A 72089-nucleotide genomic window follows, 5' to 3' on the forward strand; every position below is an offset into this window, starting at 1 on the left:
AACTGTATTTCTGAAATACCATTAGCCTGATCCTTTTTGAAGTGGTGATATTTCTGGGATATGTATGTGTCTCTGTTATGTGGAGATTTTACTTCTTTAAGTATTCAGAGAAAGAGAGGTAGAAAGCTTCTCTCAAGAAATAGAATAAAAACTAATTTGGTTCCTGAAAATCTGGGTTAGAGTCCTGGTTTTTCCATTTAGTATTTATTAGCTAGGTGATTTTCATCTCTGATTCTCAGTAAAATAGGGACAATAGGCCTCCTTTTCAATGCAGCATTTAGCTTTCTTCTGTATTTTAATATTCAGATTAAAAATAGCAAAAAATCTTATTTGTTGAACAAAAATACTACTTAAAAATAGCTGGACTACCAGAATGCTATAAATCTGTACCACAGTCACTAGTACATGTACATCTGTGAGTATGAGATATACATGTATATGTATATTCATATATGTATTGGGTTGGCCAAAAAGTTCGTTTGGTTTTTCAGTAAGATGGCTCTAGTAGCGCTTAGTTGTCTTTTACTTCATCTGAAGCAATTTTGTTAGATTGTATTGTGACAGCTGTCATATCAGCATGTATGTAAAAAAAAATCAAAATTAGTGAATTTTTGTGTAGCCATTTTAATATTGAAGATGGAAGAAAAAAAGCAACATTTTTGGCATATTATGCTTTATTATTTCTAGAAAGGTAAAAATGCAACTGAAACACAAAAAAAGATTTGTGCAGCATACAGAGAAGGTGCTGTGACTGATCAAATGTGTCAAAAGTGGTTTGCGAAGTTTTGCTCTGGAGATTTCTTGCTGGACGATGCTCCATGGTCAGGTAGACCAGCTTAGGTTGATAGTGATCAAATCAAGACATTAATTGAAAACAATCAACGTTATACCATGCAGGAGATAGCGGACATACTCAAAATACCCAAGTCAATCATTGAAAATCATTTGCACCAGCTTGGTTATGTTAATCACTTTGATGTTTGGGTTCCACATAAGTTAAGCGAAAAAGACCTTCCTGAACGTATTTCTGCATGCGATTCTCTACTTAAATGTAATGAAAACGTTCTGTTTTTAAAGCAAGTTGTGACAGACGATGAAAAGTGGATACTGTACAACAATGTGGAACGGAAGAGATTGTGGGGCAAGCGAAATGAACCACCACCAACCACACCAAAGGCCGGTCTTCGTCCAAAAAAGGTGATGTTGTTTATATGGTGGGATTGGAAAGGAGTCCTCTATTATGAGCTCCTTCCAGAAAACCAAACGATTAATTCCAACAAGTGCTGCTCCCAGTTAGACCAACTGAAAGCAACACTAGTTGAAAAAAGTCCAGAGCTAGTCAACAGAAAATGCACAATCTTACATCAGGATAACACAAGACCACATGCTTCTTTGATGACCAGGCAAAAACTGTTAACAGCTTGGCTGGGAAGTTCTGCTTCGTCCACCGTGTTCACCAGACATTGAACCTTCAAATTTCCATTTATTTCGGTCTTTACAAATTCTCTTAATGGAAAAAATTTCAATTCCTGGAAGACTGTAAAAGGCACCTGGAACAGTTCTTTGCTCAAAAAGTTAAAGTTTTGGGAAGTGGAATTATGAAGTTGCCTGAACAATGGCAGAAGGCAGTGGAACAAAACGGTGAACAGTTTGTTCAATAAAGATCTTGGTGAAAATGAAAAACGTGTCTTTTATTTTCACTTAAAAACCAAAGGAACTTTTTGTCCAATTGTTATTGAGTTAACAATTCCAGAAAAGGGTATAGACCAGTGTTTACCAAAGAGAATTCTCTTGAGGTGCTAATAGACCTGACTCTCCCTGGGTCAGGGAGAGGGTTACAGTAGATGAAAAACTTGCAGAACTGTTCAATAGCCACAGAAAGATAATCAGTCGCATTGCATGGGGGCATAATTTGCACTTTTATGGACAAGAATTATTTGTATTACTATCATTTTTCTGCAGCTTTAAGGGTTGTAAAAATATCAGAGATAACAAAAGCTTGAAATAATTAGAATTTATGAGCTAGTCAGTAATTCCACTAAATTTCAGTCTTTCACAATTTTTCCCTATACCACATGTTTTCTGAAATAGAATGCTACTCTTGGCAGTCCTTTATTTAAAAGGAGCCTTGAGTTACTTATTTTAAAAATATAACAATATAGAGCTCATTTAATGAGTATTTACGTAGAATATCTTCAGTTTAAGAGAGACTGAACTAAAAGGAAAAAATTCAATATAGGAAGTTGTTTTTAAAGGTGATTTCAGCTTCTATTCAAATCAATAAATATTTCCTAAGTACCTACTATGTGATTCAAAGAGGAGTAATAATGATACCTTGTCTTTATTGGGCACCAATAATGTTCCACTACTCACAGTGTTAGCTTTGGCCCCATGTTTGAGTAGGACCTTATGTCTGATAGTATGTTTCTGGGAGTCTGGATAATTGAGTCCAGAAAATAGCCATATATTGGTTTCCAGAATTCACATAGAATTCACTTAAGTCCCCTTTACTAGTGTAAATGGAAGTTATGTTTTCCTACCCCTCCAGCCACCATCTTGTCTCTGTATCCAAACTCCCCTGGGTAGCTGATTGAAGAAAAACATCTAAGAGCAAACAATAATTTTCCTGGAGCAGTGCATTCTGAATCCCTATTTTAGAAAGAGACATCCATTTAAAACCTTTTCATCATTGTAAAGAACTTCAGATCCTCACATCTCAAGCCTCTTTTTTAGAACAAGATCTTTGCTTTGTTTTTGTGTAACTAAACAAATGTTTAGTTACAGAAATGTTTTTTCCCAAAAGAAAAACTCATTGTCCTCAAAGGTTAATTCAGGCCCTTGACTTAGAAAGCTCCTGGCAGTTTTTTCTCTAACTCAAGTCATCACGATTTAATAATAATAAAAAATGAAAATAATACAAGAAATGTGTTTCAGTGTCAGCCATCATATTACTACAGGACTGAACTGGGTCAATTATAAGGGTGTGTAGGGCTTTCACAAAACTGTGAGCTAAGGGGTCCAAGTTGTGATTTAAAATTATTCCGTTTTTTCATGGTTCTGTCTCCTCTTACTGGAAGTTATTCCTTCTCGTTGTTTTTTGTGGACTTGCCCCTGAAGTCTTTTCTTTTAGTTCGTTACTCATATTTTTAGAATAGATACTGCCATGATAAGCCCATGCATGGGCCCATAGAACCTGTCACTCAGTGTTCACAGACATATTCTATACACGATTCCAACATACTTGTTACTCCCTTCTCACAGCTAATAATATTGAGAAGTTCAGATAGAGGCAGTGGCCAAATGGTTCTATTTGTGAGTGAATTTAGGATGTGTGTGTGTGGTATGTAAGTATGTACATCTGAACATGTATGGAGTCACCAGTAGCATATAGCAGAGTTGGCAAACACTTTCTACAAGGGACCAAATAGTCGATACTTCAGGCTTAGCAGGCCATAGAGCTTCTCTTGCATCCGGGCTTAACTACTCAGTTTGTAGTCATTGTATCAATAGCAGAAAAGCAGTCATAGAGTGTATATAGATGTGTGGACACAGCTGTGTTCCAATAAAACTTTATTTACAAAACATGCAGCTGCCCCAAAGCTATTGTTTGCTGACCCCAGAATATAGTATAGGTTGGGCAAGAAATCAGAATACTAGGGGCTTCCAGCTCTGCCCCTACCAGCTCAGTGCATCATCTGTCCCTTGAAAGAGTGGTTTTGTAAACTCTAAAGTACTGTACAGACATCTGAGATGGTTTTCAGCAAACCCTTCATTTATTCAACAAATATCTATCAAATTCCCATTGTGCATCAAGAATGATCCTACACTATAACATGCATACAGTATGTGCACAAATCATCAGTGTACAGCTCAACAGAATTTTAAAGTGAATACACCCATGTATCCATCCCCTTCAGTCTAAAATATATACGAAATATATACATGTATATCACCTTCCCTGGTGCCTCATCTCCAAAAGGTTTAATAGCCTTTCAGATGCTCAAATTGTTCTAGCTTCAGTTCTTTCCGGTTGGCTCCCATGTCCAAGAAAAACTACCCCCAAAATGAAAAAAAAAAAAAAAAAAAAGAACTATCCTAGAACAGCAAGGCGGTAGCAGATAAAGATAAACTTTGGGAGGGGTACCAATATTGGACTGTTAGGTGATTGTCAGGTTGGGGTCGTAGGGTAAGATGATAACCTGGTAGGTGGGGAGGGGTTTTTCCCTGAAGGGGAATGGATGTTCACATAGTCATTCATCTTGGAAAGTGTGTAATTCTCGGCAGGAAATGAGTTGGCACTTTGGGTTGGGGGTGGTCACTCTTCTTTCTTTCTCTGGGGCCAGGAAGAGTTGGGTTAGGATTCTCAGTCATGAAAAGGCCTGGGTAATTATGACAGTGGGAAGTGAGATGTTGCCTGGCTGTGTGCAGTTAGGCCTAGAGTGATTGGTATCTTCAGGTTCATGGTTTTCCACTTAGCCATGACAGTGACCATGGGGAGGAACAGCCAGAATGCAGTGTAAAGGCTAAGTGATGTACAGTGACCGGCCTCAAGGTAGCAGTGTCCCTTCCAGAGTCCAGAGTAGGGTGTGAATGGTGGGGTATCATGCCAAAATAACTTAGAAGCAAGAATCACTTTATTTTGTAGACACTGGCAGGAGAAGTGTCCTCTGTTTAAGCACTGTCTTATTAAGGAGTCTGCAGTGTAACAAGGGAAGCAAACACATAATCATACAACTGTAGTACAAGGTGATAAGTGTTTTAATGGAGGTGAGGATATCAAGGCCCAGGTGGAATGCCTCACTTAGCCTGGGAATGGTTCTTGAGAAATAATGTTTGAGTTGAGATTTTATGGATGAGGTCGTTAACCGAGCTGACAAGGGAGGGCAAGGACCTTGTAGACAAAGGAATCACATGTGCAAAGTCAGGTGGCTTCACAGCAGAGCAGTGCAGTGTCCTTAGGGATGTGGCTCTCGAGTCAGACTTCGGGCATTCACACCCTGGCTCTTGGGCTGCTTAAACTTGGACTTGCTGATGCGTTTCTTCAAGCCTCAGTCTCCTCATCTGTAACACGGGAATGGCAATCTCTCATAAGGTGGTATGAGCATGCAATAGCCTACAGTGTTTGAAGGCTTCAGTATGATGCCTGGGAACCTGGTAAGGAAGCATTCAGTAAGTGTTATCAATTACGTATATTCATATAATATAAAGCTGTTTAAATAAACACACCATACTTATTGAAGGAGGAGCATGGGAAGATCAGATCCAATTAAGACTATATATTCGAGTGTAAGAATGTAACTTTGGCAGTAGGAATCAAGCCTCCTTAAGCATTTTCTTGATTTTCCTCATCCTGATGTGTCAGTTCCATGACGGATGGCCTTTCTTCCCTTGTCTTCTTCTGTGCCTGATGCTGTGTGCATGAGGCCAGCTGGTAAAATGAAACTAACTGTGAGAGCAGAAGGCAAAGTCAGAAGGTCATGGCAGTTACGTCATCTGTGCCCCTAGCAGAGGGGTTGAAATGATGACGCACTTCAGCTGGTTTTCCCTTGGAGCCTTGCAGTAGTGGGAGGGATAAAACCTCTTTTCAGTGTGTTCCTAACTAGCTGTGCTGACATCCTCACCCATTAATTCTCTGTCTCGCTGTGAGTGAGATCTACTTTCTCCGAGTGCTGACTTTGTGCCGGACACTGATCTAGGTGCTGGGGATTCAGAGGAAGAGTCTTGCCTTCTAGATGTTCTAAGTAGGAAAAAAGACATGCAAATACCAATAGTCCACCGCTGCCATGAGGGAGACACAGGGAGGGGACTGTCAACACTCTATCTCCCAAGTATTCCACTGGCCTATCCAGGACAGTTATCCAGGACAGTATAAAAGCACCTCCGGGTGTTTGTCTCACGGACACCTTTGTTTGTCAAATGGCTAGTTTTTCTGGCCACAGAAGGGAGACGTGGCTTCGGTGAATTTGAGGAACTTCATCCCTCTCAAACATTTTCCCCTGCTCCTTTTCCCACAGTCAAACTCCTTTGTGAATATGGAATATAATAAAATTACCTCACATTTGTGTACTTTTCAAGCTTATTGCGTGTTTCTTCTCTCACAGCTTTGGGAAGGATTATGCGCCTCATTTCACAGCTGAGGAAATTTAAGTTTAAAGAGTGTTTGTGATGCATCAAAATCCTAATGTTAACAATTACCTGAGCTAGGATTCAAAGTCAGGTTTCCAAAGTGTTCTTTCCCACCTGCTGCCCCCAAACTTGTTTTCTCTGTTCCTTGGCCACAGGGAAAGTACATCCCCCTCTCTGTACTGTATCCAGGCTTTCAACATATCGGCCAGAATTTTGTCCCAGCTCTTGCCTAAGATTCCCAGGGGAGAGAGCTGGACCAAAAGCAAATTTTGAAAACTCCGTGATGATAATTACAAATGAATACCATCATATTGGCGGTGTCCAAACCCTCACATCTGCATATGCAGTAGAAGGGAATGGAAAATCCATTTTCCAAAATCAGCTTGAGGGAAACAGGGAAGCATAATGGATTCAGGATAATCTCCACTTACCAGGGAAAGTCATGGAAACCAGTGTTGCTGAGACCATTCAGTGCCCATGAATCCCTTTTGGATCTTATTAAAACGCACATTCTTTTCTAGTAGGTCTGGGTGAGTGTGAGAGTCTGCGTTTTGAATAAGCTATCTATGGATGCTAAGGCTGCTGGTCCAGAGCACAATATGGATAGCATGGATTTAAACCGTTGACTTTTAAACTTAGTTTAAATTTTGGGAGCTCAATCCTAATGCCTGGGTCCTAACTCTAGAGATTCTAATTTGATTGGTCTGAGATGTGGCCTGGGCATGAAGGTTTTAAGAAGTCCTTCAGTTGGTTCTAAGGTGTTAAATTTGATTTAAACTCTCTAGGGTGAGTATCCCCTCCTGCGAAATGATTCCAATAGCATATAGCTGTCTTATAAGGATAGTAAGAGACAGATTATATAGCAAATATTATACCTGGCTTATAGAAAAGGTTCAATAAAGTAAGTGAGCGTTTGTCTTTTCCCCTTCCAAATTTCTGATGGCACAGGTGGATTTTGTTTTCTGAAAATTTCACCTCTCTTTAATCAACATTCTTACTCTCCTGAGTGCTGAGAAACATTCATAAAAGAAAAGGTGACTTTCAATTTACATTTCCATATTTAGTAAGGATTTTAAATTTTTAAATTATTTTGGTGGCTTATTTGATATCTTTTCCCTGGAATGGGGCCCATGTTTAAAGAGTTTTTTTTCGATTATTTATTTAAGAAATATAGCTATCAAGCTATCTATAGTTAAGAAATATAGCTATCTGTTATATCAGGAACTGTGCTGGACTATAGAGGACCCAGTGCTGAATAAGGTTCCTACTGTCGAGGACTTTGGATGTTGGAGAAGAGCTATAGAGAGAACCAGGGGTGGACAATAAAGTGTCATGCACTTAAGGAAGGAGCAAGCGTGAGAGAAGACAGCAGGAAGTTAGGTGAGACCAGAAGAGTCAGAAAGACTTTGTTGAGCTCAGAACAATGTTAGGAGTTAACCAGGTAAAAGAGAGTGAAACGAGCATTCCAGGCAGAAGGAAGAACATGTGCAAACACCTGGCGGCAAGGCTGAACACGGAAGGTTTGAGGAATTGGGAGAAGTTCAATGTCATCTGAGCATAGAGCATGGGAGGTGGGAGGTGGGTATGAACACATGAAGCTGAAGAGAAAGGCAGGATCTAGATGGATATAGAGCTGGTTTGGAGAGCTTGGAATTTAGGAAGGCTGGATTCGAAGTGATTGGAACATGAATGTTGAAATGGGATGTTCACAAACCAGGGCTTGAATCCCAGCTCTGCTACCCCTGGCTGTGTGATGTTGACCGTGCCACTGTGTCTCAGAGTCTCAATGTCATTGTTGCCTGCAGTGTGGCGGTAATAATGCCTCCCTCATAGGGCTGATTTGAGGATTGACATGGCAAATGCATAAGATGTAAAAGTTTGATAAATGATAATTACTATCAATTCCAAGAACAAGGGAAAGTTGTTATTCTGTCTGGAGATGTGATTTGTAAGCAGTAAGTCAGGAGACAGGGATGTGAATTAGGAGGTGATGGGAATAGTGCACGTGAGATGATGGTGGCTAGGACCAGAGAACTGGATAAACTGGACAGATGTTGATTGGATGGGAGACATGAAAGAAGGGTCATGAGAGTCTCAGGTAGTCTTTGAGATTTGGAACATGGGGATAGTGACAAGTCTGGGGTGTGTATCATGAGGTCAGTTTTATACACATTGAGATTGTATCCATCAGGGATCAGTTGCAGGGAGCAGACTTCTCTCCAGCCTTTTAGCAGGAAGGCATGTATCCCAGGGTATTAAATGGCTTACAGAATTGTCAGAGGGCTGAGCAAACAGAGTCCAGGTTGAGCTTTCAGGAGCAACCTCTAACGCTGCTCCTAGGAACTGAGCCACTATGGTCGCTGCTGTCTCTTCAACAGTCTTGCAGTCAGGAAGCTGTTCTACAGCCACAACACTGCTGTTTCAAACAGGAAACCACCCCAGTAAGGAAGCCACTGCTGCTGCCAGGTGTAGAGCCAATGTGAATCTGCAGCAGACCATGTCAGCAGAATGGATGCTTCTCTCCCTACACCCAGGCTCGCCATACCTGCTAAGCTAGTATCTGAACACTGGAAGCTATGCAGATGCAGCTACAGAAAAACCACAGGCCTCCACAGCTGTGCTTGCTGGGTGAATGGACGAACATTCCTAAATCTTGTCCATCTCAGACAGAACTATTCCAAAGCCCCAAAGCTGCAAGAGAGTAAGGAAAGTGTATCTTTAGCTTCCCCACCTCTGGAGCAGGGAAAGGCAAGCTTGAACAGTTGTGGGTTGTGACTCATTAGAGCATCATAAAATCAACTCAGGTGGTCATAACAAGATTTTTTTCCTTAGTCATAAATAGTAAGGGTAAGCATTACTTAATGAAATGCTTGTCTTAGGTGTGTGTGTTGTTGTTGTTTGTGTGTGCACATGTACATGCAATCATTTGCGAACTAAAGTGTTATTTTCTCTGGGTCATGGTAAAAAAAAAAAAAAAAATTGAAAGCCACCGCACTAGACATTGACTCCAATCTTCCACTGCAAGGTCTCGGAGAGAACTAATGGGTAGAGTGCGATAGCTACTCAATGTATGGGGCTGGATTTTAGGAAAAGAACCAAACTGAAGGTAGAGATGATGCAGTCATTGGCAAGAAGATATCATTTGAAAGCAAGGGGGTTGATTAAGTCACCCAGGGAGACAGTGTGGAGTCTGAAGAGCAGAGGGAACAGAGCCCAAGGAACATGGACGTTTGGTCTTGGGGGAGAAGTTTCCTTCTGGGGTTGTGCTCATTCGTCTTTCAGTCTGGGATTTTTCATTTGTCTTCCAGAAAGAGACCTGGACCCAGGGGAGCCCCAGAGTGCTTTGGAAAGGCGTGTTTTAAGCACACGCTAACTAGAGCTGATTTTTTAGCAGCCTGGAAGAGCCGTGGCACACACCGTGCTGAAGCCCAGGGCCTGGCACCACACTGGCACTTGGGTACTTCACGTGGAATGGTTGTACAGAGCAGAGAGGTTCTTAGGAAAGATAGAAAGAGCTCTTTAGATTCCAAGGCTCCAGCTTATGCGCTGTGACCACAGAGGGGTCTAAACCCTCACTGGTCAAGGCTAACTCGGTAGCTTTAGGGTACTATTTCTAATTGTCAAAGAGGATTTTTGCTGTATTGAAAAATGGCAAAAAGGAGGGCTAGCTGTACAGGAAGATCCTTATTGCAGCAAAAGCGGGAGACAAACTGCGTGCTTATCCATAGGAGAATGAGCACACTGTGGTCTATCCAAACAATGAAATAGTACAATAGCAGTTAAATGAATGACCTAGATCTACGTGGGTCAGCCTGGAAAAACCTCAGAAACTCAACGTTACATGAAAAATTTCAAGTCACAAATGTTATGTAAAGTATGATATTTATTGGAAATTTAAAAAACACACAAAATTGTACTGTATATTCCTATGGGACTAGAAATATGAAATTATGTAAATGAAGGGGACATGAAAACTCCCAGGTAGTTGTTACCTCTGGGGAGGGCATAGGGAAATGGTTGGAGGGGTGAGACTTCAGCTCTCTCTGTATTATTTTATTTTTTAAAAGAAGCAGAACCAAATATAGCAAAATATTGATAGTTATTAAATACACTGGTGAGACATGGGAGAAATATTACTTTCTGCTCTTTTCATAATTAAAAATAAATACAAGAGTATAGAAATTTTGCAATGCCCAGAGCAAGAATCAGGTTTCTTCCCGGGACCCCAGGTTAAGCAGATGACCTATACAACAATTATTAGGGGAAAGCATATACACACATGTACACATATGTGTATATATAATATACATATATGTACATGCATATACACATACCTACTTATACACACATATATACATATATATAGATACACACATATATGCATAACCTCAAATTAAGACAAGCTTTTAATATTTTTATTGCAAAATATTGTCCTTATCATATATTTCTTCAATTTCTGAGAGAGAGAACTTTGACATCGTGGGACCCTAACATTTTTCTGTGATTTGAGCATGTACAAAATCTACAGACCACCTGTGTCTCACATTAGAATGATGATCCCAGATTGTTTTGAGAGGTGCAGGGAGAAACAGAAGAATCCCTGAAGGTTGGGGCCTACTGCAGTGCAGGGCTGGAAAGATGTGATCTGAGGAGTTACAGAAAGGCTACAGTGGGGACCAGTATGGCCTGGTGGGGAATAATAGCATGAGGAGTCTGGGCTCAAATCCCCACTCAGGTGCCAGCCACATGCGAGGATTTTAGTCTCTGTCCCATATTGGGCTTCCGTTCAAACACTGGCTCAGCTGATCTTTCAGGATCTTTCCAGAGATGACACTGACTGACTTCTGTATCCTCTTAACTTAAGGGCTTTGTCCCCCAGTGCCAGGACAATCAGTGGTATTCCAGGGATTCTGGAAGCCTCCCTTGTTTGGTGAATGCTGCCCAGTTTCTCTCAGCACTTCCTTGCTTTAGTGCCTGTTCATATCAACCCTCCTGGAGGTGCTGGGCCCTCCTCTGAGCCAACCTTTGTGTGATAGCGGGATTCTGAGAAGGAACTGGACAGGGAAGTCCCAGGAGACATTGGTGTGTGATGGAGAAACGGGGTGAAGAAAGTCACCAAGTATAGAGAAAGCCCTATGGATTTTCCCAAAGGCGGAAATACATTTACACTCATTATTTTTCATCAACTCACCCATCACCCTCTTGTCCAAGTTCTACAAGTAAACTGTGTGTGTGTGTGTGTGTGTGTGTGTGTGTGTGTGTTGGGGGTGGGAGAGGGCAGAATCAGTGAGCTCCAGATGAGTTTTTACCAAAGAGGCATATGTTTCAGGTAACTTGGGTTCCCAGTTAGAAAAATGATTTGTTTTACTTGTGTAGATGGTGTCATTTGCTCACAGCATTTCCAGGGGGTGCGTAACCCTTGGGGAGGGACAGAATTTCATTTTAAACTTCCTAGGTTGTGCTCTCCCTATGGGTTATCCCTACCTTGGGTTATTAATGATTATTCTCTTATACTTTTTTGTCATGCTGCTGGATTCCTTTAAATTCTGTGCCCCCTTGTGTCTTCAGATGTTGACTTTCAGGGCATTGCTTGACAGAGACTGAGATTAGGAACCCCTCACGAGGTGACAGTCAGGTACCTCTGCTCAGAGGAGAGTTGCTGAAAAACGAAAATGGAAACTTTCTCAAGTTAGAATATGAGACGGTAGAAAACTTGCTTAGGTTACACACGCTTAGGTTGCAGGTATCTTTTCAAGAGCGCGTGAGTTGGTTTAAGCAGGATTCATTTGTCCTACAGAGTTAGGGTATAAATGCCAGGTGCCCCCTTATTCTGTGGCTTCGGGTCCTCAAAACCTGTCTGCTTTTACCACATACCACTTGGCTTGATGAATTCAATTCAACACTTCTTCCAGTGCCCGCTCCTGCCAAAGAATCTACTCACAGAAAGTGTTAAAGAGAAACGTAGACTTTACTGAATATTTCATAGTGGAGACCTAGGAAGGGGTCGACGTAACACCCTGCTCAGCAAAATTGCTTAAATCTTTCCCTTAGCCGTTTTTGTTCTCCCAAGCCCCTCTCATCCGTACCACCACTGCTGGTTTTTTTTTTTTTTCTTTTCTTTAAATCATTTCTAGTCTTTCTCTGACAAACTTTCCTGAGTTCCTACTCCTTTTTCTCTCCTGCTAATTGAGAAAAATGTAAATTTTGCTCCATTCTTTTGCATAGCAGTTAAGGGTCCCTTTTCCTTCGGAAGCATAACCTCACGGGCTTATATTTCAAGTCAGTGGTCCTTCTCTCAAACCAACAAGGTGCTCCTTCGAAGACGGACAAATGTAAATGTGGGTTGAAATGTGTCTAACGTCAGGAGAGGAGGTGGCCGCTGCTCAGAAGTCCTTCTCACCATTTTCAGAGTCATCACTGTCTATCATCAATGCTGTGGGGCCTTAAAAGCCCTCCGAGAGTATCTGAAGCAGGCAAAGAGTTTATGTGGGCGATGGCAGCAGCTCTTCTCTGAGCGAATGACTGATCACCTTGACTGAGCGCTTGCCGAATTCACGGCACTTTCCTGACAGGAAACAAAAGCTGTCTGTTGGTGACTTATTGTCAGTCTTAACTGCAATGGAGTCAAGCCTGGTCAGGTGGTTTTCCAAATACCCAGAAGGCATTAGATTCCGGATGGTCAGTTTTACACACTTTAGATTCTACTGTTCACGCCATTTGTCAAGGTGCCCTGAACCTTGTCCCCAAATCCTGACTCTGCTGGGGTGACATGCAGCCAGATACTGCTAGTACCATCGGTTTTCTGCCAGTGCGGGGAACTTGCCTTTGGTCGGGGGCTTCGAGAACATTGCCTGGAATCTTAGTTCACAGGTCTGTGATGAGGGAGCCTGATCTTCTGGGATGGAAGAGCCTTTGGAGAGATTCAAACTCAGCCCCTTGATTCTTCTGACGTGGAATCTGAGTTCCAGGGAGGGGAAAGGACTAGCTCAGGTCATACAGTGAGTTAGTGATCGGGCTGGGCCTAAACCCATCCCTTCTGATGCCCGTGTGTGGCTTTGTTTACCACACCACATTGCGTCCCTGCCTTCTATCTGGAAGATACTTCACTCAAAACTCTCTTTTTAAACCAGAGTTGTATCTTCCCAGGAAACAGAAGGAGAGGTGTACTATTTAATTCCCTTTGTGGTTTCAGTCTTGGCCTAAAGTGTTCTTTCTTCCTCAAGTATCTGGAAGGATGAAGTGCTGTATGGTGGAGAGTTGCTTTCTTCCTGAAGGCCAGGAGGGATGGTTCAGTCTGAACTACTGTATAAGAAGATGGACAACACATTCTCAAGAGGAAAGGTGTTTGTATCCACATACTGGAATTTATCCACCTTGACTGATATGGTGGCGTTGACCTGGAGGTGCTCCAGCAAGAACTGAGAGAGGTTCTGGTATATGTTTTTGGTTTGCACTCCAGACTCACACACTGTCACCAGTGTCTGTTTTTTGACATCTCTGTTAATGAGAAGCTCCAGCTTCAGGTCGACAGAATGTTCTGGGCATTTCACAAGAAATTGCAGTTGGCAAATGATGAAGTACCAACCTGGGAACTGGATCACCAGATTCCCATCCTGATATCTGACTCCATGGGTAATGCCATCTTTGTTCCAAGACAACTTGGTTTTGTTTATATGCTTTGACACTGGAAAGAGAAGGACAAAAGAACCTCAGAATTATTAGGCAAATTTCAGATGCGGATTGGAAAATTTGAAGTCTTTATTCAAGGTTCCCCATTCAAGTCCTGTGTTTTCTATAATATTGACTGCTGGTTCAACCACCTGGAATATCTTCCATGTTACTCCTAGGCATTACTGAGTATTCAAGGTACAGGTACAAAACCACCCCCTGCCTTTTCTCTAATGCATAAAGCTGGAGGGTCAGAACACACACAGTATTAGACCTTTACCTCCTACGGAACTGTTTCCCATTTAATCATTGTACCATTCTGTTATTATTATAATTATTATTTTTCCCTTTTCAGACTATAAGCTCCTGGACTGTATTCCCCATAAGTTCTGGACTATCACGGACATTTAATCAACCGATCAAGGAATCTTTGATCAATGGGGGACTGCTATTTGGTAGGCATTGCACAAAGTATCAGAGAAAAAAACATTCAATTTTGTTCAATTAGTAAACAGTTTAGGCATCAAGAGGTCCAGGAGAATCTCAATTTGTTAACTTTCACATTAAGATACGTCCCTTAACATTGTCTGAATTTTTAAATGTCTTCCTCTCTTTAAAAGGCCAGACAGACATAATTTTGTAGACCCCTCAAGTGCACATTGAGGGCTTCTTCCCAGCTGGGTTTTATAGAAAAGCAAAGAATTAGCAGACCCTCTAAGCCGACAAGTTGGCATCGGAAGCCAAGTCTCTGAGTCTTAACAAGTGAAAATCGGCACTGATTTGTCAGGGTGTCTTTCAGAATTGGGAAGCTGGCATGTTCATTTTAATTGCTTCCCTTTAAACCTCGTTGCAATTCAGCTGAAGAATGAGAACTGAGCTGACTGCAAAATTGAAATTTTTTAATGAGCAGAATGGCTATTTCAGAGAATCTCGGCCATCTCCTCTGTACCTCATCTCTTCCAGTGTAAGTGCCTCTTATTATTTCATCTATAAGGGGCCTCTCTCCCGAAGCATGCTGCAATATGCAAATAGACCCTGTGTCAACATGGCCATTAAGCTGTCAATCTGGGCACAGGGCAATTTTGTGGCTCCCTTATGAATAACTTGATAGAGGCAGAGATTAAGAGCCTGCTTCCCGTGCCTGAGGAAAAGTACAGCACACTTGGCCTGCAGCCCGTAGATGAATGAGAAAAGAGGGGTGGTGCGGTGAGGTACAAATGCCCTCACAGGCCAGGGACGCAAACTTGAGACAGTGAATGAGGCTGAGGAAGTGGGAACCTTGTAGCTTTCGAGAGTAATGCTCTCCCTTCGCCCCCTAAAGCATTTAAATTCAAATTATAAAAAAATATCATGCAGGCTAAACAAAATCCACATGCAGGTCACATATGGCCGTGGGCTTCTATGTGTGACCTCTGGCTTAGAAATTTCAGAAAGGCCACAGGAAGTGGCCCTCATGTGGTTGGGTTCCTGGATGCGGTTACTGACCTTGGAGGTAGGCCCATGACTTCTTGAATGCAGCCCTTTCCAGGATACATGAGATGTCCTCTGAACAATTCCCTAAAAATAAGGAGATCCCATGTTAAATGCCTTTCTCTGCTCCGGGAACTGGAGCCACCAGATCTTTCTCCGTGACCCTCTGATGGAGACGATTACTATTCTGTTTCCATTTGGGGGACAAAAGGAAACCTGTTTATTTCTCATTTTGCTGTCAAGTACCTTAGAAGGTTTTTAAAAATGTGATTGCTCCCACTTGGGCTTTTACAAAAGACTGTGGAAGTTGGGGGGAGGAAACAGACAGAGCCTGAGTTCCTGTATGTACCAGCTGCATTCTTGTTGCTTTATATACGCCACCTCACTTGATCTTTGCAACAACTCCATGAGAGAGGTATTATTACGTCCCTTTGAGAGATGGAAAAAAGCGTGTGGACCAGACAGATTAAGTACGTTGTCCTATGTCAGTCACTCAGCCAGGCGGTGGTAATCAGAACACTAAGGCTGGGAGTAATTATTGCCACCCTTCCTTTAAGAGTGCACTAGTTGAAATATACATATTTCAGCTAATCTAATTCTCAGAATAACCCTGTAAGGCTAATCCTAGACAATGTCGAGACCCGGTCACTGCTACAAGGTCATGCAAGTTGGTGGAAACCCTTAGATCCACCCCCATGTCTATATGATTCCAGAGAATCAGGTTTCTTCCTCAGGGCCATGTTGCTAGACAAAGGAGATAAACACATCTTGGTGTTCAATTTTAAGAGGATATAGGATCAAAGAGATCTAAGCAGGGAGCCTGCTATTTGGAGTGTCCTTGGCAGGGAAAAGAGACAATGTTTATGCCATTGTGGAATTTAAGAAATAAAAATACTTTAAATATATTCACTGGTGATGGCAGCTTAGCTTCTTATTATAGTAACTATTTTGTATGCAAAGAACCAAGTTATACATTTCCTTCAAAGACTCATGAATTCAACTTATTCTGGGCAAATCTTTTCTTCTCTTTCGGTCTTGGTTTCCCTAATCTGTAAAACTGGGAGATCTAAGACCTGACACTGACATCTTTTTGACAGTGTCACCAGAGATGATCACTCATTCCATCCATCAGAGACTAGGCAGCCATTCAGTCGAAGTGGCCACATCCTAGTAGGCTTGTTCACTGGATCTTCTAGTAGTATATGTTGGGCTCACCATCCTCCCCATTGCCTTCTCTGTCCAGGCCTGAGATGATCCCTCCTGGCCTTCCTTAAAGTGGGGTGGGGTCCTTGGAGTGGTGGAAAGCTAAGTGAAGAGTCCCCTCTGCTGTCTGAACAAGCTCACTGCTAGAGGCACCCCCAGCAGAAGCAGGGGGCAGTTTTCATCCTTTTCTTCCCTCAAGGCATGAAGAGCTTCTGGTCCGAAGGTCTCTCGGCTGAGGAGGGCTGGTAGGCCAGCTGCCATTCTTCTGATCCCATCTCTCACGCATCCTCCAGCTAGCGTTCTTGTCCTGCCTGCAGCCCATGCTCTCGGGGTGTGTCCAGCCACATTCACAACAACGAGGCAATGAGAGCTGCCCATTCTTTTTTCTTTTTTTGGCCGTGAGGTGCGGCTTTCAGGATCTCAGTTCCCTGACCAGAGATTGAACCTGGGTCATGGCAGTGAAAGCCCGGAATCCTAACCACTAGGCCACCAGGGAACTCCCGAGGGCTGTTCATCCTTAAATGTGCTCTGACTACTGGTAGGGAGTCCCCCTGGCCCAGCCTTCTCTTTTTGGTACGTGGAACATCAAGTCAAAAGGAATCGCAGAGAGGCACGTCTGGCTGCATCTCTTCTCTGCTTGGAACCCCTTTCTGACACTACTTGTGACTGCAGGATCAGGGCCAAGCTCCTCCACATGGCATTCATTTTCCCTTGTGTTCTAATCCCTACGGAATTCTGCGGTCTCATCCCTCACTTTCCCTCTTTCCCTGTACTCTCTTGTACTTGTCCCAATAGTAGTAGTAGTAGTAGTGCTAGTAATAATAATAATAATAATAGCTAATACATATTGACTGAGGGCTGTTTTCTTGGCACTCTGCCAAGCACGTTACATGCATTATTTTACTTAATTCTCACAATCATCCCACGAGAAAGGTACTCTAATGACTTCTCTCTTGTACATAAGGAAACGGAGGCTTTAAAAAGTTCACATTCGCACAGCTAGTCAATGGTGGAGTGGAGAGTCAAACCCAGGCTCTCTGACTCTAATGCCTGAGTGGATTTTTGACCATTTTACTGAAGGTTGGGGCCTTGGGGTGCCCCCAAATACACCATGTTTGTTTTCCATTTCACTTGGAATTCCCCTCTTCACTGATAAGCTATTCCTTGTGTAAAGCACAGCCTCTGGGAACCCTTCTTTGACCCCTCCATCTGTTTGGTATTTACCTCCTCTGTTAGATGGTGAATCCTCAGGGCAGAGACTGCTGTTTAACTATCCCCACTGCCAGCTCAGAAGATGCTCTGCAAATGTTGAATTGGATCATCTAGTCTGTCTCTCTTACTCCCCTCTGTGGGTGTTAGCTAAGTTCTCAATGCTTGAGTGGGGTGATTGCAGAGTCTTGGCTTGCTTTCCCTTCTGGGCTGGAATAGCACCTGGCCTCAGTCTACCACTGGTTCTGCAGGTTAGGTTAGATTAAACGGGAGGCTAAGATTCAAGCCCTTGGCTGAAGCCAGCACATCACACCAGGAATAGGCTCTACTCCTTGGCTGAAGACCCCCTCACACCATGTCACTTGTGGTGGCATCTGTCAGGTGAGCTTCTGTAAATGGTGGCTGTAGAAGTACAAGCCTGGGGCTGACTCTCACACATGCATGTTCTTGTTTTTTTATTTCCCCTTTGGTCTTTGCATATTTGCTGGGTTGACCTCAGTTGTAATTCTGAGAAACCCAAGGATGGAAAAAAAAAAACCCAAAAAACCTTATTTTGAAGCATTTGCATTTCCTGAAGTCAAATGCCATGGCGTATCTTAGTTTTTCTTAAAGAATCTTTTAGATGTTTCAAGAGAAAGGGAAAACAGAGGCAACTCCCTTGAAGAATGACATCGCTACAGCCGGCTAAATGAAGGGGCTGGGAAACCAGGACACCGGAGGAGCTATTGGTGGAATGGGGCCGCTGAACTTGGAGAGGAGCCCAGGGGAGGGCACACTGGTGGCCTTTAGCAGCTGCCAAGGCTGTTAGGAGGGCCAGAGCTGAGGGGGGCCGGCTCTCTGGGGCCCAAACACGAAGGCTCCGTGAAAGTTTAAGGAGGTGATGCACTCAGCTAATGGTTAACACCACTCCTGTTCCCATTTCTCAGATGAGGCAGTGGGAAGACCTTCATTAAGGACACACAGCTCACACTGTAAGTCACAGTGCTCGCAGCTCAAATATTTGACCAGTTAGTGCTGTTCAAAGTTGTGTTGGACTGATGTGAGGGTCGTGAGGCTCTTGTCCAGACCTAGATGAATGTCTCATGGGTCATTAGTCATGTGGCTTGAGGCTTCTCATCACCCTGTGAATCCATGCTCTGACTTTCTTTTTTGGTTATGAGACAGGAATCCTATAGTATTCCTGGAATTTTGAATTTGGGGAACATTGGGAGCAAAACACACCCGTTTCATTCACTTCCCAACCAGATTTGCTGTCTCGAGGGGTTTAGTTTGAAGGACTAAACACTAGGGTGGGGAAATGAGAACGATCTGCAAGTCATGGCAGAGTAGATGGCCTGGGAGTTAGAATCTAGGAATTGTCCCTCTCTGGGCTGTCATGTCCCTAGCTAGATGAAGAGCAGTGTGAATCTGATGATCTAGAAGGGCCCTTCTAGCTGATTCTAGCAGGCTGTGTAGACCCAGCTATACACCACCAGGCTTGCTGTGGGGACCAAAAGTCAGTCCCAGCTCCAACTGTCTGTCTTTTGAGGCATGTTGCTCTACCCCAGCTTGGAATCTGTCTTCACATATTAAGATTTCCAGGTAGCTGTATCAGTAGAACAGAGCATTTTAGGTCTGGGGACAATCGAAGTTATGAAGAGCCTTGTTCTGTTAGCGGTTTCCATGGTTCATAGAAATGGAAGTGCCCTGAGAACTCATCTGGTCCAGGCTTGGTAACTATGTAACACGTGTGTTCCCCAATGTTACCCCCCACCCAGCAGACTTGTCCTAGGTCACCCCATGAGTCAGTGACAGAGGCAGGGCCAAAACCCAGTACTCCGTGCTTCTGTGGGGCATTCCATCTTTTGGACAACTCAAGTACTCTGTGAATAATTCTGAGGACCAAGGCCTTCAGATGGGCAAGATTTGTAAGCGTTCTCTCAAGCTTTGGCCTCCTCTAGGGGGATCATGGAACTTTCTTGGGCTTTTTTTGGAAGCCTGGGGAGAAATATGTGCCAATGAAACCGTCCTGGACAGGCGCACGTAAGACAGAGATAGGGAGAGAGATGTTGCCTAAGGTGGTTGAAAGGGTCATGTTCTAGAGGTCAGAATAATGGCAACCTGAAGATGAGAACCCACCTTGAGATCTCAAAACATTAGACCCAAGAGGACCATTAGATGCCAAGTTAACCAAGACCTTAGATTTATGAGTGGGGAGACTGAACCCAGAGGGACTGAAGGTCTGGCTCAAGACCCCACCGTAGGCTAGTGGCAGAGCTGGGTTCAGAGCACAGAGTTCCTGACTCCTAGTCCAGGGCTCAGTCCCATTTTTCAGTCTTTCCATGTAGCAGGAAGGGTTAAATGTAGGAAGAAGTGGGTTTGTGGCCACCATACACGCTGGACTGAAAACTGATGAGACGGCGGGTGGTGCTGGGAAAACAAGCATAAATGAACCTTCTGGGCTCCCTCTTCCTGGGAGAATGGCAGCAGGTGACTTCAGGCGGGTGTGCTGAACACTGCCAAGTTGTAAGTCAGGGGCAATCAGAGCTCCATTAAGATACAGCAATGCCCAAGGGGGCAAAACAAACCACACTTATCATTCCAGCCAGAAAGTATGTGGTCTGAGTGCCAGGCACCTTCCAGGTTGATACCAGGGCAAAACAAACACAGTGCATCTCAAAGAGAGCACCTGGGTTCTGGTCAAGGCTTTTAACTTCAGACCTGTCACTTTCCCTTACTGACCCTCAATGACTGCATCTGTGAAGTGGGGATGGTAACAACCCAAATGTATGGATGTTGCAAAGATGCAATGAGATTATGGATATCAAGTGGCCGGCACAGCACATGGTAGCCCCTTCCTGCCCCGCTCCTCTTTCCCTAGTTGTTACAGTGGCAAAGTAACAGCTGCTTAGCTGATGAAGTGATCTGGCTGATGAAATGCTCATTGAACCAGAGCTCATGGCATTATCTGATGGATTGAAGTTTCTCAGTTATGTACATAAGTGTTTGAAGCCATCTGATGCTCCCAGGGAAGTGTGAATAATCCTCCTCCCATCTGCTGAAAATATTTTAATCCTTCCAAGAAAGGGAGGAATCATCCTCATGACTCTGCATCTACCATGTCCTGGCTTCTTAGTTCCTCCCTTTGGCGGAATATCTAGGAGAGTCCCAACAGTGACATCTAGGGGAGAGTCCGCTATCAGTCGAATTCAGAATCAAAATGAATCCTTAACCTAAGGGTCATTTCAGCCGTTTTCTCAATGCCGCCAGGCCAACTAGTAACAGAGAAACTCCAGGATACGCTATTTGTTAAACAAAGGACAACTAGGTGACCCTGGATTTACAAACAGCATTTGGGGAATAGCCATTACGGCATGCTCAGTGTTAAGCACATAGAAAGCCACCAGTAAGTACAAATTGGGATCAAGCTGAAATTCATTTGAATCCCTTGAAGTTTACTTAGGATTTTGAGGTTTTTTTTTTTTTAGCCACATGGCAAGGCTTGATAAAACTATCAAGTCAGATAGTTTTACCTTACATACTGCAACAGGTAAGGATTGAAAAGACTCCAAGGGAATTCCCTGGCGGTCCAGTGGTTAGGATTCTGTGCTTTCACTGCTGTGGGCCCCGGTTCGATCCCTGGTCAGGGAACTAAGATGCTGCGTGCCTCACAGTGAGGCCAGAAAAAACCCCAAAAGACAGGTTAAGAGTGGGCTTTAAGTGAATGGGTTTAAAGTGAATGGAGAAGCCAGTAAGCTCTTTGAGGCCTGTGACTATCTGAAAAGCAGTTACCCCATGAGCAGGGGTATCCCCACTTGCTGTGGAAAAATAAACTACAACAGCTTGTAGACTGGGCAATCTAGATCCAGATCAGTCCACCTGATGGAAGTGAGGTCTCTGCTATTTTTCAGTCTTTCTAGGGGAGGAGGCTGCTGCTTCTCTACCTGCCTCTTCTGCTGCCAGTACAGCATCCTGGTGGGGCTGCAGCCATCCAGATCCCAGGTGTGTGACACCAGGGCTAGCGGGGCATTGGTGAGTAGCTAGCTCCTTGGTTTAGTTTCACTGCCTTCGATGGGCAGCTTGTATCATTTCCCTGGGGGTGGGTTCACTAGTTACAACTAGAGAGCTAACTTACTTGATCTCTTTTAATGCCCACATTCTCTTTTTAGCAGGGGAAATGGGGAGAAAGGTAGCTTGCCAAGCCATGCACAAATTACAAATTGTTAGAATGGTGAAATGGTCAAAGAATCCCAAGATATTTGATTCCTGGAATGTTATATTCAGAGCAAAATCCATGCTAGGTCAGGACAGCTGGCTTGCCCCCCTCATGCCTGATATTTTCAAAAACAGGAAACTCCAGTCCCTGGGAGTTCAAGTCATAGGACTGGAATGTAGGTATTCCGAAGTTCAACCCAGTTCTTTACCTTTTGTACCTCATCCCCAGCTGGAGATTGAATTCAGGCCGAGGGTGGGGAATGCAAGAAGGGGTGCAGGACCACTTCATGTGGTCTGTCCACTGTTCCCACTTCCTCAGGGCCTCCAGGGAACCTTGGGATATTAGGGGCCACGTGACATTCACAGGAAAGACAAACTCTTCTAACTGGCAGGCTGTGGGGAGGAAGGAATCATCCCAGGTCTCATGACTCCTGGGGCTTGAATTTGGCCTCTAGATCCCCTGCCGTGGGCCCTTCATGACCCCTACCACCTCACCTCTTGTGCAAACCCACGTGTGTGGTTGCGCTAGTGGCCCTGTCTGTCTCAAAGCTCGACAGCAGAGAGCATACTTCAGTGCCAAGAAGAAAGACAGCTGCAGGAGCAGGTGCTAAGGAAGTGGCAGAGAGCCTTGGAAGGATTCCTAGCCTTGGAGGACTGGTAGGGGCACCGGAAGGAAGCACAGCTGTGTTGTGCTTAGCATCGGACCATACAATCCTGGTTCGGCAAAAGGGCTCCAAGGCGGTCAGCCTGCCTTCTGAGGCCTCCCCGCTCCATGCTAGCTGTGCAGTCTTAGGCAAGTCAAGTCGGTAAACCTCCCTGTGCTCTAGTTTCCCTACTTATAAATAATAAGGGGCTACTGATTATCCCCCGGACTTGTTGTGAGACTGTACGCGTGAATCATGAAGCGCTCAGCTCAGTGCGTGGCACGGAGTGAGTGACCCATCAGTGTTTATTATTTTCACTCCACCAGATCCTCACACATACCTAGTAAGGGAATAAGAGAAAAACTGACTTACAGAATTCCTCCAGTACAGCTAAGAATTGATATTTTGTTGTTGGGAAGTTAGGAAGGCCTGGGGCTGAGACCAAGGTGACCAAAATTATTCTGCAGTAAAGGCAGTAGAATTTGAGTTTCTGCAGAGTTTGTGAGGGGAAGTGAAGGCGTGGTGAAAATGGGAAGAAGGAGAGCATGGCAACAGGGCTGAACCCCAGGGAGCAGTGCAGTCCCTCCAGAAGGCCCTGGTGGCTGGGGCGCAGAAGCCTCACAAGCACAGAGGGGTCTGCAACTCAAGTCTGCCTCATCCTCCACGATGGAAGGCACTGCCCCGCCGGCTTCTCCACGTACCCTAAATGCTACTGTCAGCTTTGCTACACACAGCTGCGGGTGCTTCTGGAACTCTGGGGACCTCAGGCATAGGGGGCTGTGTTCCAGGGTTTGGGCAAGTAAGGCACATACACGAGCATAGGTGAGAGTCAAAACGCTGTGGGGGCAGGAGACTGGAACAAGAAGTGACGAGAAGCAGTACAAGCCTCCCTCGCCCAGCCCGCCTGGACTCTGTGTCCAGAGGACTCATGCTCGACCATGTGGCAGACAAGGGTCGTATCTGCTGTCTCATTTCACCCTCGTAGTGGCTCTGTGCCACTTCATGACTGCATTTGCCAGAGAAGAGGAGAAGCGTGTGGGAAAATGTTCTCCTCCCATTGCCCTTCCTACCCTTAGTCCCGGCTGGGCCCCCGCATGGGCCACTGAGTCCTAGGCACGATGGAGTGTGTGTGAGGTAGCAGTCTGCCAGTGACAAGTCTCCTGGCTGGGAGTGGGAAGCTTGTGTTGAGACTCAGACATCTTTTCATTACAAAAAAAAGGCTTGGCTTTCGGTGGTTTCCCTGCAGCTAAGTGTCATCCTGTGTTACATTACTTTAGTGTACGGACATGGCCCTGTTTTCCAGCCTCTGGGCTGCTGCTGGCTTCCTGCTGATGGTGGGCAGTTTCCATCAGTTGGTGGCAGAGGTCTCCCTGGGAAGCGTCTGGCTTCTGCTCTTCTCCAGCCCAGTGACAAACCACATGCTGACCCCTGGGGCTTCCTCCCTGGAGTTTCTGGGAGACGATGCCTCTCTGCCTGGAATGTCTTGCAATGGCTTTTCAAAAGGGAGTTTGCTGTTTCTGCCTGTTTAAGAGGGGTTTGTTGGGGGAGAAGGCTGTGTATGCAGACTTCCTCAAGGTTATTAGGAATAATCTTTTTAGACTTTTCTATATTTCCATAATGAACGAAAGATTGGAGTATCATAAAGCATCGAAGTTGGAAGGGCCCTTCCAGTTCATTCAGTACATTGTTGTTATGTTATAGACGAGACCCAAAGAGGAGGAAAGGCTTGCCCAGAGAAACACAGCCTGCTGGTGTGAAGGTCAGTTCTGGAGCCCAGGCCTTGCTCCAAGGTAGTGTTCTTTCCACCTCACCCTGCTACTGTGTCTGTAGTTTGCCAAGTTAAGAGAAGTGGAAACTTGCATTAAAAGCAGGAGAAAGCTAGGGACCACGCACAGTAGGTCACTGACATTTCATGGCTGAAGCACATCATCCGGGGGCTAGAGAGGAGCCCTGGATTCTGATCCATGCTCTGCCATCAACTCCCTAGATGACCTTGGGCAAGTCACCTTGATTCCCTGGGCCTCAGCTCATTATCTGCAAAATGGGACTATTAATCCCTGTGTTGTTTGCTCACAGGATGGAGGCTAATATAAATCCAGGGGAGGTGTGGGAAGGTCTTTAATGAAAGTTTCATGGCCCTGGTGAGAATTATTAGCATTTTCTACCTGGTTGCAGAAACATTGAATTGTAAACTGCGGTTGGTTTTGGATTCGTTTGTGTTCTGATATCTACAGTGATGGCCCATATAAGAAGCGATCTGATAAGTGATCTAGTCCACAGCTTCCAAAACTTTGAATTTTATGGACCAAAATAATTACTCCAAAATGTAAATTCAGTTACCAGTATACAATGGGCAGCTTATTATTTTGCTTTGTGACCATTCAAACAAACAAACAAAATAACTCTGACTAAAAGCAAACCAACTTAATTCCCATCTATATCAGCTTCACGTTGTAAAAGAAAGGACATTTTAATACCAAAAAACTGTAGAGGACTTCCCTGGTGGCTCAGTGATTAAGAATCTGCCTGCCAGTGCAGGGGACACGGGTTCAAGCCCTGGTCCGGGAAGATCCCACGTGCCGCGGAGCAACTAAGCCCATGCGCCACAACTACTGAGCCTGTGCTCTAGAGCCCGTGAGCCACAACTACTGAGCCCGCGTCCCACAACTACTGAAGCCCGCGTGCCTAGAGCCCATCCTCCTCAACAAGAGAAGCCACCGCAATGAGAAGCCTGCGCACCACAACGAAGAGTAGACCCCGCTCGCCGCAACTAGAGGAAGCCCACGTGCAGCAACGAAGACCCAACACAGCCAAAAATAAAAAAAAAACTGTGGAAAAGGAGGTGCTCTCAGAGGAAAGCATAGTTGGCCATGGGAAAAGGGGGATCAGGTTAGAACCTCTGTAGTTGGTGACCTACGATGGAAGTGCAGAAACTGAGACCCAGAATGGCTGAGGTCGTGTTGCCTGATCAAAATTGTCGTTGTCGTTGGGGTCATGTTCTCCCTAAAGATCCATCTCCCCGTCTTGAAAAATGAAGTTCTTGTCAAAACTTGGAAAATCTGGATGGATGTGGAACAGTGGGACTGGGGAAGGGAAAATGACATTTACTCAGTGTGTTTGGTTTCTTGCAAGCTTCCGTGTTCTGAATCCAAAGCCGGTACTGTTTCCATGATGGGGGGCAGCAAACCCTGGTCTGTGGGTGAGATCCAGAACACCACCTCATTCTGCGAATGAAGTTTTGTGGGCCCGCAGCCATACCTGCTCATTTGCACAGAGTCTGTGGCTGCTTCTGCACCACAGCAGTGGAGTGGACTCGCAACAGGGACTCTTATGGCCTGCAAAGCCTAGAATGTTTACTATCTGGCCCTTTACAGAAAAAGTTTGCTTACCTCTGCATTATGCCGTCTCCTTTTTACCTCAATGTGACTGTCTACAGAGGCATTGTGGGAACTGAGGTCACATGCTAAGTAATTCCAGCCAAAGTTAAGCTATTGTTGACAAAGCTGTAATTATTAGTCTGCCTTGAAAGATCCAGAATGCTGCTCCTTTTAGGGGATTTTGCCCTTACTTTCTAAGTCTCTGGGTGACAAATAGCAGGAGAAGCATGACTACGGGTGTCCTGAAGGAAACTCCAAGTGTGATGGCTGCTGCTGTGAGAAGCTGTGTCCAGACACTTACGTCCTCTGGCCCCAAGCATGACCTGGTGTCTCTATCCAGGTGCCTATAATGACCCACTCTTTCTCTTTTACTTTTTTTTCTCTGAGCTGTCTGGTGATCCAGCTGCTAGCTAGGTTCTGAGGGTTACAGGACTGAGATGGGGCTATTTTTGGGTTGAAAGAGCACTAGATTAGAGATGAGGACATCTGGGTTCTAGGTTTGACTTCATATGACTCTGAACAAGACCCTTCACTTGGTCTTACTTTTCCTCTTCTGTGCAATGAAAACATTCATCAGATGACCCCAAAGTTTTTCATTTTCCATGTTAACCTAACTCTGCATATCACCAGTCTGGGGCTAGTAGAGACAATGCATTAATTAGTGACTTCAGTGATAGGAAATATGAGGGGTGGGGAGGTCTGTTTCACAAGCCCTCAGCTTCATTATGCATTTTGTCTGTTACCAGTTATTTAATGATTACTATGTGTTGGTCACCGTGCCAAGCAATATCTGGAAGGGATCTGACAGCTTCTCCAATACCTTCATGAGGTGGGTATGATTAGTCCTATTTCACAGATGAGGACCCGAGTTTCTCAGGTGGGGTGTAGAGCCAAGATTCATACCCACATTGCCTGACTCCAGATTCTAAGCTCTTAACACAGCGCTGCCTTGTGTTCCTCTCTGTGTCCGTGTGACAGCCTACGCCAGAGGTACAGTTTTCACTAGTGGGAGAGTTGAGGGCTGGTGGGAGAACTTGTGGGGAGGTGAGTGCAGCTCAGAGGCTGCTCAGATGAATGGAGATGCATCAGCTCTGCCCTGACGGCCCACCTCTGCCTCCGCCCACTCTTCTGTTGGACACTATCATGATGTTTCTGGTTGTTAACCATCTGTGATGTGATATGGATGCGTCCCGGCACATTTACTCCTAATTCCAAAGTCTTACCTCCTTTAAGGTGGAATTTGCCCGGCGGGTTGGGAATGGAGTCCTGGAAGAGAAGAAAGAGGGGAAAAAAAAAAAAAAAAAGCAGCATGAGAATGTCATCAGATTGAAACAGCTATTCTTTTTCTTTTCCATTTTGGTTGTCCTCAAAGTATTATGCAATTTAGAATTCATGTTCCATCTGACTCTTAGATTTAAAAAAAATTCATTCACTGACTTAGTTTACAGTGGGCTTTCTCATCCATTTGCTTTACAACCTGCTTATCAGAAACACAACTGGAGGATTGCTATCCTCATTTCACATGTGAGGAACGGGGGGCCGAGAGGTAAAGTTTATGGCAGTTCAGGGACTAGAATCTGCAACTCAACTTTCAGTCCAGAGCTTTTTGTTTTCACCACCACATGTGTTATTTTTTCCTACTTTGATTAACATAAGAGCAAACAAGTGTATTATATAAATATATGTGGGGTTTGTTTTTCTATGTTTGATTCAGCAAACAGTGAAAGTATGTTGTAAACATACCTAGGAAGGTACATTTCTATTTCTCCTGTGGTTGGAAATTCTGAATTAATAGAACGTTTACGTGCCAAGTATTGCGAAGATACCAAAAATAATTAAATTGGGTCCCTGCTCTCATGGATTTATTACAAGTTTATATTTGACTATAACATCTAAATACTTATAAATATATAAAAAGCATAAATGTATATTATTTACTTTAATATTCACATGTTTTATGTTATTTATTCTATAATAAGCATAAATATATGCATAAATATTTACATAGTTAAGTAAGAGGTTGATGGCAGATACTCTGATAGCGGATTGTCTTCTGAAGGAGGGCCTCCAGGCTGGGGAGTGGAGGGGATGAAAGGAGGTCTTACTCAGGTGCTCTGAGCAACAGAAGCAGGTGGGCACAGTTCTTCACCCCTAGTTCTTCAGAGACTAGCTTCCTCCCTGGTCTCCCCCCAACTTCTCCCCACCTCAGCCATTAGAGACACCCCTCAGTTGTCCTGCCAATAAGGAATGAAGTGTCTTATTTATCTTTTGACCTCTCCTGGTCAGGATCTCCTATAGTGCATTGGATTGAAATATTAATAAAGACCTAGAGAAATGTGAGCATTTACAAGGATGAAAACAACCTCCCAACTTCTAACAGAGCAAGAAGTTAGCAGCTTCCCACACCTTATTTTCTTAGTGTCCTGTATGAACACCTAGGGCCATCTGGAGTCCTCTCTTTATTCTACCATTGCTCTAGGGGCTCTGTCCTTTGCCTTCCATTGCCAGCTCTCCTGATCAGTGACTCTCTTCTCCAGCCCAGATGTGTGGCAGTGAGTCCGAGGGAGACTCCTGAGGCAAAGCCCCGGCAGAGCACTGATCTGGAGATGGAAGTCAGTATAGATTTGGGAGCTTCAGCTTATCAGGGAAAAGAAGTGAACTTGGCCTGGAAGGTCCTTTCCTCCTTGCTCTAACAGTGTATGATTTTGTTGCTTTAGTTGAAAGCTCTTAACCTAATTAACAATGCTGTACATTTGTGGTCTCTCAGTTGCACATGTAGTTCAAAGGAGAGCCTGATGTCACAAAATTCCCCTCCTGGTTGCCTCTGTGAGACAACAAACAGCATTTCATAATTTATAATGAACACCTAGTTTACTGCCAAGCATGTCCGTCAATTAGAGTGATGTGCAAATACGTGAAGAAAAACATCTACGTTTAAATGTGGTGCTAAGACCGTTGAATTCATTGGCTGCCCAGGAACATGTCCAGGGACAGTGAGAGACTGCCAGAGCAGCAGTCCCCGTGGAGCCATCGCAGCGGCCACTGGCAGGTGGGAAATACCAGAGAATCATACATTCAGCACATGTTGAATTGGGCACCTGGTGTGTGCCAGGCTGTAAGTTAGTCATTGGAAGACATCCTGTGGATTTTATGGCTTGATCATTAAATCAGTCATTTAAGAAATACAAGTAAATATCTAATTAGAATTGCAAGTTGTGGCAAGAGCTGCCAGGAGAGAGGCAGAGTGTTTCAAAATAGTACTTCTTGAACTTTAGCATGTGTATGAATCACTTAGGGAGCTCGTTAAATGCAAGTGCTGATTCAGCACGTGTGGGTGGAGCCTGAGAGTCTATTTCTGACAAGCTCCCAGGTGACATCGGTGCTCCTGGCCCACAGGACACAATTTGAGTAGAAAGGTTGTAAGAGATAATATCTGGAAGGAGATCTAATTTACATGGGGGGTTGGGGGTACAGGGGGAGTCTCTGCCATTTGAGGGCTTTCTGGTTTTCTAGCTTCAGACAGGAGGATGTCAGAAACAAAGCTTCATAGTACAGGAAAGAATCCTTTTGCTTGAACCTTCACCCAGGACCCATGACATCCAAGACAGAAGTGTGACTATTCCTATCTTGAAGAGCTCCTGGGATGAGGACAGGTCTCCATAGCTTCCCTTGGCTACCCATGGTAGACGAGATCAGAGAATCAGGGCCAGAGGGGAACCAAGACATCCTTTAGTCCATCAAGCTAAGTTTCACAGGCAGGGAGACTGAGACACTCATGAGTCAGTGGAATCCCAGATCCCAGACTGAAATTCTCCAGTGCTCTTTCCCTGGCTCTATACCCCAGGAGAGATGCTGTCTTCAGAAGCCAAGGATAGAAAAGCTCATTCTTCCCCGGCCCCCCGCCCCTTAGTAGTCCTTGTTTTTGGAGGTGCAGAAGTAGGGTATGAAGAGATGATGACTTAAATTTTGTTGAGGACTCTTTATACCCTAGGTGCTATGCTCAGTGCTGTTCATCTATCTATTCCTCTTTAGTAAGGTACCTCTCAGTCTTGGAATATTTTCCCGTACCTAGCCTGGGGATCTGGGTCTTGGCTGGGGAAATGTGAACTACCTTGCTTAGCAACTTGGCTTTGTGGTAAACGTACATAGGCTAGACATAGACACAAGCAAATGGACCCTCCCAAGTTGTCATTCCCAGCTCCATTGAGTAGCTCAGGAAACTTCATCTCCGAGGTTACCAACCAGGTACATTTCCTTAAGTGTACTTCTCTCTCTCTCTTTTTTCCCCCAGAATCTGTGTGTCTAATGGGTATCCTCAACAATGTTTCTGTGTGTGGAGGGAGGAACTGTCACATTTAACTTGTTTGTTTCCAGGTGAAATGGCCTGTTCCAATCACCTTCCCTGCCTACGAGTCTGTTTTCCCATTTCCTTTCATCACTGTGATTACAGGGCTAATAATGCTTCCCTCTGCTGGGTTGTTGTGGACATAATAAGATATTATACATAGAGTGTTAGCAAGTACTTGAAAACTGTAGTTATTTTGGTTACTCCTAATGAGGTGCTTAATTTGCCTCAATACCTTGAAAGTCTTACTTCTTTTTGCAGAGCAGAGTATCACAGGGCATTTCAATTCACCCCTATATTTTATCTGGGCTGAAAAGCAGGGGAGTCAGCTCCCAAATTTACTTTGAAAAAAGATACCCTCTCTGATGGAAAATGGCCAAAAGGAACTAATATTTGGAATATGCCAGGTGGCCTCACATCTTGTAAGGTGGGCCATGGAGACCTTTGCCAGGAATGCCTCTCTTATTTTCCATTGAACGTGATTAAGCACTTAATGAGGGTGTTTAATCCTTGGGGGCTATATGCTTTACATGCATTATCTTATTTGATCTTTACCCCAAGAGTTAGTGATTGACTAAGACTTAGAGAAGTGACTTAATGATTATAGAAGGTCCCATAGATGGTGAATAGCAAGGAAAGTGTTCAAACTCTGGCGTGTTGACTTGGAAGGCAATGCTCTTCAATGCCAAGCCACGTTGCCTCTCTAGGGTAGGGCAGGATGAAGCTGGGGCAGGAAATTCTCCTGAGACTCCATGAGAAAGTGGATGGAGGTCATAGAAAATTTTCCTTGGCAGCCTTTGTTTTGGTAATGTTAGTGAAAGTGGTCATTGGAATACAGTGGCTTAAAGCAGTGCTTCTCCCCCGGGGATCTTGTTAAAATGCTAATTCTGATTCTGTAGGTCTGAGGTGGGCCCTTAGGTTTTGCATTTCTAATGAGCTTCCAGATGATACCTGTGCTGCTGGGCCAGGGTCCACACTTTGAAAAACAAGGGCTTGAAGACGTTACTCAGCAGGCAATCAGGATACTGAGGCCTTCCTTCCCCGAGGAATGGGGAATGGCTTCTGGAGGCTGAGTGCGGAGCTGAGCTCATGCATGGGTTTAGGAAATCTTCCTAGTCTGTTGATAGGGTGGCTTCCTATCCTCTCATCTTCCTCTATCAATGCTTCTTGCCACCTAGCTCTAAGTCCTGCTGCTCCCCCGTGCAGTCTGGACTGACCTCTGTTCTGGCCCTGCAACTCCTGTCCTCACACTTGGGCTCGCCTTCTCCCAGGCTGTGCGTCTCCTCACTCTTGCCTCACCTGGAATGCCCGGCACCATCTCCACCTGCCACCATCCTTCCAATGGAGAGCTCTTCTCCATTGAAGAATGTCAGCTAATAAATGCAAAAAGAATGATAGAATTAGGCAATTATCATTCTTCAACCCTCAGTGCATTAGCTGACTCAGTTGAGGGTCATCATCAAAGAATGCCAAAAATGTGGAGTGAAGGATATTGGTATGTCTTCAAAGTATTACCCCATAGATTACTTATTAATAAGAAGGAACACAGTGTTCTACTAAAGAGATAGCCAGTGGTCTCCTCCTGAATCAAGTGACTAAACATTATTGCCAATAATGGGGCAACCTGACATATATGCCTCTAGCTCTGCTGCAATAAGAAGTATATAACATCGCCTGTGTACTATTCTTGCCAAAAATGTTTCATCTGAATATAATCACGAGTAAACACTAAGACGGTTCCAAAACGTAAACTATTCTACAACAGAACTGACCCTTTGAAAAAGTCAATGCCATGAAAAGCAACAAAAAGCAGAGGAGGTTGTTAGATCTGTGCTTCTCAAACTTAATGTGTGTATAAATCACCAGGGACCTTATTAAAATGCAGGTCTAGAATGGGGCTTGGCATTTCTAACAAGCTCCCAGGACCACCTTTTAAATAGTAACATTCTAGATTAGAACAGATAACCTGAGAGTGGATTCTGGATCAACAAACAAAACAAGGCACAACAGCTGTAGAAGACATTTTTGACCAAGTGGAGGAAATTAAAATATGGACTATATATTATAATAAGGTGATATTGCCAAATTAACATTAACTCTCTTGGCTATGATAATGGCACTGCAGTAAGTAGGAAATGGGTGCTGAAACACATGCAGGTGAAAGGTCACACTATCTGAAACTTACTTTCATATATACAGAAAGAGCAGAAATATGGCAAAATATTAACACAGTGAATTTAGGTGAAAGGTTATATGGGTGTTTACCATTCTGTTTTTCTGTAGGTTTAAAGTTTTTCAAAATAAAACTTTGGGCATAAGACATGATACTTCTAACTCTTAGAAGAGGCTCAGCTTCCCTTCTAAGCTCTTCTGCAAAGCCTTCCCTCATCCCAAGCAGAAATTGCCTTCCTCTCCTCTGGTATGGCATTCAGTGCCATTCTGCCCCAAATTCAGTCTCTTGAGTGTTTGGGCCTCATTTCTCCAACTTAGAGATTCTCGGAGAAAAGGGTCCTGCCTTACCCACTTGGGTCCTTCCCTCACAGCCCAACATAGGGCTTTCCCTGGAGAAGATTTTCAGTGGCCTTTTTTGGATTGATAAATTGAATGCATTGGAGAGAGTAACTTGGGTAGAGAGAAGAATCACAGGTCATTTCAATTCTCCCCTATATTTTTTTGGGCTGAAAAGCAAACCAGAAAACCTTACCACCATGACCACCAGTCACTACCCCTATACTGCACTCTTGGTGGGGAAGTAGAGTGGTATTGTAAGGATAAATTTTTTTTAAAAAGGAATTTTCTTTGCTGATAAAGGGAAAGCAGGCAGCTGCTTTCTCTTCTTTCTAGAGGACATAATGAGCCCTTGCTAACCGTGTGGACTGTAAATGGATCTCTCTAGGGGTTGGATAAGTCCAGGCTCCTGGTTTGTAACAGAGATGTCTCTAAGACTGAAGATCTCAGAGCCACTTGAACTGTAAACACTTCTGGTGTCAGCCTTGTAGCCTATATATAATCTATATATAACCCTTTGTCTCTGGAGGAGATATGAGAAATTTTATTATTTTTCTTTTTTTGTTGTTTTTCTTTCTTTGCTGTATGAATTGTGTGAAATTTCATCCTGACACATATGCAGGTAGTCTGTTGTGCTTACTCAGTAAGAAATCCATTTTCTGTCTTTCTCATGAAGATCTGTCTCTGTTGGTAGGACTTTTACTTCCTCAAGAGCAGTATATTGGCACAATCTCTTTGGAAGCTGATTTACATAATTTATAGAAATGAAAAACGCATTATATTACCACCACTAGGAATTTGTCCCACAGATATACTTGCAGATGTGCACAGTGGGCAAAACTTCTAGAGGAAAACCTGAGTGTCCTTCACTAGGCACAGATGGAATATGAAGCACAATAAAATACTATGTGACTCTTCAAAAGAATGAGATGGACTTCCATGTATTGGCATGGAAGGATCTCCAAGATATACTGTCAAGTCAATAAAGCAAGGTGCAAATTTATGAGTTTACTATAATGACATGTGTATACTATATATTTGTAGAAGCATAGATTTTTGGAAGGACGTGGAAGGATCTGTTAATGGTCATTATCTCAGGGAAGAGGGATTGCTGGTTGGGTGGGGAGAGTGTGAGAGATTTCTGTTTTTCTTTCTTTTCCCTTGTTTACTATTTACTTTTCTTAAACCACAAGAATAGAATATTTTAAATAAATATAATAGTTTAAAGGTAAATAAAATACAGCCACCACAGAGACTTAAGACATCAGTAGGCAATAAGTTCCATAAGTAACATGAAAGCAGGGATTTTGTTGGCTTTGATCAAGGCTCTATACCCATTACTTAGAACAATGTCCTGTACACAGCAGATGCTCAACAAGTATTTGAGGTTGAAACCTAAGTTCTTTCTTTGCCTCCCCCAAGGAATTTGGCCTTGGAGTTATTTGGTCTTCAAGCCAAATCTCAAGGCGATCTTTGTTGATTTTCCTGCATGCCCTTCACTTTTCTTCTCCATCACTTTTCTCACACTGTTCCACTGGCCAGGAAAGCTCTCTCCTCTAATCTCCCTTCACCCATTTGAAACTGTGCACATTTCTCGAGCCAAACTGAAATGTCAATCTCCAGTGAAGTTTTTCTTAGATCTGCCTGGGAAAATGTTCTGTCTCCTTAACTTGTGGTCTCATGGTAGCCCTATGTGCCTACCTTCCATCGCTTATTATATATTATGAGTTAAGCTTGTTTTAAATTTTGTCTGTGCATGTGCCTTTTTATTTAGAACTGTGACCTCTTAGGCCAACAGAACCATTCTCATGGTTCTCACCCCTGCCCCGATCCACCCTTACAGCAGAGTGCTATGTGGCCACCAATCCATTCCATTGTTAATAATTGGGATATGAGTTTAAGGTCCTTGGTTATCTCCCATTGACTTCTTTATCAGAAGTCCTGTTAGAGTCTCTTCGTTTGTCTCTTCACTGTCATTTGTACCTGTCCTAAAGCCAGCCTGCATTCCCTCCTCCTGTAGGAAGCCTTTCCTGATAACTCAAGCTCAAGGGGATAACTCTCTCTTCTTAGCTCTTCTAACAGTTAATATCTGAACAAATTATTGGAAATGGTATGTGTAAAACACTTCACTTTTAATGCCGCAGTTCTTTTACGCAAGTAACTGACATTTCTCAGGCTAAGAAATCACAGCACACCAAAGCCAACAATCAGACTTTGAAGGGAATCTTTTCATATCCCAACGTGAGGCTAAGTCAAGGAGATGGATGCCAAGAAGATAGCACTCCCAAGAGAAGAGCAGGAACAGAGTTTCTTAGTGCTTCTGTGGCTGGCTGTATCGTCAAAGGTAATGGTGTCCTGATTAAATAATCAAGCAGTCTTTACCACTTTCTCAGGACGACTTAGGTCAAGCCCTGTCCCCTTTCTGTTCCTCATTTTCCACATTTACAAAAATGAGGGAGAAAGATCCACTCTCGTTCCTTCATGGAAAGAATCAGTTCATACAAAGGTGGGATTTGAATAAGGACCATTCTGGAGCTCTCTCTAGCTTTATATGTTACCACCACACCTTATACCCCCATCATCTCTTTCTCTTTTCCTTCCTTCCTTCCTTCCTTCCTTCCTTCCTTCCTTCCTTCCTTCCTTCCTTCCTTCCTTCCTTCCTTCCTCCCTTCCTCCCTCCCTCCCTCCCTCCCTCCCTCCCTCCCTCCCTCCCTCCCTCCCTTCCTCCCTTCCTCCCTTCCTTCCTTCCTTCCTTCCTTCCTTTTCTCTCTCTCTGCCTCATAGCAGTTCTAGCTGCAACCTTTAACTACAGAACTTTTCAAAGACCACTTTAATTTCTTTGCTTTGGCTGTTGCTATAAAATGTTACACCTCTGGTTTACTTCAGATTAGAATTATAGAAATTATAGAGCCTCTACAGAAAGAAAAAAAAAGTGTCGTAGAATGTTTTCAAGAGTATTATTCCTAGTAGATGTAGATGAGCCCATTAAATGATGACCTTCATAAATTCTACAATCTAAATCTCAAATGCTAGCAATTCTGTTTTCTTTCATTTTTGTGGAGATATGAGCCTCAAAGTTTCATTTAAATTTCCAAGCTTGATGACACTTGAGAAACAGATACCAAAGCCTGTTAAAGCCTCATTCTTTTTAGCAATCAATAAGTTAAAGAGCATTCAGCCTAAGACAACCGAAGGAAACCAGAACAAATTCTGCAGGATTATGATACCATAAAAAATGGGAGCTTTGAAGGAACAATAGAAATGTACTTACTCTGGCAGGTTGGTGGGGGGTACAGTTCATAAACTATCAAAATTATTTCATTAAAAAATTCATGAGCAATATATACTATCAGTACAGTATTTTCAATAAAATACATGCTGGTGGATTCTCTGTAAACAGCAATTTCCTAAAATATAAAGAAGCTTCCTCCTTCATCTCTTCTGTTCTCACAATAAATCTCACCATTTACTTCAAAAAAAGGTGAATTTCCTGAGACCGTTTGGCCTCACAGTGTGTACCCGTAATTGCTTGTAGTTTTAGAATTCTGAGCAGTCTCAAGGGAACAGATGTGAAAAACATCTCTAGGTTCTGCCTCTGTGCTTTATGTTTTTGTGGAAGAGCTAAGCTCTTCAAAGCAGTGGCTCAGGAGGAAGCTTTCAGTCTGTCTTGTGAGCTTTAACGCTGAAATGCCCAAGCTCTAGGAAGCCCTGGTCTTCTCTCTTGCCTCTTTCCCTTATAGACTTTGGCCTCTGAAACTTAGCTCCAGGTTAAAAAAAGCTCTTAGCATTGGATGAGGCCTCTGAAGTCTCAGGAACATTTAGACAGAGAATAGAGAACCTTGGAATCTGGTCTGAAGGCATTGAAGACATGACACCAAGTTGTACAAATGTGTTACCAAGTTTCCTTACCACTTCCTTCCTTGATAGGAATGTTGCTCTGGCTCAGCAACATTTAAATATTAATTTCTCAAGGCTAAGAGCTCCTCTCCCTTCTTTTGGCTCCTGTGAGCCTGGAAAGTTTGGAGATGATGGCTCAACAAAATTTTCTCTCCAGAAGCCAAACTATTTGAGAGAGTTAAGTTCCCATTTCTTTGCTCCCTTTCTCTGCATGATACAGGTTCTTTTTTAAGTTTATTTCCAAGTCTCTCTCTGGAGAAAACTGAACATAAATCAGAAAGGAAAGGCAAAGAAGAGAAGTCCACTTACCGTCTTCTGAACTACCAGCACCATAATGGTTGCCACAGCAAAGACGAGACACAGAGCCAGTGAGGCCGTGGCGAAATAGAAATAACTGCGGCCAGTGGTTCCCAAGTGGCTGGTGACGGAGCCTGCGGGCACATGCATGGCTGTGTCTTGAGAAGGGGCCAGTGGGTTGAGTGCTTGCTGCAGCCCTGCGTCCATTCTTATATAGTCTTCCCCACATCACACCTTATCTCTCCTCATCTGATTTGGTTCTGGGCCCATCTCTGTTCCAAGAAGGATTCTCCCCCTGCATCCCGGATCATGTGACTTGGAAAAAAACCTTCACCGTCTGCCTCATGAAGAAATGCTTCTCTGGGGGCGTGAGGCGAAAGGCAGCAGCGCGGGTGGGGGAGAGGTTCATTTTTCATCGCCAGGGATTAATGTGAGTGAAGAGAAACTGTAGCTACAGAGAAGGTGGCTGATGTCAGAGGGTGAGTAGGAAAATGACGGTTTCCCTACTCTGATGTGTACGTGTGTGTGTGTGTGTGTGTGTGTGTGTGTGTGTGCGCGCGCGCGCGCAACTTCTGTTTCAATCACACTCAGTCACAAAACACCTTCCGGCTTGAGAAGCTGCACATTCTCTTCAGCAAGGCCTGTGGCTCAGAAGCCCTCGTCAGAAAAATGTCTCTTTGCTGGGCCTTGGGGAGGCTGGATCCCTTGGACTGTGGTAGAATGACTCAAAAGGGTTGATAATATTGGCTCCTGCTAAAAACTGGAAATGCTACCAGATATCTGGGAAGGAAGAGCCCACCAATGTGGAGACTGATCCAAAGGGAGACAAGCTCATGGCAGTATGAAATTTGGTGACAGGTCCAAAGATACTGTTTGAGAGCAGGAATCTGGAGACACTGATCTTCTGAACAAAAATTCCTGCAGAGTGTATTGGGATCTGTCAAATTTGCATATAAACTTGGGCCTGCCATAAAACTCAGAAAAAGGGGAAGGAATTGGCGGTGAGGTTGGGTGTCGGGAAGTGGTATGGTGGGGGAATGCAGGGAGGGTGTGTGTTCTGTATGGTGTGTGCGCGTGTTGCCTGTGGGTGGTGGGTGTGTGATACGTGTATGCTGTGCATGTGCCTTTGTGACGTGTGGTGCATATTGTGTGGTGCATGATGTGCGCATATGTGTGTGTTGTGTGTGCTGTGTGGTGTGTGTGTATGTGACCACTACAGTTGAACCTCTTCTGTCTCAGGCACAGTGCTAGGAGATTTACACAATCCCTCACTTCATCCTCACCTCTGCCCTCTGAGGCAGCTAATATTTCTTTTTTACAGATGGGAAAATTGAGGATCAGAGAGGATGAACACTGCCTCAGTCAAAGTTGCAGGATAACTTGGGTGCATAGCTATACCTGTCTGGCCCCTGAACCCATGCTAAATCATTCAACTGTCATTGCACTTGAAGGCTGAAAACCTGAGGTCTTGTCTCAGCCCAACCGCATAATGGTCTTGGGACCTTGCACAAATCCTTATGCCCCCCTCTTTTCCGCATCTGCATTGACAGCCGCCATGAAGATCAAATGAGACAGTGATGTAAGAGTACTTCATGAACGGGAATAGACTTGGCAGATGGTATTGGACCATTCTGGTTCAGCGTTCCAAGACTTGGAATTTAGACAGCTAGAGTAGATAGAGTCTCTGGGGGGCAGAGCTGCATCACATCTGTGGTTACTAATGATCTCCACTTCAAAATACCATTTAAAAAAATGAATCACTGCATAATTGGTGCCTCCGGATGTAGCTGTTTGAAAACTTCATTTGGAAGTACCCAGGTCTTTGTAGCACCCCTCCCCTTTCTGCTTACTTTTCGGCTGCCATATATCTCTGAGAGCAAGCAGAAATCACAGATCCCCCCCAAGGAAAGGTCCTGTGTCCAAAGCCAAGCTTGGATTATTACCACTGCCACGTTTGCAGAGATGCCACTGCTGACCGTAACTTAAGTTGGGTCACTCTAGGAATTGGTCTGGATATTCGTTCCAAGTGAATCCATAAGATCATAGATTCTGGAGATGGAAGAGCCATCAAGAGGTAACTTTGTGGGGGGGGAGCTAAGTAGAGTGGTATAAAATGTACCCATTTTATAGTCAAGGAAGCTGAGGTCCCCTTGATCCCACATTGGACTTGGTTTTGGAAGAAGTAGGTGCACACATTCATTTGATCTGTGGCTGAGGTGGGAATGAAGCAAGCCAGTGTTCTGTGGGGGTATGCACCCGGCTGATTCGGGGAGAAGACCGTGTCCTCTGGTGGGCATAAGCAGTGAGTGGGTAGCAGGGGGCTCTGTAACCTTCCCAGAGCTGCTGAGAACAGACTGCTCCCTCGACCTTTCTCTGCAGTCTCTTTGATGAAAGTGGAAAACTTCTGATTGTTGAATGGAAGCTGTGGGTGTTGAAAAATAAAAAGGCTTTGCTTGAAGTGCAGGTCTTCCTGAAGGCCCGTGGGGCTCAGAAGGGCAGTGGAAAAAAATGTTTGTCTTACAGTTACACGTTTTGCATACAGTACAATGTCCTGGGAGGGAAGGCTGACAAGGGGGAAAATCACCCTTTTGTTTTTTTTACTCAGAGCCTTCTGAGCAGTTGAGATTTTGCTTCCCTGGCTGCTTGTGGGCCCAATTCCACTCCTCTCCCTGTGCTACTCCTCCAGCCATGAACCACCAATGGTTTCCTAATTCTCACCTCCATTGGTCTAAACTCCTCTCTGCTGTCAGGCTGTGCCAGAAGCTAGCCCGGCCCACCTAGTGGTCCCATCCCTTGTGCTAACTGGCTTCTTTCTCCTCTCTATCCAGCCACCCAGTGTACAACCGGTAAGAGCTTTTACAGAGTTTCTTGCTCAGTGATTTTCAGATCCTTTCTGGAAGTGAAACTGTACAATGGTGTAACAGTGCAGGAAAGTGGAGTTCTCTGGCTGAAGCAGAAGCAGGATGACAAGGGCTGAGCACAGACTGCTCACTTATCATTTAATAACCTGGGGTCTCTCTAAGATGGAACAAAATTTCGAAACTTGTGATTTAGCTCAACGCCGTCAATCCTCAAATCAGGAAACAGAGACAAAGGAATGGAAACGACTCGGGGGAGTTTCCTTGGGGAGGGGTAGAGACATACTTAGAAGTCCCTGTGCTCATTCTTATCCCCCCTCTGCTGGTATTCTAGGCACATTCTGGCTTCTTGCCATGTTCTCCTCACTCTTCCACTGCTTCAGAGCCTTCCTGTCCCTCGAGGACCCTGCCAGCCTGGCTCAATCCTCTAGGAAAGCCTGCCTAGACCTCTCAAGTCCACCAGCATCCTCTCTCCAGAGCCCTCTACTTCACACCACGTAACATTGCATCTCAACATCTACTTGTCTTGACACCTGTCGTGAATTTTGCCTTCCACATAAGATTAAGAGTTCCTGAGGGCAGTCTGCACTTTTCCAGTCTTTTGAGTCCTTGCAGCCCACGCTGCATTACTCAGTGCTGGGCCTACATATGGTCAATCTGCAGTCAATGATTGTGTTGATTTTGTGTTTATGGAAAGAGAAAGTTCTAGAAGATTTGCTTATACAAAGGAATTGTGTGATGGCATATCTGTCACTTCTCAATGGTCCCCCCTTTCCCTGTCCTTCTCCGGATGGCTCACCCATTGGCTTTGACGTTCCACCATGGCTCCATGAGAGTCACCACCAGCCTCCTTTCAGCCTGTAATTAGTTGCTGAGGTGTGGCTGTGGCACCAGAGACTCAGCGGGCAAACAGAACTAATCTCTCATCCCTTCAAGAAGGAACCCCATCCTGAAAAACTGAAGGGGAACCGGCTGTAGGACCCTCCTCCCCTGCCATTGCTTCCCCATAAGAGGGACTGTGAGATCTCTATCATGTAGACAGACTAGTTGTTTCCAAAGTATGGTCCCTGAACCAGCAATAGCAGAACTTGGTGGCACTGCAAATTCTTGGGCTCCACCCTAGACCTACTGAATCAGAAACTCAGGCTGGGGTTTAGTAATCTGTGTTTTAACCAGCACCCAAGGGAATTCTGATTCCTGAAACCATTTGGAAATCATTGGTTTAGGAAAATAACCTGTCCAGCTTCCAGAAAGAACCTATGAGGGATCGTTTGGTCCAGACTCTGGCCTTTGTGCAGGTGAAATTCTACCCCCTGTTGTGCAGGTGAGAATACTAAGGCTCATGAAGAGGTGAGTGTTGGCATGAAGACTTTTTTTTTTTTTAATCCCTTGATTGAGCCCTCTTTCTAACCTCAAATATGGCTATAGGCTGCAAAAATGTTGTTGCTTATGCAGATAGAGATATATTTGTCGTATTTACCTAAAGTTCTCTTGTGGTGATCACTTATGTAGTAGCAAGAAATCTTTTATAAAACTATTGGTGTATGTGAGAGAACAGACTCCCCCAGGGTATCTTCAAGCAATAAAACTTGCAATGAAACTGCCTACTGAGGAGGGAGGGCCCTGTCCCATTAACTGGAGAGGGCTTTGCTTTGCTGAGGCTAAAGAACTTGGAGAGACTGGACACTGGAGTTGGCCAGAGTGATACTCCCCTGAGAGCGTCCAGTGATGACAGATATGGTAGGGGAAAGGTTAGGGCAGGGTCAGCAAACTGTGGTCACTGGCCAAATCCAACCCACCACCTATTTTAATAAATACAGTTTTATCAAAACACAGTCATGCACATTTGCTTATGCACGTCTGTGACTCTGTTTGCATTATAATGGCAGAGTTAAGTAGTTGCTACAGACACCTCATGACCCGTAGCCTAAAAATTACTGTCTACTCCTTTACTGGAAAAGTTTGCTCATTCCTGGTTTAGTGTATTAAACTCAAAACAGAATAACCAAAGAAGGGATCTGGAGAAAGGAACAGAAATGGGTTTCCTAAGACTCTTCTATAAAAATCTTCACTTATGTTTACATTATTAAGTCATGCTTTCATGAGACCTGAGAGTGAGGTATGGCAGAAAACATCTGGGAACTGTGTAGATAGGTATACTTTTAGAATTGGATATACGTGTGTGTTTATAAATAATATGTAGTAAACATATATATATATATATATATATATGAATATATACATGAATACACACATGTTACTCCTGCCTACTTTAAAAAGGTTTTGAGGCAACTTAAAATAAATGCACAGATGTTTAAGAACTGAAGCCATTAAAACAAGGCAAAAGGTAGGAGCCAAATTATAAAGGTAGAGTGTAAAGTGAATGGATTAGGAGCCCTGGCTGAGGAGCACAATACCCCTGAGTTTCCTGGTAACGAGGGCAAGGAAGAAAGAAAACACACTGGGTTGCATAACTCTTTGATGGTAAAAAGAAGATGAGTTCAAACAGAGAAATGGACCCTTTGTTGCTTGTATAGGTGCTTTGAAATATACAGTCTCTGACTTAGGATAGCTTAACTTACAATTTTTCGACTTGACGATGCTGGGAAAGTAATATGAATTTAGGAGAAAGCTTACTTCGAGTTTTGAATTTTGATCTTTTCCTTGGCTGGCAATATGGGTATGATACTTTCTCTTGATGCTGGGCAGCGGCAGCCGCAGCTCCCAATCAGCCACAAGATCACACGAGGGGAAATAACCATTCTGTACCCATACAACAGTCTGTTTTTCACTTACAGTGTAGTTTTCAATAAATACATGAGATATTCAGCATTTATTATAAAATAGGCTTTGTGTTAGATGATTTAGCCCAGATTTAGGCTAATGTAAGAGTTCTGAGCACATTTAAGGTAAGCTAGGCTAATCTGTGATGTTCTGGAGGTTAGGTGTTTTAAATACATTTTCAACTTTTAAATTATAAAAAGTACTTTCAATTTACAATGGGTTTATCAGAACATAATTCCATCCTAGGTCGAGGAAGATCTGTATAACATGTTCTCAAATGACAAATGAATGTAATCTATGAATTTAAATTATGACATTGCAATGACTTAGGATAAAAACCATTTTAACAAGTGAGAATACTGGAATATTTAAAAAGAAATGTTTTATGATTTTCAATGAAGAAGAACTAATGATAAATAAATACTAAGGAAGTGAGAGATTCAAGAAAAAAAAAGTATCACTTTCCTAGTCTCTAGGGTCTTACAGTAGAGTTGAAGGACTAGAAAATTCTTTTTTTTTTGTTTTTTTTGTTTTTGCGGTACACGGTCCTCTCACTCTTGTGGCAAGGCTCCGGACGCGCAGGCTCAGCGGCCATGGCTCACGGGTCCAGCCGCTCCACAGCATGTGGGATCTTCCCGGACCGGGGCATGAACCCGCGTCCCCTGCATCGGCAGGTGGACTCTCAACCACTGCGCCACCAGGGAAGCCCCAGACTAGAAAATTCTTAAGTTAGATGGTCCTTAAGAACTCAATTGTCATTCAAAAAAGAGAGATGAGTTTGCACTTTTTGCAAAGCTGAGGAGAGGTCCTTCCATATCAATAAAAAAAGATATGGGAACATACAGGATGATGTGTTCTACATCACCCATTGGGTGTTTGGGAGCTTACTATGTGCTGGGCCCTGTCAATATAACAATGAACACGGCAGATGTCATCCCTGCCTTCATGAAGCTTATAATCGGGTGAGTGAGATGGGCAATTAAATAACGTATTATAACATGATTGCTATTAATAACAGATGATTCAGGGTGTTATATGTGCACAGTGGGAAGACTCGAGGTCACCTATCACTCTCTAGGGGACTTCCTTGAGGTGACCTTTTTGACGTCTACATTAGTTTAATGAGTAAACATCCACCCAGACTCTACTAGGTCATTTGACTCTCTTTCTTTTCCACTGTCAAATCTTTCAGCATCTCTCCTTGCCTGTGGAACCCTGGTTGCGTTTCCTTGCAAGACTTCCCTGGCCTTTCCTCAGCCTTCGTTTTCAGCCTCTGATCCCACTGAACCCTTCCCCCCACTCCAGGGGCAGTTTATGCTGATCCTCTGACCTGCTAACCCTTCCCCTGAATCCGTTTCTGTGCAGGCAGCATCCTCACTGCAACATCAAATGCCCTACCTTGCTCCAGCAGTTCTCCTGCTCCAGCAGGTTTTTTTTTGTTTTTTTTTTTAAGCTGCTGTTCAAATGTTGTCTCTTCTCCGAGCTTCCACCCTCAGCGTCCAGTAAGAAATATATCCCTCTTTTCTCTGCAGCGTTTCATAGCATACTTGTACCCCCAGTCAATAGTGTTGAGAGTAATAATAATTATTTTGTGATTACAACCGCCACCTACATTTAATGAGCACATATTGTACACCATTCACATTACATTAATAATCTCACTTAATTTTTACTGTTATCCCATAAATGCTGTTATTCCCATTTGTCAGATAAGGAAACTTAGGCTTGGATCTGGCATTCTGGCACAGGCCTGCCTAATGGCAGAGCAAATTGCTGTAACCACTAAGGGATTATATTACCTGTACTCTAGGTATCTACCTGGGCTCTGTGCCCCCAGATATACTGTAATCACCTTGAGAACAGAGTATGTCCCTGGAGGAAACGACTTACAAGTGTCCACACCTAGAAGGCACCCAATGAATGTTTAAACTATAATCTACCTAACAAATCCATTTAAAATACATAATATTGGGGAAAACACCATTTAAAAATTTTTTCTTAAATGAGGTCTAAACATGAGCCTGTCCCAGAAAAGAGATCCCAGGCCTGGTCCCCTCCCCGACCCCTTCCCTCTTGCTGCCTTCCATCCTCCAAATTCCTGTCTCTCTCCCTACGCCAGTCCTTGCCTCTAAGTATGTGTACACACATGTCTATAAATAGAAGCAGAGGGAAACTCTGACATGTAGAGATGTGTAAGGACATTAGGGTCTTCTTGGAACATACTTGGTGAACGAAGAATTAGAAGAACAGATGTTATTTGGAGAAAAGGAGAAAGAGAAAATGTGGAGAGGGAGAGGCAGAAATCTGGAAACTTTTCAGAGTTCAGGATCTGTTCTTTCGAAGGGAAGAAGGGCTCATTTCTGAGATACTCAAACTTTTTTCATTTAAAGTCCAGCCTCTATTCTCTGATTGTGTTAGATTTTCGGATTTCACTGGAGGTGGAGGTTGACACTGAAACATGTCCTAAAGTGTTGTTTCCTGATGTTAGCAAAATCAGGAAGTGACCTTTTCTTTTCTCTTTAAAGTGGGCTAACTTTTCTTTTTTTCTATTTCTACGAAATTTGAAGCTTGATGGGTCTTGGTTTTGAAGTAAAAATCTATTTATACCTGGAGTAAACAATTCAAATTGAACAGGTGCTTTAGCTGTGCAATGCTGCATATTTTCAGTTGCAAAGGGCCAGGCAAAGGAGGAAATATGTGAACCACAACAGAATGCACCAATTCATTTTTCATGGCTGTTATTTTTACTGGGAAGAACAAAGGAGTCCCAACCTAACCTTGCCTACTTAACATCAGATCTTCAGCTGTGCAAAGAAAGGGTATTGGCAGATGGAAAAATGCCAAAATGTGAGTGCTTGCACAGGACATAATCAACAGAGGGAGACACTAACGGTGTGAAAAGTGGAAAAACAGGTAGTGGAGCACTTTTCTGGGAAATGCATCCCCAGTGAAGTTATGGAGTGTAGGTGTTTGGAGGAGGTTCAGAGAAGTGTCCTGGAAACACAGACCCAACTTCAAATCCCCTTTCCCTTCCTTCTACTCAAAACAAATATTTGTTGAGCACTTGGAGTAAGATGCTTGTAACCTTTGAGAGGGGGGTCTACTTAGTCACCCCAAGTCTCAGTTGTTTTTATTGGTAATGTGACAACAATCATTGTCACTTTTAGGGTGGTTAAAAGATTGATATTGTGTTTAAAACACCTTAGAGGGACTTCCCTCGTGGCACAGTGGTTAAGAAGCCGCCTGTCAGTGCAGGGGACACGGGTTCGATCCCTGGTCTGGGAAGATCCCACATGCTGCGGAGCAACTAAGCCTGTGCACTACAACTACTGAGCCTGCGCTTCTGCCACAAGAGAAGCCCCCGCTCGCCACAACTAGAGAAAGCCTGCGTGCAGCAACGAAGACCCAACGCAGCCAAAACTAAATTAAAGAAAAAATAAAATAAAATAAAACACCTTAGAACACCTCCTGGTACACAGTGGGCAATTGGTTTACATTTATTGAAAAGATGTGCACTATTCTTCTGCTGACTTGAAGTGTTAGACACCAGTGTAGTTAAATACATCACTGGGTGCGTATCCAGGCAACAGAACTCTTCCTCCATTGTCCCTGGTCAAATCACAAAAGATGTCTATTCTCCCTTTCCTTTCTTCCTCTTTCTCTCCTCCCAAGCTCTTTCCCTTTCTTTCCTCATTTGTCCTTGTGCCCTCCTTGGTTTAACTTCTGAGCCGCAATTTTACCAAGTATATTTTTCTCTTTTATTTTCATGTTGTATGTTTTTTTGTTTGTCTCAAATTGTTTATAATGAATATATATTGCTTTTTGTATAGAAGATACTAGAAGCAACCCATAATCCGTATCCATAGGGGAGACGGCAAGTAGTACTTGGGATCATACTAAACATATATTATACAGTTGTTTTCTTTCTAAAATATATGTAGTTTCCTATAGGTCATAGGAAATCTGTTATTTCCTTGTCTATATATCATGTACTATCTTTCACTACCTCTTTCCAGGGAAATTAAGTTTCTCCCTCTGAAACCAGCACACAGAGTGGTTGACACAGGCTGTGTGCCCTTTTTTCTTGGTCTTAAAGTTTCTTTCTGGGGTATCCCATTCTGTCCTCAGGTCGGAAAATATAGGCGTAGCTGACATATAGCTGGACAGGCTGAAAATCTTCTATGGGAACTGAGAAAGCATAAGGTATCAGTATGAAGGGCTCATCTGCCAGTTTGGCAGAACCTGAGAAGATGATTCCCACCCCCGCTCCCCCACCTTAGAGGACTGGAACCCAGGCGTGGCTTGGCAAGGTGCTCTTGGTGGCGAGCTCCTCTTGTGAGGTCCTGCCTTTGGTTTCCCTGTGAATGCCCCTTGGAGCATCCAGGTTGAAAAACTGGCCCAGCTCTCCTGGACTTCATGGGACCAGGGGAAACGCCACCCCTGAAGCCATCTGGCTTTGCCTTTCTTTCCGCTTTTTCTTGCTTTGATGTGATAGACCTTGATAAGTATTTTTGGGAGAGGAAATAAAGCTCAAATGTTAATACATTGAAAACACTGTAGAAGTTGTAGCCCCTGCTGCATGGGGATTAACAGCTAATTGTAGGTTAAAATAAGAGGACCTCATCGCTCTTGTAGAGTTCTCTGGAGAACATCATATTGTTGTGATTAAAGAATTACAAGTAAAAAGTGGAAACAAGGGGAGAATATGCATGGATACTGATCTGATCTGGAAAGGAGAGCTTCTTTAGAGGGGCAGAAATTGGCTGGTTTCCACAGTTATGACCATTCTATGTGACGACCGGTTCTGGTCCTGGGTTCATCTATACCACTGCCTCTCGAACTTTAATTATGCATAGGAATTGCCTGAAGATCTTGTTAAAATGTCAATTCTAATTCAGTGGGTCTGGGCTGGTGCTGACTGCATTTCTAAAAAGTTCTGGATAATGCTGGTACTGTCTGTCCAAGGGCCATACTTTGATAGCAAGGATGCATAACCAAACCTACACAACCACAGAGATCTGCCTCACCTAGAGCACAGCAGAGGAAATACAGCAGACCAAGAGGCGGCACCAAGTGTGTCTCTTCATGGCAGTCCAAGAGCTGTTTCCTCCCTGTCCCCGGCAACACAGGTGTTATCCTTGTAATGAGACTACGCACTTGGGCACAGGGGCCACTCTGGTTTAAAAGCCCCAAGCTCCACTGGAACCAATATCTCTTTTCATAGCTTCTGGGTCCCACATGGTGAGAAGCCCAAATCTATGGCTTTCTACCAGGTATTCATAGCTCATTCATGGTTTCCCAGTCTAAAGGCAGCTTATCAATTAAAGATCATTTTCCCCATTCACAGTGTCATTCCACTGTTGTCAGGGAATAGTGCTTTGAGGTTAATGCATAGTCACTTTCCTGTGGAGAAAGCAAAGGCATTTTGTTAAACCTCTACTCATACTCCCCAAATTGCTTTTGTTTCTCAAGATCACCATGAAGTCTAAAACTATCTGTTTCCCTTGCAGTAAGGGTGGAGTTTGAAGCTTGGCTAGTTTGAAGCAATGATGAGGAGGTACGAGTTGGCATATTTCCCTGAGCTCCCTCTTAGCTACTGAGCTAAGGAGGTACAAGTTGGCATATTTCCCTGAGCTCCTTCTTAGCTACTGAGCTAAGGAGGTACAAGTTGGCGTATTTCCCTGAGCTCCTTCTTAGCTACTGAGCTGGGGACAGAGGATCCAGTAAAGGACTCCAGGGAACATGTTGGGGGGGATGGTGGAGTCTCAAGGTGAACGGAGAATAAAAGTATGAACTGAAAGATGTCTGGTAAGAGTTGCTATACGTCGTGTGTGATATAACCAGCTTATTCTGTAATGTATTGTTTAAACCAGGATGCCTAAGAGGCAAAGAGGGCTCTTCTATTAGTAATTACACTGAATTACACTGGGACGGTAGGTCTAAATGGGCACTGTCCTAGCCAAACCCTAACACATGTGGTCACTCTAGATATAATCCATTTTGTTATCACCCAACAAATTCTTCAGTAAAACAATGTGGTTTACCATTGCTTTTGGAGTTGTGTAATATGTGTGGGGGAGAGGAATGTAATGAAGTATGAGTTCAGCTTCCAGGTAATATGCAAAATCAAGAGCCATCCACAGTGATCTGTTCATGTTTGAGTAACACGGATGAGAAAATTCAGAGCCAGACAGGTGAATTTCCAATGTCACCTCATAAACTGATGACAGAGTTGGGCTTCAAACTCTCGTTTTCTTCATTTCATTTCCCAGTGTTCCACTCTGCCTCTTTGTATTAGTCAGGTTACTACTAGGATATGCAGCAGTAACAAGTTAGTCCTGAACTATCAGGAACTTAATAAAATCAAAATTTCTCACTTATGTGAAGTCTTGTGAGTGACAGATAGCCCTTGTGACCTCCAAGTGTTGGAGGATTGCACATAGGATACCTATGGGTCAGGCCTGGGAATGGCTTATGTCATTGCTGCCTGCAATTCTACTGGCCAGAACGCAGTCATAGGACCCCAGTCTAAGTAGGACCCCAGGGGAGGCTGAGAGATGTAGCCTTTCCGTGTGTCCAGGAACTAGTGTGGTGAACATAAAGCATTTTCTCCACACACTGTCTCAGAACTATGCTTTAACAGTTGGTGTTAACAATTGCATACAAAACTATATAAATAAGACTGAAGGCCTCATGAGTATAGCAGAGTATCCCCCACCTCCACTGCTGCCCGCCATAGGAGAGTGTATTAGTCTGCTCCGGCTGCTGTAACAAAACACCATAGACTAGGTGGCTTAAACAACAGACATTTATTTCTTACATCTCTGGAGGCTGGGAAGTCCAAGATCAGGGTTCCACCAAGGTTGGGTTCTGATGAGGGTTCCCTTCCTGTATTGCAGATGACTGCCTTCTCGATGTGCCTCACATGGCAGAGCTAAAGAGAGCAAGCTCTCTGTTCTCTTCTTATAAGAGCACTAATCCCATCATAAGGACCCCACCCTCAGGATCTCATCTAAATCTCATTACCTCCAAAGTCCCCATCTCCAAATAGCATCACACAGAGGGTTAGGACTTCAAAATATGAATTTTGGGAGGACACAAACATTCAGTCCATAACAGAGACCTTCTGCCATTTTCTGCCGAGACCCAGGATACCGTATGGTTGGAAATAGGGATACTTGTGTTCTGGCCCACTTGTGACTCTGGGAACTGGAGTCTCTGGTCATGTGGCTTCTTGATGCTTCAGTTTCCTCAAATATTTACCTTTAGAGTTCTTGAAGTAATGAACATGAAAAAAAAAAGATATGGAAAGGGGTGGTGATTACTGTGCCACAGAGGAGGTGAGGTTGTCTGTTCATCTTTTCATTTAACATGTATTTTGAGCACTAAGTGTGAAACAGTTTCCAAGAAACTAGGAACACAATGGTGATCAACAACAAATTCACTTGCTGCTCAAATCCTTACTTTTTTTTTTTTTTTTTGCCTATTTAAGGACACATACATTATTTTATGATGACAGCTGACCCTTGAACAACCAGCTTTGAACTGCAGGGTCCACTTACATGTAGATTTTTAAAGATACTACAGTACTACATGGTCTGCGGCTGGTTGAATCCGAGGATTCAGAAGTGCAGATATGGAGGAACTGTGGCTACTGGAGTGTGGACTACAAGCTGTACTTGGATTTTCAACTGCACAGAGGATTGGCACCTCTAACCCCCAGCACTGTTCAAGGGTTAATGGTATTTGAATCATATGGGCTGTAGTTAGTGCTGTGAAGGAAAGTTACCCAGACACATGAATGCCATGATTGGGGTACTCAGTCTCATTTGGGGGAACGTAGAATCTTCCTGGAGCAAGCGATATTGATTATAGATCTGAAGGGTAATTTGGAAGTAATCATTAATAATGAAAACACTTATTGAGCTCTTACTATGTGTCAGGTGCTGTTTTACATGCCTTATATGTATGATCTCAATTATCTTACTACCTTGATTCTTCCTCACAACAACTTTATGATCTAGGTATTAATATTAGCCCATTTTCACAGAACAAATTGTAGAAAAGAGGGGTGCATATTCCAGTAGAAGGGAGCCCCAAATACAAGAGTCCTGTGGTTGGAGAGAACAAGTCAAATGAGTCATCTGAGGAGCTGAAAGAAAGATGAAGTGTTTGGAATCATATTGTGTTACATGCTATCAGGAAAAAGATTTCGCCTCTTCTCATCAAAGCGCAAATGTGTTGGGGGACAGAGGAGAGAAGCAAATGTGAAAGTCTGTGTTTGGGTATCAGATTCAGCTATCAATAAAGTGCACTTACCAGGTAATATGTAGAACTAGACTTAAAAGTGTTGTCTGTATTCTTTATAATGGGACCACAAGAGCTCAGAGAAATCGGGGCTTTTGGAAGATGCAGAAAACCCCAAGACCAGGAGGAGGGAATTTAGGGCTTGCTAGCACTTTTCTTCTTTTGAAGCTATAGAGTTAGTGGTGGGAGCTACCAAGGTTTTATCAAGAAGAAAGAGTTCGGGGAGGAATTCTTCCACTTGACCTTATTTCAATCTGCTTTGTGGATTGGGGACGATAACAATTTTGTGTTACACGGTGGTAACTTATCTAGTCTGGCTCAGCCTGTTTTCACAGCAAGTTAATAGGAAGGACATTTTTTCTTCTCTTCTTAGAAAATGATCAGCTCTTTTTGAAGTTAGAGTGATTTTCTATGCTAGGCAGCATTTTGTTTTCATCGAATTGACTTTGATGTGAAATTTCCTGGCATTTCTTAATTCTGTAGAGGAGGTTTCTCCCTTTGAAATTGAAATGTGTACGTGCATAATTATATGTGCTATTATGTCTCTGACTGATGCATGTGTTCACACATTAACTAGCAAGTATTTATTCAGCACCTACCATATGTTAGATCCAGAGTGCTGCAGTGAACACGTGGGGTTTACATGTCCACGGAATTGACCATCTGAAAGTGCTTATAGACATTCAGCAAAAGGATATGAAAGTAAATATTTTATTGAATACTAAGAAGAAAACAGATTGCTATGAGACAGAATAACAGGAGGGTCTACCTGAGAATGGATGGTGGGCTGGGTAGCTTCTGCTCACCCCTGTCATCCTTTTTTCTACCCTTCTCCATCTTTCCTGGGAGGCTGGCCTGCAGGGACTGCCTTAAAAGGCTCCTCTGCTCCCAGTTGGGGATTGGCCGTTTGGATGGTGGGAGAAGAATGAAGCTGGGGTATTTACTTCCTTTGTTCCTTTCTCTACAGATCCCCCTGCTTAGTTGTGACCCTCTACTGGTGGCCACCAATACTTTAAGGTAGACTTCTTTTACACTACTCTCTCCAGGTTCTGGTACATGTTCCCTCCCCTCCTGCTTCAGGCCTGAGAGAGGTAATGGATCCCTACTGTTGCTAGCCATGGGGTGCTGTGTTATCTCCTGTTGGTGTCCCTAAACCTTGTCCATACCTTTGTATAGAGCCCCTTTATCATCATTTTAGCCCACTTGACATATGACACCTGTTTCCTGCCAGGGCCCTGACTGATAGATAACCTAGAGGGTCTTTTTGAGGATGTGGCTTTTAAGTTGAAAACTGGAATGTCAGAAATTGTGGACCAGAAAATTAATGGAGGAAGTGGGTTTTAGAAAGAGGGAAGAGCATGTGTGAAAGCCCTGAGGCCAGACAGAATTTTATGTGTTCAAGGGACATATAGGGGAGAGACACACATGTAAGGAAAAGGAGACGTAGCCCCAAATGAGTCTGGAGAAGTGAACAGGGACGATCAAACATGGCTTTCTAGCTGCTATTAGGGAGTTGGGGTGTAATTTGAGTGCAGTGGAAGCCATCGAAGGAGTTTAGGCAGGAGGGTGTAAATATCAGATTTGATCTGTTTATCTATTAGTTTGCTTAAGGCCATTAGTTGACACTTACTCTATGCCAGGAGCTGTGCAGAGTATGGGGGAGAGGGAGGCAGATGTAGAGGCATGAGACATAGCCCTGCCGTCAAATAGCAGCCTACTGGAAGAGTCAGGATGTGGGTATACAGAATGCTAATACAAGACATGATTTAAGTAGTGTAAGAGGGAGCACCAATGACAGATTGTTTTCAGTGGAGATGAATAGAGAAGACTTCCTGGAGGTGGTAGCATTTGAATGGGGATTTAAAGGATGGATAGGTGTTAGATATTGATGATGGAAAGGCATTCCAGGGAAAGAGAACTGTATTGGCAGCACTATTCAAAGTAGCTAGTCTGTGTACCAATGACATAAGAAACTTGCGTCCGCATGTAAAGCAATATATTGCTTCCTTCATCAAAAGAGTTTTGCAGTGGGCCATCTGGCATTTACAGGTAGAGGTGGAGGGGCAGAGAGAGAAAGAAGAGTTTGGTAAAGTGGGCTGTAGCCAGATCACAGAAGGATGCAAATAGCAGGGTAAAGGGTTGGGATTTCAGGCTGTGGGCAGTGGTAGGACAGACACTGGACATTTTTGAGAAGAAGGGTAAGTTTAGAGCTGTGTTTAGAAACATAATCCAGCAGGACAAGGCTGGATAGCTCCAAGGGGGAAAGTGTGAGGCAGTGATTAGAAAATCACTGTGGAGATTCAGTTCTCTCTCGTGTGGTTTTGTTAATTTATTTTTTTCTTTTAATTGAAGTATAGTTGATTTATAATGTTGTGTTAATTTCTGCTGTACAGCAGAGTGACTCAGTTATACATTCTTTTTATATTCTTTTTCATTACGGTTTATCCCAGGACATCGAATATGGTTCCCTGTGCTATATAGTAAGACCTTGTTGTTTATCCATCCTATATATAATAGTTTGCATCTACTAACCCCAAACTCCCAGTCCATCCCTTCCCCACCCCGCTCCCCCCTTGGCAACCACAAGTCTATTCCCTATGTCCATGAGTCTGTTTCTGCTTTTTACATAGGTTCATTTTTGTCATATTTTAGATTCCACATTTAAGTGATATCATATGGTATTTGTCTTTCTCTGACTTACTTCACTTAGTACGATAATCTCTAGTTGCATCCATGTTGCTGCAAATGGCATTATTTCATTCTTTTTTTATGGTTGAGTAATATTCCATTGTATATATGTGCCACATCTTCTTTATCCACTCATCCGTCGATGGACATTTAGGTCGCTTCCATGTCTTGGCTATTGTGAGTAGTGCTGCTATGAACAGAGGGGCGCGTGTATCTTTTTGAATTATAGTTTTGTCTGGATATATGCCCAGGAGTGGGATTGCTGGATCATATGGTAATTCTATTTTTTGTCTTCAGAGGAACCTCCACACTGTTTTCCACCATGGCTGCACCAACTTACATTCCCACCAACAGTGTAGGAGGGTTCCCTTTTCGCCACACCTTCTCTAGCATTTGTTATTTGCAGAGTTTTTAACGATGGCCATTCTGACTGGTGTGATATGGTACCTCCTTGTAGTTTTGATTTACATTTCTCTAATAAATAGCAATGGTGAGCATCTGTTCATGTGCCTATTGGCCATCTATATGTCTTCTTTGGAGAAATGTCTGTTTGGGTCTTCTGCCCATTTTTTGATTGGGTTGTTTTTGTTGTTGTTGTTGAGTTGTATGAGCTGTTTGTATATTTTGGAAATTAACCCATTGTCAGTGGCATCGTTTGCAAATATTTTATCCCATTCCATAGGTTGTCTTTGAGTTTTGTTTATGGTTTCCTTTGCTGTGCAAAAGCTTGTAAGTTTGATTAGGTCCCATTTGTTTATTTTTGTTTTTATTTCTATTGCCTTGGGAGACTGACCTAAGAAAACATTGGTATGATATTTGTCAGAGAATGTTTTGCCTATGTTTTCTTCTAGGAGTTTTATGGTGCCATGTCTTATATTTAAGTCTTTAAGCCATTTTCAGTTTATTTTTGTGCATGGTGTGAGGGTGTGTTCTAACTTCCTTGATTTACATGCAGCTGTCCAACTTCCCCCGCACCACTTGCTGAAGAGACGTTTTTCCATTTTATATTCTTGCCTCCTTTGTCAAAGATTAATTGACCATAGGTGTGTGGATTTATTTCTGGGTTCTCTATTCTTTTCCATTGATCCATATGTCTGTTGTTGTGCCAATACCAAGCTGTTTTGATTATTGTAGCTTTGTAGTATTATCTGAAGTCTGGGAGGGTTATGCCTCCTGCTTTATTCTTTTTTGTCAGGATTGCTTTGGCAATTCTGGGTCTTTTATGGTTTCGTATAAAGTTTAGGATTATTTGTTCTGGCTCTGTGAAAAATGTCATGGGTAATTTAATAGGGATCACATTAAATCTGTATATCGTTTTGGGCAGTATGGCCATTTTAACAATATTAATTCTTCCAATCCAAGAGCATGGGATATCTTTCCATTTCTTTGGATCATCTTTAATTTCCTTTATTAATGTTTTATAGTTCTCAGCATATCTGTCTTTCACCTCCTTGGTCAGGTTTATTCCTATTTTATTTTATTTTTTTGGTGCGATTTTCAAAGGTATTTTTTTTTTACATTCTCTTTCTGATATTTCATTGTTAGTGTAAAGAAATGCAACCAATTTCTGTATGTTAATCTTCTATCCTGCTACCTTGCTGAATTCATTTATCAGGTTTTATTAATTTAAGAATAGTTGTTTTATCTTTGAAATGTTGGCCGTGGTCTAAAATATAGTGTTATTTACTTGGTCCCTTTCCATGCTAATTTTTGGTATTCTGGAACAAAGTGAGGTGTCCTCACTGAAATAAAACAAGAGTTTTGAGGGCAAAAGTGAATTGCAGTCTGCTAATTTTTGTCTTGTTGATTTGGTGGGGAAGAGGAGGGTATAGCTCTCTATTCTGTAACCTGTATGAACTTAGGCACACTACAGAATTGTACTAGGACCCATCACTTCCTGGGCAATATCAAAGAATTATGCAGAGAAACTTGGTGAATTACCAGCACACTGTTTACTTGTAGATAAAAGAGATCAATCATTTTAATTAACAAAGGTCCCAAGTAGGATTTATAGAAGAGAAGAAGAGAGGGCAAACAAAAAAACTGCAGGTAGTCTAGGAAAAGTGAACTCAGGGGCACATTTTCTGGGTAAACTGATAAGCTGGCATCAAGCAAATAGTTCAGTGTGAACTGTATCCTTGAAGAGACTGGGTAGCGGTGACAAAGAAAACCATTGCTGTTATTTATGGATTCTCTGGAAGATCTGGAGAGTTTAGCTATGGAACTACATGATAGACTGGGTGACTGTGAATTTGGAGTGGTTCAGAGTGCTTCTGAGCAGAGGGAGTAGCATTTAGGAAAGCCCTAAGGCTGGGAGAAACCTGGCATAATTGAGAATCTGAAAGACAGCTCTTGTGGCTGGAAGACAGCGAGGGGAGGGAAGCTGTAGCTTCTGCATGGAAGCCCCTCTGTGGGTCCTGGAATCAGCTGGTTGTGCCAACATCAGGGTGTTGCTGCCTCATCATTACTATGGTCCACATCATCACAACTGCCATTTTGGGGGCTCTTACTGTGTCAGGCCCAGTGGTAGGTACTTTCCATACATTATCCTATATGAACTTCCCTCAAACCCCAGGAGATTGGCATTGTTCTCCCCATTTCACCAGTGAAGATACTGAGGTTCACAGAATCCTATGACTTGCCCAGGTCATACAGTTAGTAAGTGGCGGGAAGGGATTAGAAACCAATACCATCTTAATGCACAACCTCAGTCCTTATACTGAATGCATTGTTTCTTGCCACTGTCCTCTCTTCCCCCTCGACTCCAGCACTCAGCAAAGTGCAAATCCCTGTTTGCTCAGCTGATTATTACTATGATTATCGTTTTGCTCAGCAGATGCCAGGTTTAGGGCAGTGCTTTCCCCCCAAAGGGGCACCCAAATAAGACACTCTGCTTCCTTAAATAGGAATCTATACCCTAGACAGTGAAATAGTATTGAGATAAGCGATTGAATGAATGATGGATCCAAATGAATTGCCCACAAATGACTATTCAAGAACGGGGTGAACTACTTCTTAAGGTAAGTCCAGCGCCTTTGAGTGTCATCACTTTGGCCATTGGGTGTCCACCCAAAGAGCCCCACAGACCCCGAGTCATGGCTTATGGGTCGAAATGTTTAAAAACAAATTTACCAATATCCTAACAAACACTTTCTTATAAGAAATAGGATGTAAACATATCTTCTGCTTGCTTGATTGGGAAGATTAAGTGAAACCTCTCATGTGAAAACACTAATGTTCGAATAAATAAATATATTCTGCTTTTTTATTTTAATTAAGCCAGTGGTTCTCAAAATGTGGTCCGGGGACAAATCCCTGGAACCCTTTTAGGGTGCCCATGAGGTCAAAGCTATTCTCATGACAATACCAAGATGATTTTGGCCTTTTCCCAGCTCATTCCCTCATCAGTGTAAATGGAGTTTTCCAGAGGCTTCGTGATGTGTTTTATCTACATCTGAATGAAGAAGCAGATGTGAGAATCCAACTGTCATCTATTAATTCAGACATGGAAGAGATTTACAAAAATGCAAAACCAATGCCACTCTTCTTAGTACTTTTTTTTACATATATTTTTTAAAAATATAAAAAATGTCATTTATATTAACATGTAGTGGATTTATTGTTGGCATTTTTAAATAAATTAATAAGATTCTTAAACTTTCTCAGTTTTTATTTCTAAGAATATCTATAAACCTATACCAACTCAAACTTTGGGGTCCTTGATTTTTAAAAAGCTAAGGAGTTTTGAGACCAAGTGACTGAGAGCCACTGAGCAAATTAATGTTTAGGACACATTATTAATTCAGTACTGTCTTGTCCCCAGTACAATAAAAATAATTTGTAATTACTCTTTAGTAATGCCTTCAAGAAAATGCGAGCAGCAATAATGTAGAGGCTTCCTGATGCTTCTAAGGAAACAAGAGTTAATATACAGAGAATAAGTGCTATTTCATGGAAATATTTAAATCTGGGTTCACATTAACTGAAGGGCATAAATTGTAAAATGTAACTAGAACATATTTCCCTAATATTAATCATAATTTCTTTAATAGATGAAAAAACTCTATTAATAGAGAGTACGAAAAGGAAATTTCACCTCTTGGAAATTCAGAGTCTCAGGCTCCTGCCCATGGATGTGTAGTAGCTGTGTTTTGGGTTTTCTTCCTGCAGAGTCTTGAAGGGAGGACCTCACAAACCGAAAGTGGTGCAATTTGCATTGTGACCCTGGTTCTGTCATCAGCTTGCTGCCTGATGTTGGGGAAATGGACCCTGGGCTCCATTTTCCTCATAAAAGTATGGAGAAATCATCTCTCGGGTCCTTCCTTGGAAGATCCAAATCTGTTTTGAGACATTTGGGACAGAATTATGAGAGGGTGGATAATAGGGTACTTAGGAAGGCAGTCAAGTGATGGCAAAAACCAAGACTTTGGAATTTGATTAAAGAGGGGCAAGTAGGAGCCTGAGAAGAGATCTCAGGGAATCCTGCATCCAAAATTCCTGGAGGAACTGAGCGGATGGAGTAGGAAGGTATGGGAGCAGGAGTTTATTTGAGAAAAGCATGTCACTTGCAAAGCCCTCAGGGGCACTGGGAGGTCACCTCACTGCTTATGGATGAGTCTGACATGTCATCTTGAAAGAAACAGCTACAGTCTGGCTCAACTTTCTGACTACACAGTAACTCCTTCTATTGGGTTGTGGATTTGAGTCAGTTTCTAATGCAAAAATCATGAAAAGAAGAAATGTGCTGCAAATGTTGGTCACAGTGTTGCAACACGTTGTTATGTGAGTCAGCAGTCCCTTTGCCATGCTTCATGGTGGCATCATGGTCTCTTTCTTGCTGTCTTTGCTAGTTTGTTCCTGAACACTTCTCACCCTCAGCCAATCCTATCCACTTCAAGTCCTTTAAATCATCATGCTTGATCTCACCCCAGGCCTTTGCACATGCTAGTCCTTTGCCTAAACTGGCTGGCTGGCTGGCTAACTTGCAAGTTATCAGTTTAAATTTCATCTGCGTAGAACCCACTTCTCTGAAGGCAAAAGTAAATTTATAGTTTATCCACTTTCATTATTCTTTATCATGGCATCTTGTTTTGGGGCTTCATGACACCTATTGTGTAATTTTTGAGATTGTGTGTTTTTGAAAATTAACTGCCACTTTATTAAATAATATGTATACACAGTTAAAGACAAAAAAAACAATGTCAAGGGGCTTCCCTGGTGGTGCAGTGGTTGAGAGTCTGCCTGCCGATGCAGGGGACGCGGGTTCGTGCCCTGGTCGGGGAAGATCCCACATGCCGCGGAGCGGCTGGGCCTGTGAGCCATGGCCGCTGAGCCTGAGCGTCTGGAGCCTGTGTTCCACAACAGGAGAGGCCACAACAGTGAGAGGCCCGCGTACCGCAAAAAAAACACAAAAGCAAACAATGTCAAAAGATTTATAATGAAGATAGTAGTGCCTGTTTACTAATCCCTACCTCATTTGGTCCTGCTCACCAGACAAATCACTTTTTAGCTCTTTATGTTATTTCTTATGGCATATGCCTCTGTATTTCTAGCAAATATGCTTATATTGTTATCTGTTGATTTATCGGTGACAGACTTCCTGCTATAGTAGATGAAAATATAGATCTTTTATACATCTCTTCATTTCTTCTCTCTTCTTCCCTTGATATGCATATCATAATTTTTTGATAAATCAGAATCAGAGTTTATGTTTTTATGATCATGCAAATATTGTCCACTGCAGAGTTTAAGTAGTTTCCTATGATCATTTCTTTTCTTGCACAACTTTGTATTTCTTGAATTCACAGTTGCTTCTTTACCTCCAGTTGGTGTGAATTTTTTTCCTTGTATTTATTCTTTCTTCACCCAGTCCATCAAATCAGTATTTTTTTTCCCTTTTAAATCAGGTTTTGACAAATTCTTTCTTAGTAAAGAATTACATAGTAAAAATTTTACACTTTTCAGTCTAGACAGTCTCTGTCGCAACTGTCCAACTCAGCTGTTACAGAGGGCGCAGTCATGGGCAATATGTAAATGAATGGGCATGGCTGTGTGCCAATAAAAAGTGGCAGGCAGAATTTGGTCCCTGGGCTGGAGTTTGCCCAGCCCTGTTCTAATTGGTAAAATATATCAGATATTACTGTGTGTCATTTTTAATTTTCCTACAGCCCTTGTCCTGGAGCCCTCCACCCTGTGCTGACCATACAGCGAGTTCTCTTTGTGTCTTGCCCCGCTGGCATCCTGGAAATTCCCTCCATTGCCTTCCGGTTTGGGACCCCTTATTTCTTGGGTCTCTGCATCTTCCTCTTTTTGCTTCATTCCTTTGCTTAGTGGGAGGATGTTCTCAATTAACTTCCTAAAAAAGAGGGAGTGTATGGGAGGTAAATTTTCTGAGCCTTCATATGTCTGAAAATGTTTATATGTTTCTCCCTATGTTTGTTGATAGTGTAGCTAAGTAATGAATTCTAGGTTAAAAACTTCCTTAGAAATCTGAAGGCTTTCTCCAGTTCTTTTCCAACTTCTAGCATTTCTGGTAGAAGCCTGATTGCACTTCGGATTCCTGTTTGTTTGCCTATGATCATCTCCTGTCTCCCTACCACTCCGCAGCTGGAGCTTTTAGGATCATCTTTTTATCCATGGAGCTCTGGAATGTGACAGTGATGGGCCCTGGCACGATCATTTTCAGACCCGTGCATCTCTGTTCTGCCCTGTGCCTGACGTTCATGGGTCTGGAGCTTCCTCAAACAATTTCTCCAGACACTAACTCTTCTGCCTCTAGGGTGTCTGTCAGGCTCTGCAGGGCCAAGGGGAAATCTAAGAGTTTAATCCTCTCTGTGTCCGGATGTGCAGCCTCATGCCTCTGTGGAAGATCAGGCCCATGAGAGCCTTGCCTTGCAGATGGTTCCCCAGGGTCCATGACTATTTCAGAATATGCCTCTCCAGGTGGTTAAGGTTGAAATTTTCTCCACTGTGCTTAGTTGATCATTGCTCATCTATCTATAGCCTGTCTTCCAAAGTTTCATCATGATGTGTTGTCCACTTACACGCTAAACAGTTTCTTGTTGTTGTTGTTGTTTATTTCATTGGAGGAAAGAGAAGATATAAATGCTATGGTCAATCTGTCATGTTTAACCAGGAGTTCACAATTTGTCATCATACATGTGTTTATGTATCTAAAGACTGTTCTACTACAGAGAGGCTGTGTCTGTTTATTCACCCCCTGTATCCCCAATACTTGGCTTAATGTGGACATTCTACTAATATTTAGTGAATGGAATGAGTACATGTTGAAAGAAATGGTTTGATGGAAGCAGAAGCCTTAGGTGGGGAGCCCTGCCTGGGAGATGATGCTTGAAGAAGCTGAGCCTGGATATGAAGAGCCTTGAGCACGAGGTCAAGGAGTATACACTTTTCCAGTTAGAAGTTTGTTGATGGTTTTAATGGCAGTGAAGGTGGTGATGGAAGGGTATTTTGGTCAACGTGATTTCAGAAAGAATTTTTCTGGCTGTGGAATAAAGGCTAGTTTGAAAGTGAAACTGTGCAACTCAGAGTGGGACTTGAACCCACGTGCCAGAACTTGAACCTGGCCAAAACCAGATTGGGACTTAAACCCATGGTCTTTTAATTGAGGTCACACACCTGGTCTCAGATTCTTGATATCTCGTTGCAGAAAGAATTCAGTGAGAGACAGGTAAGAAGTGGATTTATTTACAGAGAAACAGACTCCACAGACAGAGTGTGAGCCATCTCAGAAGGTGAGAGGCCCCCAAATATGGCAAGGTTAGTTTTTATGGGCTGGGTAATTTCATAGGCTAATGAGTGGGAGGGTTATTCCAACTGTTTCAGAGAAGGGGCGGGGATTTCCAGGAATTGGGCCACGGCCTGCTTTTTGGCCTTTTATGGTTAGCCTCAGAACTGTCATGGTGCTGGTGGGTGTGTTATTTAGATGCTAACGTATTACAATGAACATATAACGAGGCTCAAGGTCCACTGGAAGTTGAATCTTCTGCCATCTTTGACCTAGCTGGTTCTAACCAGTTTTTGCCATGTCCTATGGCTATGTCATTCTTTTAAAGGTTGTGCCCTGTCCCCTTTCCCTCCTGTTTCAAAAGGAGTACACGTATAGGGGAATAAAATGTCATGAACTGACCAGAACCTGTGAGAAATGAGGAGTTGGACTACAGAGAACTATATGGAGGAAGAATCAAAAAGATTTATGTTCTAACTCAATATGGGGAGTTAAAAATGGATCTCAATGACTGGTGGTTCCATTAGCAGAAAGAAAGAACAGTACAAAGGATGTGAGGGGATGGGAAAGAGTAGATAATGCTTTTTGTTTGTCATATTTGAGGCAATAAAGGAACATCTAAGTGGAAATGTTTAGCAGGCAGTTGGCTATGCTAGAGGTAGGGAATGAAAACATAGATTAGGGAGTTCTTCTCACAGAGAAGTCAAAGGACCGAATGACATGAAGGCACATAGATGGCAATAGACAGGCCCAGAATTTGAAGTCAGATCTGCTTAAATCCACAGACCACGTTCAACCACGTAGTGTACTAACTTGTCAAGATGCAGCCCAGAAGAGTAGAGGCTTCAGATTGGCCTTGGGAAAGACTCACATTTAATGGGACATGTGACTTCTTAAGAATGAAGGTACAAAATGCAATAGGAACCTAATGAGCTGTGAGAGAAGAACGCTGATGCTACAAGGCTCCCCCAAGTCTGGACGGGGGGCAAGCCTGGCAGCCACACTTGGCAGGCCACCTTGGCCTTGGCCAGAACTGAGGTCTCCCGCAGATCCCACCTGGTTTCACTCTGATGACTTCCCGGAGGACATCAGTTACACTTTCTTTTCTTACACTTTCCACCTTTCCTGCTGCTATGGTTCAAGCCAGAGAAAACTATGGCCAAGTAGCAATTCTCAGAACCCAAGCGGGGCTAACATACTGCCTGGTTTCCCGCTCCTTCTTGCTCAGCCCCGAGCCGCTTGAGAGGATCACGGGGAGGTGGTATTTAGAGATTCTCAGAAGTGCCACATGCAGGGAAGAACTCCTGGGCCCCTCCCTAATGGCCCCCTTCTTGTAGCCTGCCTTTGGGTTCATGGCATGGACTGAGGGAGGAAGGGGAAGCAGACTCATGAGGGTGGGGGCGTGGGGAGTGTAGGTTGTGAAATAATATGACAAACCTCCAGAATTAGCAAAGAAAGCTGTTTCTGGAATTTGGAATTCAAACTTTTTTCACAGTCAACATTTCTGTGACTAGAAGGTGAGATAAAAATTTCTGTCATTCCACTGGCTTTCACCTTTGTTTTAAATTATCAGATTTTAAAACAGAAATTATTATCAGTCTGATATTGTTTCCTTTTCTAAAATGTGGTTTAATTTTGTAAAGAGCCGAGTAAGACGGCAGAGCTGAATCATAGGAAGTGTCAGCATGCAAGCTCTACACCCGTGATTACAAAACCATGGCCGAGTAATCTTGGTATTCTCCTTGAAAAAGTGTTCCTTAATCCTTTTTGTTTTTAGCTAGGGGAATTTCCTCTTCCTTCCTCCTACCAATATGGCTTCTTTGATTTCACGTGAGAAAATGTTAAATCGAATGAGAAAGTATGTGTCTTGAATTTGAATCTCACTTCCTCTTCCTTACTGGGTAGTACTGGAAGAGTCACTTAACCTCTCTGAGCCTCAGTTGTCTCCCTATAAATGCAGATAATAAGATGGAGGATATTTGCTTAATTATTAATATATGATTAATAATATATATTAGATATGATTAATTATTGTATATTTATGATTAATGCATTGCTGGCACTTAGCAGGTGCTGAAACTGTGTTAATTCTTACCATTGAACAGGGTTGGATAATTTTTTCCCTATTGATAGTCACTGACTCACCAAAAAAAAAGGAAAAAATCAATTTACTGTATGCTGTTAACTCAAGGGAGAGAGTTGTGGGTGTTTTTGTTTTGGATCTTATTTTTAGACATTATAAAAATGTTCCATCCATTGTATTTTGAAATTAAGAATGGGGAACGTTATTTATATCTGAATCGTATATTATAACAAATGAAAATATTATATGAATGACTTAAGTTCTATATTATAGGCATTTAAGAGAGAGAGACAGAGAGGGGGAAAGAGGGAGAGAGAGAGAAGGAAGACAAGGGAAGTAAAGGAAAGGGGGAAAGGGGGAAGATAGGAGACATGCGATATTGGTAGAGATATAAAAGAAATACCAAGGGCAAGAGTCACTGGATGGAAGCACCAGTGTTTTAGATAAATAGCTTTGGTTTTGCCCTAATTGACACTTGAGCTATCCATCCTAAAGTCATGTATTTGCTATTCTCATTTCCCTTTGAGACCCATTCATCCATCCGTCTATCTATCCATCATTCTTTAATTTATTTTTTTGAATCAACAAGCAACTACTAAATACACCCTATGTGTTTAGCCCTGCCCTAGGAGGTAGTGATGCAAGAGATCAAGCCAATCCTGTTTTCTAAGAGCTCACAGTTTTGTGGGAGAGACATACAGGCAAACAAATAGCATCAGGATAAAATAAGCGACTGACTCAGTTTTGGGGTGGTAGGAAGGATTCATAAAGGAGGTGCTCCATTACTGGGTCTTGAAGAAAATGCAGTCATTTGTTAGGCAGACAAGACTGTTTGGTGGTGATAGAGATTAAGATGTGTTCTGGGCAGAGTAAAACTCTGAATACCTTTTGGACTGACCCAGTTCTGTCCAAACTGGGAACTGCTTTATTTGAAACATAGCTCTGTGTGTTCATGGAGCCAGTGTGGCAGGTGGTTAAGATCAAGGATGCTGCAGGCAGATAGATAGGAGTTTAATCTTGATCTACGAGCTGTGTGCCTTTGGTCAAGCTGTTCATCCTTTCTGAGCCCTAGCTTCATCATACTTAAAAGGAGGATAAAACTCATGAATGCTTTAAACTTTAAGTGAATTGACATACTACCTATGAAAGCTTTGCACCTTGTTGGGCACACAGTAGACGGTCAAATCGAAACCATGATTTCCCTTTCAATATATTGGACCCTTGGTGTATTAGAATCTAAGTGGCCCTCTGAGCAAGTTGGGTCAGGGATGAGAAACAATGCCCTTGGGACAAAAAAATAGATTGTTTTATTTATGACTCGTTTTTAAAAATTTTATTATTATGTTGTAAATTTATGATTCTTTAACTCTCTTCTTGAAACTTCTCAGAAACTTTTCTGAATCATAATAACTCAGGTATCAATCAAAATCAAATTTTTTCTTTGGGGTGCATCTCCCTCTGTGTTTTCTAAGGCTGGAATAAAACCAAACCAAGGATAGGAGATTCGCTGTCTTTGTTGTAGATTACCTCTCGGTGAAAAAGCCTTAAGGCATTAGCTCCTGAGAGCACAGCTCTTCAGAAGGCTATCAGCCACACCTTCAGCACGAAGCTGTCTCCAAACCTGTATTATGAGTAGCACCATGAATACCCAGTGGAGAGGATGCTGTAGACCTGGGTCAGCTCTCTTAGAATAGACACTCAACGTACAATAGAGAGAGCAAGTGAAAGCATGAGACTAAAGTGTGAATGGATGGGAGTCATTTTCTTTTTAAAAAAAAAAAATTATTTATTTATGGCTGTGTTGGGTCTTCGTTGCTGCGCGCGGGCTTTCTCTAGTTACGGCGAGCGGGGCTACTGTTTGTTGCGGTGCGTGGGCTTCTCACTGCAGTGGCTTCTCTTTGTTGCGGAGCACGGGCTCTAGGTGCGCCGCCTTCAGTAGTTGTGGCTCTCGGGCTTAGTTACTCTGCGGCCTGTGGGATCTTCCCAGACCAGGGATCGAACCTGTGTCCCCTGCATTGGCAGGCAGATTCTTAACCACTGCGCCACCAGGGAAGTCCTGGGAGCCGTTTTCAACACCGACCGTCTGGAAGTTAACTGTCTCTTCCGTAGGAGTACTATGAATTACTGGGAGGCTGGAGTGTAATTCGTATCAAATGAGTGGCTCTCCAGTTTATAATTACTGTTTCTCAGGTAACACAGTGGCCAGATTTGTTCTTGAGGTCCCTGTGTCCTTGGCCGTAGCTGATCCTAAGGCAGTTGCTTCCAGACTTGAGCGTGCATCAGAATCTCCTTGTTAACATACGGATTGCTAGGTGCCAGCCCCAGACTTTTTGGTCCAGTAGGTCTAGGGTGGGGCATGAGAATTTGCAATTCAGAAAGTTCCCAAGTATGCTGCTGCTCTGGGAGCGCACGCTGAAAACCAATGATTTATGGCATAGGCAACTGTGAGCTAGCTCGGTGTTCTTCCTTCCAGTGCACCCATCTCCCCTCAACCTTTCTTGTATGTTTGCTGGGTGTAGTTTCTATTACACACAAATAAAATAATTTTAATGAATACCGGAGGGGGGTGTGTCTTTATCCTGGAGAAGAGAGGAATCAAAGTGTAAAGGGGAAATGAAGGTGTTCTCTAATATCTGAAGATTTACTGTGTCAAAACAAGAATGCGAGACGGATCTTACCAAGTTGGCTGTTTTGCCTCAAACTAAGTAAAACATTTTTAACTATTTAAATTGTCTGAGAATGGGCAGCCTTCGGTTAAAGATGATAAATTGAACATACTCATTTATCCCTGTCTCTCCCAAAACACCAATAAAATGACAGTAACTGAAATTTAGCATAATGCATGGCATAAACTCAAGGACAAAAAGAAGGGAAGAAGGGATGATAAGGATACTGAAAGCTGGAAAGCAGATGGACAACTGGTCCAATTGGTGTTAGCAGACCTGAGAAGTTCTGGAGAACAAAGAGAGCAAAGAAATTTATATCCTAGAGCCTTAGATAGGTTCTGGATTCTGGAACTTCTGAACAGGGCAAAGTTGGGCCTTCCAAGAGGAGGACTGGTTGAAAATCTGTAAAAGCAAAGGGTCCTTTAGATCGCCCCAAGCAACTGCATGAGGTGTCATCTTCTCCTATGCCCTGGTATGTGGCTGGAAGTTTACTCTTGATGGGAATGAACCAGAGGGGCTCTGGACTAGTGGATGCCAGGTACAGTGGTAAGGATTATCTTACAGAAAATGTGTGGTGGTGGGAATTAAATGAGAATGAACACATGGAACTTTATACCCCAGTCTTCTTTCCATACTGAGCTCCCAGAATCTTGACCTTCATGCGGGTGCCTTCCACATATTAGTATGGTGTTGGGATTTAGAAGGTACTCAACAACAGGTAGCTATTACACAAAAAGATTGGGAAAGGAGAGGAGGGGGCTTGTGGTGCAGGGGAGGCCTGCTGAAGCTGTCTAAACTGAGTTTAAGTGAATAGTATTTACTGAGCAGCTATTCTGTGCCAAATAGCAAGCTGTAAGCTCCAATGATTCAGTAGTGAGTAAGATTCAGTGTGCCCATCTGTCAGTGAACCAGATAGGAGGATTGGGGGAAGGAACAGCATGTATAGAGGCAGACAATAGTGAAACAGCATGCTGAGTTCATGGAACCACAGGCAGTTCAGTATTGTTGGCATGGAAAGTGTAGACACACAGGGAGCGTGGGAGGAGGAGAAGCCAAAGAGATGCTATTGGATTTATGTCTCTCTCTCTGTTTGCATGAGTTCTCTCAAAATGCATATTATTTTATATGCATGTATTTTGAATCTTCATAAATGTATCCATTCTGGTTTTCCCTTTCTTCTCATCAAGGGCAATGTTTTTAAGATCCATCAGTGTTGCTATAACAATAACCTAAACCATTCCTATGAACTCTTGTCTGATATTTCATGGTTTTTTGTTTTTTTTTGAAAGGAAGGTTGTTGTTGTTGTTTTTTAATAAAGTTATTTATTTATTTTTGGCTGTGTTGGGTCTTCGTTTCTGTGCGAGGGCTTTCTCTAGTTGTGGCAAGTGGGGGCCTCTCTTCATCGCGGTGTGTGGGCCTTTCAGTGTCGTGGCCTCTCTTGTTGCGGGGCACAGGCTCCAGACGCACAGGCTCAGTAGTTGTGGCTCACGGGCCTAGTTGCTCCGCGGCATGTGGGATCTTCCCAGACGAGGGCTCGAACCCGTGTCCCCTGCATTGGCAGGCAGATTCTCAACCACTGCGCCACCAGGGAAGCCCTTCATGGTATTTTATGCTGTGTCTCTACCTACTTTTACCTACTCATTTTCCCAGGAATGAGCATCAGAATTATTTTCCACCCCATCTTCCCATTTGCTCCAAGAAAGAAATACAACAATAAACATCTCCAGGTGTGTCCTCTGATGAAGCTTTGTGAGAATTTCTTGTGCTTTACACCCTGGAGGGAGATTGTCGGGTATGTGTAGATATATACCCAACAATCTACACATAGAGTAAGGAGTGGGGGTAAGTGTTGCTAGTTTGCCTTCCAGGATGTCCTCCCACTGGGCCATTAGTTCCCACATCACTACTAGTTCGGTTTTGTGTTTTGTTTTTCTTTCACCTGCAAAAGTTTCCTTGAGCCTCTTTGGGTAATTATTACTATTATTGATTGTTTTGTAAGAACAGTTAACATGGGTCCTACCTTCCTAACAAATCTTTAAATATACAATACTGTATTGTTGATTATAGGCACTGTCTGTACAGCAGAGCTCCAGAACATATTCATCTTGCATAACTGAACTTTATCCCCATTGAGCAACTCCCCATTTTCCACTCTCCCTAGCCTCTGGCAACCATCATTCTATTCTCTACTTCTATGAGTTGGACTTTTTTTTTTTTTTTGGCCACACTGTGTGGCTTGTGACATCTTAGTTCACCGACCAGGTATTGAACCCACACCCTTGACAGTGAAAGCGTGGAGTCCTAACCACTGGGCCACCAGGGAATTCCCTGAGTTTGACTATTTTAGGTACCTCATATAAGTAGGATCATGCAGTATTTGTTCTTCTGTGGCTGGCTTATGTCATTTAGCATAATGTCCTCCAGCTTCATCCATGTTGTCATATATGGCAGGATTTCCTTCTTTTTTAAGGCTGAATAATATTCTGTTGTATGTATATACCACGTTTTCTTTATCTGTTCATGTGTCAATGGGCTTTCAGGTTGTCTCCATACCTTAGTTACTGTGAATAGTGTTGTATTGAACATGGGAGTGCAGATATCTCTTCAAGATTCTGATTTCAGTTCTTTGGGATATATACCCAGAAGTGGGATTCCTGGATCCTATGGTAACTATATTTTTAATTTTTTGAGGAACCTCCATCTTGTTTTCCATAGCGGCTGCACCATTTTGCATTCCCATCAACAATGTATAGGGTTCCAATTTCTCCACAACCTCACCAACCAAGTTTATGACACAGTATTTTTCTTTTTTTTTTTTTTATTGTTTTTGCTAGTGCAAAATGCTTATAATTTGTCCTAGGTTCAAAATGTCATTTGCATTTCTCTAATTGCTGATGATTTTGCACATCTCTTTAAAGCTTGTTAGCTTTTGAGGCTTCCTCTTCTGAAGTTGACTCTTTGTATCCTGTTACCATATTTCTATTGGGGCGGCTTTCCGTTTCTTATTGATTTGCATGATTTTCTGTTATATTTTAGATCTGGATCTCTTGTTGGCCGCTTATCTTAGAGCTGAGGAGTGCCCTTCAATTGCAAGTCTAGCCTCAAGATGTAGCCATAGAGTCTCAGAAAGAGAAAAATGACCTTGGGACTTGAGATGGAATAAATTGGCAGTGATCCTTTGTGTGACATATACTTTCTTATGACCCCAGGGACTACTGGGGTTATCTTGTCGTTAAATGTCCTATTATCGGACTTCATTCACAGACTTCCCCCTTCATTACTTCCTTCAGTTATAGGCACCATATATTACTATCATTATCGTATTACTTTTATTACACCGATGAAAAATGTTTTGCTGCTGATGTAAAATACTCAAACTGATAACAAAATTATTAAAAACTACCCACAGCTCTGCCACCTAGAAATGACTACAGTTATTCTTTTAGGATGTGTTCCAATCCCTGGACGGGAATGGCTGAGAAGATGTAAGCATTATTATGACAAATGGTCCTCCCTTCCACCCCAGGGCTCTATATTAATCTCTCTTGTAGAACCTTCTACATCTTACTGTAGTTAATTGTTCAGGGATTATTAGAACAAGAGTCAGTTGACTTATGTTTTAGCTCCAACTTGGATTTATCAAAGCTTCCCTTTTTTAAGAAAAGACCTTGGACATCAGGCTGGGGGTTTGGACTTTCTTCTGTAAGTGATTGGGAGCCATTGAAGGATTTGAGGTAGCGACTCATCCAAAATGGTTTTGGTAAAGGAAGTTCTTCCTGGAAGCAATGATACATGAATGTAATTGAATCAAAGTTACATTTATCAAGTACCGGGTATTGTGCTCAAGGTATTATCTATGGTATTTCACTAGATCCTTTTAGTACAATAGTATAGGGATGATCACCTCCAAGTTAGAGGTAAGAAATTTGAAACTCAGTGGGGCTAAGCAATGTGCTCAAGGACACACAGCTGGTGTTGGATTATGGTGTTAAATCCAGCACGTTCAGCTAACCAGTTTCTTTCCAGGTACAGATGCTGGTATGAAAGATATTTTAGCAGTCTAGGTGGGATCAATTCCCATTTAATAGTGAGAAGTTCAAGTGCCTAGCAAGCTACTTTCTTAGAGCAGCAGCTTTGTTAATTGCTGGCTGTCCCCAGGGGTTTTTCTCTATGACTCACCCAGCAGGGGAATCCTGAGGGAAGCTCAGCTTTTACTTCTTGAATTGCAGAGTCCTGACAAACTGTGTGGTGATTGGAGATAGATATCTGAGTCCCTGCCAGCAAAGAGATTGAAGCAGGCATCTTGGGTAAGTCCCTTCTCTCTGGACCTCAGTTTTCTTAACCACAAAGGATTAAATGATCTCTGAAGTTTTCTTTCCTTCTAACACTCAGAGATCTCTCATGGTGCGTAATGTAGTGCTGAGCTCTATGTGGAGCTTAGTAATGGTGATTCGTAGGAACTAAACCAGCAAAATATAATTACACACAAAACTGGTTGAAAATAGGCTGTAGGCAGGGAATAGAAGATACGTGTTCTTAGTTCATGTGGGAGGGACTGTATGTAAGTTCATTCTTAGAGTCTGTTACTAGTGCCTTATATATTGGTGGCCAGACGGTTTTGTTGAAGGAAAGAATGAGCAATACAGAAAGGCTATTTGTCCCCTAATATCTGTCCTCCACCTTCTCCTTCAATAATGCAGCACCTGAAAATTACCTGGAAACCGTAGCCCGGGACAAAACCTCATTCCCCAGACTTCCTTGTAGTTAGACATGGCCATGTTATTAAATTCTGACCGTAGGGTATAAATGGGACTAGTGTTGACATTTTTTCAGGAAATATTTTTAAAGGGAGGGGCGTGATTTTCTCCTCTGTTTCTCCTCCTGGCTGGCTAAAATAAAATAGATAAATGGGTAAGATATATGGAGCTTGGATCACAAGCTGGAAGCCACAAAGCAGTAAGAGGGATGGAGTCTGCGTACCTGATGATATCCAAGCCTCTGTATAAACCTTGAACTGCTATGTTAACATGAGAGAGAAATAGATTTCTATTTTGTTTAAAACATTATTGTTATTGTTTTACTATATGTTGCAGTTGAACCAGACACAAGGGAACATTTTTTTAAAAGAAACACATGATTTTCATCATTTTTATTTCAAAGAACAGCTGATAAAAAAATATTTGGAACACGGTTGTCATAAACCACACAATCACACGTGGCAGATCTGATTTGGGGGATGGCTGGGGGGTGCCTGCCCAGCTGGCCAATAGTTAAGTGTTATCAGGGCCAGTAATTTTTGTATAAATACATACAGGTTTTGCTAGGGCAATAACTTGAATATTTTACACTAAGTTCTTAAACTAATCCTTTTATTTTCACGGAAAACTTTTATATTTCTGTTCTTTATGTGAGGTTGTTAATACAAAAGCAATTTATTTTTGTGAATGGAGTGAAGTAGAGGAAAAAAATAAAGGTTCCAAACCATTTATTTCATAGGATGTATGTTTGCCACTGACTTAAAAAACACATTTGTCATATATTAAATTCATATGTATACAGAAACATTTGAAGGATAATGACAAGGAATTTTACAAATTTGATTAAAAAATATAAATCCACAGATCCAAGATGTTCATCAAATCTCAAGCTGGAAAAACACAAAGAAAAACACACAAAAAGAGTATTAATTAAATTAATTAAATTTCTGAAAACAAGAGATGAAGAGAAAAATCTTAAAAACAGCCAGAAAAAGTTATGTATAGAGGAGTAAATGTATTAATCCAGTTTCTCATCAAAGACTATGCATGCCAGAGACTTCCCTGGTGGCGCAGTGGTTAAGAATCTGCCTGCCAATGCAGGGGACACGGGTTTGATCCCTGGTCCGGGAAGATTCCCGCGGAGCAGCTAAGCCCGTGCACCACAACTACTGAGCCTGCGTGCCACAACTACTGAAGCCCGCGCGCCTAGAGCCCAACCTCTGCCACAAGAGAAGCCACCGCAATGAGAAGCCCGCGCAC

At 42.9% G+C, this 72089-nt stretch overlaps 1 protein-coding gene across 1 annotated transcript; it reads right to left on the reverse strand.

Annotated features, from left to right (window-relative positions):
* Positions 1-9991: 9991 nt before the first annotated feature.
* On the reverse strand, positions 9992-37445 carry TNFSF8 (TNF superfamily member 8). Its single transcript, XM_022578925.2, has 4 exons — positions 36951-37445; positions 27115-27157; positions 15280-15351; positions 9992-13810 (listed from the first exon to the last, which is right to left on the reverse strand). Exons 1-4 carry the CDS (start codon positions 37143-37145, stop codon positions 13416-13418), a joined length of 705 nt encoding a protein of 234 aa, XP_022434633.1. The 5' UTR covers positions 37146-37445; the 3' UTR covers positions 9992-13415.
* Positions 37446-72089: the final 34644 nt, after the last annotated feature.

Source organism: Delphinapterus leucas, chromosome 6, assembly GCF_059928025.1.
Source record: "Delphinapterus leucas isolate spDelLeu-1000000601 "Yukka" chromosome 6, BTC_Dleu_Yukka2, whole genome shotgun sequence".
NCBI lineage: Eukaryota > Metazoa > Chordata > Mammalia > Artiodactyla > Monodontidae > Delphinapterus > Delphinapterus leucas.

What these genes read in the sequence shown, in the direction of transcription:
- TNFSF8 (XM_022578925.2), bottom strand. Translation starts at nt 37,145, where the DNA reads ATGGACGCAGGGCTGCAGCAAGCACTCAACCCACTGGCCCCTTCTCAA. An exon ending in TGCTGGTAGTTCAGAAGACG is followed by an intron (nt 27,158 to 36,950) that starts GTAAGTGGACTT and finishes CTTCTCTTCCAG; the next exon opens with GACTCCATTCCCAACCCGCC. An exon ending in GTCATGGGCCTACCTCCAAG is followed by an intron (nt 13,811 to 15,279) that starts GTCAGTAACCGC and finishes TTCTCTTTCCAG; the next exon opens with TGTCAAAGCATATAAACAAA.